The 72,089-nt window shown below is 38.0% G+C and overlaps 1 protein-coding gene across 2 annotated transcripts; it reads left to right on the plus strand.

Annotated features, from left to right (window-relative positions):
* The first annotated feature begins 11,878 nt into the window (after nt 1–11,878).
* GRXCR1 (glutaredoxin and cysteine rich domain containing 1) lies at nt 11,879–50,544 on the plus strand. Of its 2 annotated transcripts, none has more exons than XM_054295844.1 (4): nt 11,879–12,503; nt 40,443–40,664; nt 47,992–48,057; nt 50,310–50,544. In XM_054295844.1, exons 1-4 carry the CDS (start codon nt 12,036–12,038, stop codon nt 50,487–50,489), a joined length of 936 nt encoding a protein of 311 aa, XP_054151819.1. In that variant the 5' UTR covers nt 11,879–12,035; the 3' UTR covers nt 50,490–50,544. The 2 variants fall into 2 exon arrangements, with proteins under 2 accessions (XP_054151819.1, XP_054151818.1); XM_054295843.1 differs by having other exon boundaries at nt 11,879–12,482; nt 40,425–40,664.
* The last annotated feature ends 21,545 nt before the right edge of the window (nt 50,545–72,089 follow it).

Raw genomic sequence — 72,089 nt, forward strand, 5'->3', positions numbered from 1 at the left:
TGGCATGCCTATTGTGTTCACACAACCTTCACAAGTCTCCCTCACCCCTGTAGGAGGCAGTCAGAGCATCCCTCTGAAAAAGGTCTGTGTTAACCTGAGCTGTAATTAAATATTAAAATACTATCACTAAAATAAGACAATAAAGGACATGTGAACTATAGATAGTTCTGTATCCAGCTTCTGTAAAGAACTTCACCCCTGAGGTCCCTCCACATATGGAGTCCTCCCGCAGCAAGGGCTGGCAACTTGCTGTCCAGCTGTTCCCTGATTAAACAGTGTGGATAGCTGATGAATGCTTTTGCACATTGTGAAGATATTCTAAAACAAGGATAGGTACTTATCCACTGTGATAATGTGGACCTGGCAAGAGCTGACTGTAGAAATCCATGTCAGCAAGTGGCTGATGGATTGGATGTCAGGTGTTGAGATCTCACAGAAGGGAATAACTTTTCCTGTGTGAGTTACTGGCTATATCTTCTGCTGCCATATCCTTATACAATAGACTGTGCAAAAGAGGTTCAAGAGAGATGCAAGGTGCTGAATGCACCAACTCACCCTAAGATACCAACTTTGGCAATTCTTGCAGTTTTGTTGTATCACAATGACTGGTGACCTTCAGCACAAGATTGAAAAATGTGATTGCTCAAAACCTGACTGGACATGGTCATGGGCAACTGTATAACTGCTGAAGTAAAAGGACTGCATGGAGATCTTAGCTTCTCTGAAAAAATGTGATGGTTCTCTGTGTGTTTGCAAGGAAAGATCTGAAAATAACAAATGAGCTCAAGATCAAAGAAAAAAGAAATACGCACATTTTAAAATTGCATATTTACTCAGTCTTCAGGTTTTAGAGGACTTGACTCAGTAGTTTTGAACATTTAGGAAGTGCCATTGATAACTAAGATCAATTTGTGCCAGTCACTGGGTTATCCTTAAATCTGATCTCTGCACTAGAAATCAACCACCAAAATGTTTCACTATTTGAAAAGGAGTGTTCGCCTGCCCAGATGATTTAGCTTTCATCTGTGTTGTTTTGTTGAAAATAAACAAAACCTGCTGCAGGAAAATGAGAAACTCTCCCTCAAAGAGTAAGATACAGAAAGATTTGTGAGGGTAAATCTCACAAATTACTTGGCCTGGAATTGAAGTCCCAGCAAAAGGAGATTTTTGGATCCAATAAATGCCTTTGGAGACCACAGTAGAGGCATTTTAGTGACAGAGCATGTCCATGAAAATTCACTGCAGTATGAGACATCTCAGGTGCCTATTTTATCAGGAATCATTATGCTGCTCAGTGTTCCAGGGACAGTTCTGGACAATGAAATAGCGTTTGCATTCAAAGAGGTGACATTTAGTCACCAGGCATTTAACTGCCAGGCATAAAGGCCACTGCCTGTGAACAGGGTTTGTTTGAGGCATGTGTGGTTAACTGGGGACTAAGGGTAAACTTTAAAATTAAATGTGCTGCAGCTCAGTCAATATCTTGAGCTCAACACCATTGATGGAGGGGTGAGGAGGCAGTTGGAGTTCCTGCTAAGCTTACTTAGAATTAGGACTGCCACAAATCCTCACCAAAATTTGGTTTGAAATTGTGTACCTTTGAGAATACTTCAAATGTAAAAACCCAAGAAAATTATAGTGTGCATTTGAATTTGTCTCTGATGAATACATGTGACAAAAGAAATAGTCATTTTTATATGTGTGTTCTGCTGAAGGCTGCATGCTTTGGGAACTGATATAATTCAGCTCCATGGAGCAAAGAAATTGGAAATAGCAAGTTAACAGTTAAACTAATAAAACGAAAACAATTCAATACAAAACAAAAAGCCCCTCCAAAAAGGTATTTTAATCAGAAAGCCACTTATAAATGAAGGAATCTCACACTCACTGAAAGAACCTCATAACTAAATGGTGGAATAGCATTGTGATCAGAATAATGCTGTGGGGCTGGCTACATTGAAAAAGCTGTACAGGTTCAGGATACAGCCCTCAGACAGGCCTTCAGGAAACAGTGTTGAATGTTGTCACTGCCTCTCAGCAGTGACAAATCAAGAGCTAGAAATACAAAGATTCAGAAAAAATAATTCTTTAGTTTTGAAACTGCTTTAAGATAAATCAGAAAAAAAAAAGAGAGATTCAGCATACAAACCTTTTGGCAAGTCAGTCACTATTTGTAAAGATTTGACCAGGAAGCATATAGAGAAAACGACATGCAACTTTGTATTTAGTGGAGGAAAAAGAATTACAATTTTCTTTCCATTTCTTTGCCACTTTTTTTTTCCTGTTAGATCCTGTTTTGGGTTGCAAGTATAAGAAATCAGACTGATGCTGCACCTGAAGCTCCTGAGATTTTAAGACCCAGAGACCATTCTGATATTGAGAATTCCTGTGGGGATACACTGACTTCCCCTTTCATTTGCAGTCTGGTTAATGAGCCTGTAAATTGAATTAACTCAGCTGAAGTATCCAAAATCCTAGCTGCAATGAAAAGAAAAGAGGATAAGAGTGGAGTATGATTGCTATACATGGTAAGACTGAAATGATAATACTCTTAGTAACAATAATAATAACAACAACAATAGAATATATGACTGAAGAGATATGATTAATTATATTGTACAAAGCAACCCATTAAACAGTGTTCAAACATCAGAGTGCTGGGTACCCAGTCAGTGCATCAGTGTTTCCCACTTCCAAAGAGCAGTCTTTAAAGAGATTGGGTGTAGCTAAAGGGGAATGCTATATATTTTAATTTTTTCCCTGGTGCTATGGTATGTGCATATACTTTTGGACAACGTTTGTCATCTCCTTTTTTAAATAGCAAATGAATGGCCCAGGGAAGTGACTGCAAATTGGAGTCATAAATAACTAGGTTTGTGATAGCAACAGTGCACTCAAGTGTGGTGGAAAAGCTGCCTCTCATTGCATCATTTGTTCCCAATGGTTTTGAAACAATCAGTGCCAGAAGAAAGAAAACGTAATCTGTCCTTCCAAGCTTTTCCTTCCTCTGGATCAAAAAGTAGCTGTTTCTCTGCTGGCAGACAGAGAAGGAAGCCTCCCTCCTGTGCTGCTGGTGCCTCTGCAGCCTCCTGCACCTGCCTGGGGCTGCCGCGTGCCAGCGTCACCCAGAGCCTGGCTCTGACAGAGCCTGACATCCTGCGCCAGTGGGTGAATCACTGCCCAGGCTGCTCATCTGCACTGACTGTGCTCTCAATTTCCCTTGGTATAAGGCAGAGATTTCACCCAGCTTCAGAGTGGTTTCATCAGTCAGTCCAGACAAGCATTTGCTGACGTTGTTTCCCTGCTCACAGTAAGGGCTGCTCTGATTCAGACTGAGTGAGGTGATTCCCCATTTGTTTGCTGAGAAAACAGAGCTAAGTGACTTAATGATTCATCCCTCTTGCAATTACCTCAGCCATTAAACGGACCAATACCCTCTATCTGGTCTTCCTCTGTTTGCCTCTAGACTCTGTTATGGTTCACTTTCAGGTGGAAAAGTCGAACCAGTCTCACCTTTCCTGTGTCCATGAATGGTTCTCCTGCCTCCAGATGTCATAATGATTTACCCTTGGGAAGTCATGGCTATTAAACTCTCCCCAGAGGCACATAAGAGAAGGCTGATATGTTTCTGATATCCTGAAGGCTGTATGAAACACCATCTAGGATTGAATATATTTGTATATACAGAAATATTTCTGTCACAAAAATTGATATCCACCTTAAATTAAAAACAGCATAGCAATTCAGGGATTGGGTGACATTTCTTATCAGCTGATGGCTCTATGGGGAATCATGCTGTATGCAAATCATCTTCCTTATATAGGAGGCATTGTGATGTCATGTTCAACAGCATTTGGAAAAAACCCAACTTCACAAAATTTTTCTTGTCTTAGCTGAAAAAACTGAAGACATGGAGAACAAACATACAGAGATTCATCAAGTTTTGAATGAAAGAAACCTGCAGCAAGAATACTAGAGGTGACATCAGCTAGTAACAATAGAACAAAATGAAAGTCCTTTATCTTATTTTCATCACTTTTATTTCTAGGTATGAAATGAGACCTAAACTACATTAGTATATATTATTATTGCTAGAGTATCTACTGTCTACTATCACAATAATGATGTGGTCTTCTGGGGAGAAGAAAATGATAAGAAGAAAGCACTGAATATATTTTTTTCTCCCATGAAAGCCAAAAATGACTAGTAGTCATGTTTTTGGCTCAAAAATAAATGTCAGAAGTGGTACATAGTGGAATGCTTGAGGGAGGCATGCAAGATACATGCTTCAAGTCAGATCGAGGGTTATGGTAGATATTTGCATGCTCAGCAGCAGAATTTTCCACCCTGTTAAGAGCCAGTTATTAAAATTATTAGAGATGTCTCTACCCAAATTGAGGTGCAAATGAGACCATGTACCAAAGTCAATAGCATGGATTTTAATTTAACAGTAAATGTGAGGTAGAGAGGGAGAAGGAGAAAGAAATAGGAAAAGAAAGACACTGTGAATCCTGTGAATCCTGTTTGTCCCCTTCTTCTGGTCTTAGTGGGAGTGTCCCAGTATTGCCAAAACACTGGTCTCTGTCTTGATGGGGTGGGGCAAGCTGAATTCAATTATCTACTTGGAGTTTGTCCGAAATGCTGAAAGCAACATGTAGGCCTAACATACCTACTTTTTAAAGAGAGCTATAAGGATTTTGTGCCTGAAATGTGCACATATTTATGAGTAAAAGTATGACAGAAGTTTGACAGAATTTGAAATTTTATTTAGATGATACTACTCAGACAAGCTATCCATAAACATGGATAACCTGGAAAGCGTACTTGAAGTACTTTAAATGGTTATGAATCACATGAGAAAGAGCAGCACTAAACTGAATTTCAGTAGTGTTAGTTCTTTTCAATGTAACAGAATGCCAGGTCCTTTTATTCCTGATACTTATTTATATTTTTCAACCAGCCAAACACAGAAAGATGGCCTCTATCTCTAGTGGGAGCTAGGAGAAATAGATGTATGAGGAATTTCAGGACAGGGTTCAGGAATCTCTGCTGCTGCTGAGACTGTTTCATGTGGAGCTCTGAGAATGGAAATGTCTCTCTGAAGCTTTCATGCTGACTTTTTCGTCTTTGTTTGCAATGAAGAAGGACTGATTACAATACTTGAAAACAAACCTTGAATACTGTCATTAGCTATTTTTCTTTACAAGGAAAGAATGTATCTCTTTTTGAAGTTCCTGGCTGCTCTTTAGTCGTTGAAACAATGATAAATGCATTATGGATACAGGAGGAGATATTCTTCCTAGTGAATCAGAGCTTTCTGTAGTAGGTTCTTCTTCCAAAGCTTTGATATTTGGATTGGGACATGTGATAGAGAAGTATCAGATTTTAGGTCAGATTTCAAACAAAAAAATATGGGAAGACATTTTCACATTTAGGCAATTTAAGGAGAACTTAAAAGGACTGTGTACAAATATTTTGCTCTGCTATTATCTTCTAATCTCATTTTTTTTCTTTCTCAACACAGCCCTATTCATAGTTTCCAGTGTAAATGACAGTGAATCCAAGCTCAGTAGAGCTTGGGCAGAGCCATTGGAATCATCAGAGAGAAAACAACATTTTTCTGTTTTTTTTTCTTTTTTTTTAGTGGATGCTCCAAAGTCTAGCAAACCTTTAGCTGACCCTCAGATGTGTTCTGTGCTGAATTCTGGCATCCAGATCTCCTTCCTGGGACTTGCCTGTCAGTAAGGAGGTGGGTTGGTGGAGAGGTACACTCTCTGTACTTAATCCTACCCCCAAGTAGGATGTCTTGACTGCATATGTGGCCCCAGAAACTCATGGTGTTACTTGGGTGGGTGGAGCTAAATGTCTGTTTTAATATCTGGCCCATGCATCATGTGAAGGAACATTCTAGCTGAGTCCATCTTATTACATGCTTTTTTTTATTCTCTGCTGAATTGAAGATTTTTTTCCCCCTGATGCTTCTTATTTACACAACATTTTTTTCACAACAAAGTTTTTCTTTGCTCTACAAATTGCTGCTCTAATGGAAATATTTTTCTGTCATGACTTTTTCCTGTTCAAATAGAACACAGGAGAAGATATAGAAGAGGTCTTAATGGAGCTCAGCATAGGAATTCAGTTCTAATCTAGACTGTAAAATTTGTGTCCACCAAAAACTTTGGGATGTAGCTACAGGATAGAGTTTCTGGAGAAACAGCTAACATTTACACATCTGGTATGCTGACCACTTACATGACTAGAAAAAGAAAGAGCTACAAACAATGAATTTTTATACCAGTTTGGTAAGAAAAGTAACAAAAAATAGTGCTGGTTATCAGCTATCTGGCATGGATCAAAATTTCTAGCCACTGTTCTTACTACTGCAGTCAGTAGGCTATAAGTGTTTTCCAGGCCTTCCTGCAGGAAAACTGGTCTTTGCTTTGCATGACTCAGATAAAATATAACATATTTAATAGCTTACCTTTTACTTTGTCCAGAGTAAATAAACAAGTTAAGTCTGGAAGTGCCATGTAATGACAGAAGCTTTTCATGTACTGCTGCTTCTGTGTTTAGCTCAGCAGCTTGACTTTTATGAAAACCTACTGTGGGAAAAATAGAAATGAATGAACTCTTCAAATGGCTGTGAATTTCAAGTTCAGGATACTAATTGATTGCATTTCCAAATGCAATGTAGAGCATTCCTCCCTAAAGATTTTGGGAATGGATGCTTTCTGCTCACCCTAGCAAAAAGGATAGCAGAAAGTTTCCCTATGTCTCTGTAGGTCCTTGTGTACTTGTGTGCTTGGCCTAGACACAGGCCTTGATTTCCACATTCATTTAATTCCTTCATTATATAAATTGAACAAAAATTGCACCCAATTCACTACTGTAAACAGAAATAAAGGCACAAAACCCTTGACATTCTGTCTAACAATTGTTTAACAGAACTTAAATGAAATCTACAAATAAAATGAAATGACAGTGTAAAGCACTTACCATATGAATAATTGGGCATTACAATAGCAACAGTATGCTTGGTTTGTTCTTGTCTGTATTATTTCCATTTAGCAGCTGCTAAACCTGACAAACAATTGCCAGATGCAAGAGTTCTCTGATGGGGACATGAACGTGCTCTGAGTGTCCTCATGAACTTTACTACAGTCAAAAAGTGATTCTGGACCTGCAGAAAAGTAGACAGATGTTTTGCTGACTTTGCAAATGGGTATATTCCTTCTCTGAACAAGTGGGAAATGCACTAAATCTGTCTCAGGTAGAAACAGTTTGGTTAGCATTCACTATTCAAATTATTTGCTTTTGTAATCTCTGAAGTGTAGAGCATGTTGTTCACAAACTTTACTTGTTGCAAAATGAACAAATTCAGCTCACCCCACATGCTTTTACAAACCTGCTCCCCAACAACAGGAGTGAAATCCAGGTCTTTTGAATATCTGTGTCCTGATGATTACTCTGCTAATTTTGTATTAAGAATTAGAGATTACAGAATATGCTTTTGATTACTGCCAGTGTAATAGAGTTGGAGACAGTTGCAAACAGTCCTTTGTAGAGTGAAAAAAAAAATTAGTATCACAAAACATGTCACTGTGAATTCATACCATCTGTCTAATGATGAATGACACCAGTGTGGTTGGTATCAAGTCAGCCTACAGATTGGTTATATATATTTAGTAACCTGCAAATACATCACACAAAATAGCCCTGCACACGCTGTGCATCAAAGCAGAGCATATAATGCTTTGTCACAGGGTAAACTGGTCTATTAAAATGGTCACATGTTCAGAAATGAAGAAGGCAGTTGCTGATTTCAGCCCATTTTATTCTTTGTTTTTTACATATTCTCTCCTGAAGTCTCATTTCATGATTCAGGTTCCATTTTGCTGCTATTTTAATGCCAGAAATTTTATTATTTTTTTTATACCTTTTATTCTCTGATCCATGGGAATGTCATGAGGTACCTTTTTAATAGTAATTTCAAACAGCATATTCTACACTTCTTCAGGAAAGTGCAAACAATCGTTGCTTCTTATTACATGTCTAGATGCACTTTCAAACATTTTGCTACAATTTAATGTTATTGATTTTTGGTTCTTTCCAGAGTCGAAGCAGGTAGTGCTCCAAACTTAGTGAAATGAAACACCTAGGGGAGATTTTCTACTTGTGTAAGGTGTAGAAATTGAAGTAAATGTATGATGAACTCTGACAGCAAGATTTACCTATATATTAAAGAAAATACATCAGAATTATAAATGAGATTAGAGTTACCTTCTATTCTCTTCTGGGTTTTTTTTCCTTCCTGGTACAGCTATAAGCATCTCACTTGGCATAATGTTATTGTTACTTTAGCTTAGTTTTTCATTATAAAAGTATTAAAGGATTTGCCTCACTTGACCTAATATGAGTGATTTGAAAGGTAAATATTGAGACTAAGTTTATTATCTAGACTCCCCTACTTTGTCATGGATGAAAGATGTAATGAGTTGCCTCTGCAGGTGCCTTCTTTCGTGGAACATGACTTCTCAGATGTCAGTCTCAGAGTAGATGTTTGTCTTTCAGTTTTCCACATACAGCATCTGTCCCCTGGTCTTCATCTAGTACTGGTGTCAGTTCTATGTCAAGCAGAAGCAGCAGAAGTCAACAATTAGCAGGAGCATCATCTTCTTTGTTTCTTTCAACTTAGTGATATATTAAACATGATAAATCTGTGCATTTTATTGGCAGCCATATTATTTATCACAGCATAACGGTTGTTTGTTGGTCCAGTTCCTTGTGAAATGAAAGAATTACATAAAAAGGAGTGGATGAAATAGCTTATTTACAAGTGTTTGCTCTTTTTTTTTACAGAGTGCTTCTCTATCCAGGCGAGATCTCTAGAGACACTTTATTTCCTGTGTGCTTTGACTTTATGGTTGCTGGAACCCCTGTCCTTGAATTAATCAGTGGCAGAGCATTAGAACCAAACAAAGCAGAAACAAAAACTTACAATAGCCAAATGATTCAGGAAGAGTAAAAATTATGGACAAGAAATATCTCACTACAGTAAAACTCCTGGGTTTTTAACAGATACTGCTCATTAAATGAGATAAGCCTTTGAATGAACAGAAGTGTGTGTAGGAAAGCTAAAAATGATAAACAGAAATAAAAGAGTTGGCAGGGTACAGCATCAAACTGTACAAATTGAGTAAGTTTAGACATTTAATACAGTTTTAGTCTACAGGAGGAACAGAGATGCTCAGTCAAGTTTTATCCTTTCTGTTTTGCTGAGATGCAACAGGCAGATGGTAGAAATATGTGCATCTCAGGTTTTTGATCTCTCAAATGTCTTATGTCACAGATACAACCTGTTTAGAGTCTTAATCTGTTTACTACTGGATATGTGCACTTAGACCCAGAATCACTAATTTGCTCACAGAAGGTCCACAGCTGGAACACCAGGATGAAATCTTATGCATGTAAATGCTTCTGTCAAGACGCACTCTCCTCTTTGCTTAATTATTTCGTTTTGCAGAGAAAACTATGCATACAGTTTCTTATCTGTCATAACCAGACATAAAAATATTTCCCAGTGAATAATGGAACTGCCATGAAACTAAACAGCAAGCTAATTTCCAACTAACAGAGTACAAGATGTGAACAGTATTTGGAGTGTTTTTAAAATGTGGTACTGATTAATTCTGCATTTATTCAATGCTAAATTAACTTTCTAAGTCACTCAGGTATCATCAAGTTATTTGTGCTCCAGACAATACAAGCTTACTCATTGCCTGCAACAGCAGTAAAATGGTTTCTGTTAAAGGACATATAGTGCCAATGGGAGTCAAAATTTTTGTGCAAAATACGTGTGCTTTAGAAGATCTGATGTTTTAAATGTGTGGCAATTATTTGAAAGACAGTTGGTTTGTGTTGTTTAAATAAAAATGAATATGAACAAAGTAAATTACTTCAGGTTTCCAAGCCACTCAGATAGTCATGGAAATACTATGATATAATTAATTTCAGCATAGGTAGCAGGCTGAGTAATTTCTCCAGGTGTCTTGCAGCCCTGTTTGGATAATTCCATAAAAGATACTTTGAACTATTCATTCTTCTACAGAATGTTCTTTGTTCTGAGTCACATTTTAGTACTAATGAAATATATTTCTTGTCAAAACTCCTGTGGGCAAGTGGCTATGACAATCAGTGTGATTCAGCATCCTCCTCCTCAAATGAATTTCACAAATATTCTTATAACTGTATTCAATATTAGTACAGACTTTGATACTAGATGTTTCTCTTTGAAAGATAAGTAACAATGTATTTTAACTCTTGTAACTTATTTTTAACTATTTTTTCTGCATAAATTATAGTAGTCAATAATACAGTGAATCATCTCATGTAGAAAGAAGTGTGGCAAACAGTGCTATGAAATGCCACTAATCATTGTGTTTCCATTTTGTGGATGGGAGAGAAGTAATTTTAGATTTCAGCCTTGAAAAATCGTGATTTTATTTGGGCTGAAGAATAATATTTTCATGCCTCTTGTTCTAAATAAAGTCAAAATAACCCCCACATAATTATTGAAAGATTTGAACCTGCATTTTTAAAATCTTGACCAGAAAGTCTCAGATGCTTGAAGCTCTGCAGCTGCTTGTGCGTGCAGGTGTTACCATTCTGGGCTGGCTGAGCATCTAGGGACTCATTTCACTCCTACACCTGTTGGGGGGTCACAGCCTTCAGGAAGCAATTCAGTATTCATGAGTCTAGAGGGAAAATTAGGTTTTGGAGAGTGTCTAGGGAATGTTTGTCAGGAAAGTGAGAAGGGGATTAAGGTTTTTATGCTGCATTTTTCTTTAAATGAAGAAAACACAGAAATAGCACTGTAAGTAGGAATCATCATGCAAACTCAGAAGCAGCTTGGAGGTTTAAGGTGCTACTACATGATACTGAGTAGACATAGCTAGAAACCTCAAGTGTGGGTTGGTTATTTTTACATCTAGAGCTGGGTGCTGAACACTGTGGCACCCCCTACTTGTGATTTGCTAGGATAGGGCAATGTGATTCCCTGTGGGTGAATCCATGTTACCCTACTTCTTATTGGTGATCCTTGTTGCCTCAATTAATTAGCTTTCTCCTACTCCTTGTTCAGATTCCCCTGCCCAGTCCCTGACAAAGCAGAACATACGCTGTGGTTGCTGTGTGGTGCTAGCTACGACTCAGTTTTATTTAATAACATTGTGTTATTAAATAAATGTGCAACAAATTCTGACTAATTGTTTCTCCACTTCTCTGCCAGTCTGTGAAAAGGTCAGCACTGAAAACCATCAAGTAGCAGCTCCTTGCTGAATCTCCAAAAGGTTGGGTAAAAAGCAGACTTTGGTGAATGAAGTTTGACTGGTAGGGGAGTTAAATGTTTTGATGAAAGGAATGCACTTATCATTGATTCGGGTGCTGAAGTTTTTCATGATTCCCCCAGATGCAATGAACATAAACACTTTTGACTTTGTAGGTCTCATGAAAAACTCTTCCTCTTTGCCATTTCTAGCAAATCAAACTGCTTTCATATACACTTGTGTAATTGCTATTATTTTGTTTATTACAGAATCACAGAATCAGAGAATATAATGAGTTCAAAGGGACCTATAAGGGTCACCAAAGTACAGCTCCTGCCCCTATGCAGAACACCCCAAAGGTCACATTGTGGGCCTGAAAGCATTGTCCAAATGCTTTTTGAACCCTTCCCTTCCCTTCCCTTCCCTTCCCTTCCCTTCCCTTCCCTTCCCCTTATTTTAATCAATGAATATAATTTCTCCCTTTCTTGCTTTCTTCCTTAGTGCTAAAAAGTACACAATGTCCTTTTAATATTTAATTAATGAGATCACTTTACAGGTTTTAGTTTAAAGGTAACCATAGCACAAATGCATCCATTATTAACTGCAGAAGGCAGCGGCTTCTTGGGAACCCTCTTTAGTTTAATATGAGAACCCCTGTCAGCAGAAAACAGCGCTGATATTGTTGTTAAGTGTGACAGACTGGCGAGTGCAATGGGCACCACGCTGGAACAATGCAAGCTGCTGATTTCCATGGAGGAGGCGATGTTCAAGGGCGAGGCCAAGGCGGACGGCGAGCGGCTGCTGAGGAAGGTTCGGTTCCGCGTGGCGTCCTCGCACAGCGGGCGCGTGCTGAAGGAGGTGTACGCCGACGGCGAGGCCGCCGACTCGCTGGACTCCGAGTACGCCAGCAGCTCTGAGACCGACCAGACGAGCCGGCTGAGCGAGGTGGACGGGCAGCACAACGGGCACACGGGGTCGGAGTGCGATGAGAATGACAATGAGCAGGACGACTTGCTCATTCTTGTCAGAGCCACTAAAGAGAAGGGGTTTGGTACAAAGCGAGTCAACATCCTCAGCAAAAATGGCACAGTCAGGGGAGTCAAGCATAAAGTCAGCGCTGGTCAAGCCCTTTTTGACAATTTGGCAAAAGTATTTCAGGTAGGTGGTGCAGATCTGCTGGCTGTAAGCTGTCTCTCTGTCCCTTTTAACTCCACACATTATTCTTCCCTTTGTTCAGACTGCTGTCATTTAGGATTTCTCAATATTCTGTCTCGTTCCCATTGCTATTTACTTGCACAAGAGGGGCTCATCGGTCCTTCTAGTATCAAACAGCTCCACACTCCATATTGGCTGTGAACTTTGCTTTTCAAAATTGATCTTATATTTGTTGAGTATAAATATGTATGTTGTGATTCCCATGTCTGGATGAGGAAAGAAATGTGCCAGAGGATTCAACTGGGGCTCTGCTGGAGATCTGTACAGGTCTCCTGTACAGGGACGTGTCATGTTTCCTCTCCTATTATATTAATTCTAATGAGGTTACAATGTTATCTACTGTCCCCTACATGTAAATATGTATACTTGTAAATTCCATTCTGTTTAATCTGCAGAGTAGATCAAAGTAGGTGCAGGGTGGCAGCAATGACGGTTTTCCCACATGAAAATTTCAGGGGAATGAAATCTTAGTAAGAGGTCTCTTTTATTAATGTCTGTTTTCTATCTATTTTATAGAAGGAGCGGAATATCTGTATTTGAAACAGTATATGCCACACTAATGCCTTAGTCAGAGAAACACAGGCCTTCAGAAAAATCAAGTAAAAGTTCTAAAATATTTATCTCATATATATAATTTATCTGTATATGCTATTCAAGCCTTTCAATCATTAATATTCACACAGACAGCAACAAATGTGCAACCACACTCTTTCTGATGTTCTTAAAACCCAGAATGATGCTTTTCAATTAAATTATCCTGTGATGGTTTCAGGGCATTACTTTGAAACTTTTTATGCAGTTTTAAATCATGGGGAATTTGATTTTAATAATGATTCTTTTTGCATTTTGAAATTACTTTGAAATGAGATTATTTCATATTACATTAATAAATGACAATAGATTAACATTCTCTTGCTTCTGGATAGGAATTTATCCTCTGTATCATAGCTAAATGAACAGTCTTTTTGTCAATATGATTGTTCCTGAAGAAGTTGATGTTTCAGAGAAGAATTTCCTGTTCGTTTTCATTCTTTACATCACATCACATCACATAGCACTCAAGTAATTTGCTTTCTTTCAAGCTACTCTTGGAAGAGTTTGTCTTTAATTCCTTATTCTGATAAAATTTGTAACAAATTGACTTTTTAAAAGTAGATTTGAATTGATAAGTATTAACTGAGGCATGTTTGGGTTCTTCTCCAACTTCAATTCCATTGTTCCGTGCTATTTCACTACACAGAGTACCCAATTTCACCCCACTAGCCTCATTCCCTTCTGAAAGCTCTCTTCTACTACATCAGTAGCACTAAGCTAAGAAATTTGAATAAGCAAAATAAACAGACCCATTTGAAGACATATGCACCTTAATTAGTGTCCCTGCCTTATTGCTTTTTCTATCCCCAGTTTTAGGTTGGAAGTTCTTCAGGAAAGGCCCATGGACTGAAATCAATGTACTTTAATTGTAAGGCTTCTTGTAGTCCTAGCAGAGCTAATGGTAGGACCAGTGATATCTCCATGAGGTTTTTTGCCAGAAGAAAGTATTTTCCTGAAAGGAGGCATATTCATCTTATATATAACTTCAGAAAAGTAGATGTTTCCAAGTCTGCCACAGAATTCCTTAATTAAAACCTGCAAAATGATGACTGGTTTAAAAGGTGGTAAAGATTTTTTAATTGACAATATCATACTGTGGAAGAAAGGGGAAAAATTAAATAATCAGATGAAAACAGTTTTTCATACGGCATGTAATTCCAATGAAGAGCTCTGCTACAGGCATTGCAAAGTCCAAAAGAAAAGGTGGGTTTTCAAAGTGGATGAGGAAAAATACATATGGAACTGAAAAGCTTCTTCCTAGGCATGTCTAGATGAGTGATGTCCAGAAAAAACTGTATATACTTACATTAAGACATATATTCAACAATACAGAGGATGGAATGATTTGAGGTTTCTACACAAATTCAGATTTCCCCAGAGGTAAAGCCCTAAGTCTAGTGAAAAATAATGATGGTTTGCAAGTCTTTTATGTCATACTCTGAGCCAATTTTGTATGCCACATGCTGAGCACAGAGGAGAGCAAAACACAAAGGTTAGCTTTGAGATGGATTTGAAACGGTTTGATCCTAATGAGAAGTATGATTGAAATCCATCCAATTACAAATGAAATGATGGCCTTTAGAATGAGATTAGAGGATGATTTGTAGTTTTCTGTAAGCACGTTCCAGACAATTAATTGAGCTGTAATACCAGTTAGAGAACAACAAGAGTTCTTCTTTCAAGGCTAAGGAAAATAGAAAGATGTCTTTGTTAGCAGGTACAACACAAAATCTCTCAATCTGGGCATTTTTTCTGAGTTACCCTCTTGATTATGTGAGGTCATCTCCAGTTACATATTTCTCTTTGATAAGCAGCAGCAAATATATAACTACAGTTAAGAGAGTGCTCCTCCCTGAGGAGAGTCCATCTCTGCCCCTTGGATGGTTCAACAGGAGGAACTCTATGACATGAATGCATTGTACATTTCTCAGTGTTAGTGTCAAGTCAGTATTTTTAATCTCAGAGTATGCACATGAACTCTCGACTGTCCTGTATTCTAAGCACTGATATATTCTTGTATGCAAATGCTTCTTATTTAGTATTTACAATATCACTGTCTTACTAAAATGTGCATGTAAGAAGCCAAATATTTGAGTGTGTGTGAGTGTCCTGAGATCCTGAAACTAGGGGGTGGCTTTTTTCTGTGATATCAGCATTCTGATTCTCCAGATTATCTACAAATTCCTTTAATATACAATTTCCCCAAATCTCCTAGAGGCTCCCTTTGAGAGAGGAGAGATCCTTTAAAGTAAATCGCTTTGTTCATATGTTCTAGAGGTAAGCTGGGGTTCATTAACTGGGCTTCATTATGTTGTGCAGTCAAGACCTTTCATTTTCTCTGTTCAAATAGCTGTGCTAAAAGCACTTGTGTATTTTAATGTTCTATGGAAATATTTGGATTTGTGTGAATATTTTTTTCACACTTTCTTACTACAGCCTTTCTATAGAATTGGTTCAGACACTTTCTTCCCACAACAAACTTATCAGAAAGAAATCACACCTTCTGGAGCTTTTTTAAATTTTAAGAGTGATGTAAGGCAGGAAGTATTTTTAGATGAAAAGGTCTTTTTGGTCGTTGTTGCTATATGATTCAAGCCTGGTCTGAGAATGTATATCTAGATGTGTATCCCCTGCTACATCTTCCCACAGTCAGTCACCCAGCACTTCCCTCACCCGTTCAATCTATGACCTCTCATTTCCACTGTTCTCTGAGAAGCTGAGTCCTTCACATTACTCTGTCTGAGGACTGTGTCCCCAGATGAGAGCTGCTCCAGTGCTGTGACAGTAAAGGTCTCCCTCTAGGTCACCCTTGCACACCAGCTCATCCCCTGGTGAAGCTGCTGCCAGGTGAGTGGGGGCCAGCACAGCCATGGGGAAGGAATGTGGGGTGGAGCAGGACACGTCCAGGGGTTTCCTCAGCTTCAAGGCAGAACATTCTGGGGAGGAAAGGTGGGGAAGAGACCAGCTCTACTGATGCTTCAGGACAGCATGGTTTCCATGGCAACACCTCCAGCCTTTTCTTCCCTGGGGTGAATGCCACAAACAGGCTGTTGACATGGCAACCACATCCTGGCAGGGTGAGGGAGTGGTGGCTGGGGTGGTGATGGCTGTTAACATAACAACCACTCCGGGTCGGGAAGGGGGGAGGGAGGTCACCGTGGTCATCTGTGGCAGGCAGGGACCGTCACACGTGTCACCCAGCCTCCGCCAGCACCTAACCTGGGCCTGGGGATAGCCTCCCACAGGGCTGGAAATGCAGGCGGCAGACAGCTGGGAACGGTTTATTTGTGAGAAACACACACTGCTGAGAATCCTGAAATGCAGGAGGGAGCTGGAGCTCCCACTCTCCCTGTTCATGCACCTCCTTGGTATAAATTTTCTCCTGCTGAGACTCTAAAGCTGACAGCATTGGCAGCTGTGAAGCTGGGGACATGACTTGCCAATTGTGTCAGAAGCATAAACCCCTTCTCTGCATATCTGAAGTAATTGTGGTTTTATTTCAGTATACTAACAAAAATTCCGTATTCTAATATTTCAATATTGTTTAAATGCAAATGGTTATGAATATTTCCTGTAACTTTCTTTAAAAAGAGGTAGTGAAATAACTATTTTTTCCTTGAAATAAATATAATTCTCCTCACAACTAATTTTTATGACTAAGCCATTCCTATGGCTATGGCCAAGTCTCATAGAGCAAAAATCCTCGGGTTATCTCGTATATTACTATATATTATATAATCATATATTATTAAGTAGTGCAATGATCATTTTATGCCAAACTGGCATCCCAATGTGCAATGGAGCTCAGCCAAAGGTTTTACACAGGTCCCTCCTCATTTTCCATGTTTCAGCATGGGTATTTTTCCTCTATTCCCATACTTACACACTCCAGTGGCCTTCCAGCTTCCTCTGAAAGGTCAGGTTCTGCTAAATTAGCCACAGAACTCATTCTCAGGCAGGGCTTCCTGACGTCTCTTGCAAAAGGGCAGGTCTGGTTAACAAACCTGATGAATGCCTTGGTGAGCATCGCATCAGAGAGGACACGGGTGAGGAGTCACACATAATACACACAGTCTTTGCAAAATTCCCAAGCACAGCTCCTCAGGTAGAGCTCGCATGTAAGGCTGTCACGTGCAAGTCACTATTCAGACTGATGAAGAATGAGCTTATTAATGTTTAGAGAGAAAGGTGGGACAGAATAAAGAATCACGTGGAAGTTTGTTAAGAGGAGAACTTTTGGGGTGGTTAAGAGCACTTTCATCTTTCTTCACTTGCGGGTGACCTGGAAAAGTGAATATACAGCAGGACATGCAGAGCTTACAAACTGATAGGGCTAGCTAATGCCACAAACAAAATAAAGTGAAGTACAGCAGAAAAACCAACCATCTTCCAAAGAAGTCAGAGGCTGCAAAGTGATGTTAAGGAAAGGTTCTTGTGTAGTAATACAAGCAAAGGTTGTTAGGGTGGGTGGCACGTTGTATACCACTGTTGTATATCTCTGGAGCATATATCACTAGAATCCCCAAAAGTCTGGGGAGACAAGAAAGAGAGATCTGCACTTTCATTGGAGAAGTCTTGATAAGACTTGAAGAGGCTTCTCTTGATAAAGAGTATTCTCTTTGTCACTGATCAGCTGATGATCAGAGCTGAGACTCCAGAAATCACTGAATTACTTGAATTCAAAATCCTCTTCTGGGACTGGGCAAAGATTGTAAAAACTCTCCTGATCTTTGCCTTCATATTCTCCTCCATACGCACTGCTCTGACTCCCAAAAGGACATAGCTTACAAAAGAAAACAATGGATTGCTTGTAAAGAGCATTTGATGTAGTAATGTCCCTTATATGGATAGAGATAAATACTAGTGAGATGCAGTATCTGAGCTACAAACTTCCAGTGTATTTTCCTAGTGTTATTAAGTCTGGAAAACTAATTATTGAACAGTGTTGCACTGAAATCCACTGGAGAACAGGAAAAATTGTAATAACATGGAGGATCAAGTGATTGTGAAAAGCAGGTTTTTGCGTTTTACAGAAAATTCAGAGTTAGAAGGAAAACTAGATCACTACTGGAATGGGCATAGAGTTGCTTCACCACTTGCTTTGTAGCCTCAGAAGGGCTTTGATCTGTGCCCACACTGCATTGGACAGTGACTCTGCTGATGCTGTTAATCCTGTTCTAGTGGTTTCCAGAGTGGATGTCTGAACAGACACACTGAATTAAATGAAGATGGTCAGGTCTGTGAGCTTTTAACTGGAACCTGGATTTGGTCAGTACTTAAGATATTGGTTTTATTATTCACATGTTGGAGAAATCAGTTGTAAAGCACTCAGGTCAGACAGGTCTATTACTAGACTATTCAGGACATTTTAGGATTTGCTCCTGTTGGACTTGAAATACATATTCGACTTATACTTGATGGGATCTGTAAATAGATTTTTAACTATCTAAACCTCTGAAAGGGATATGTAAGTTTTGAATTAAAAAAGACTCGGCAGTCTCATTTTCAGAAAGTGTAGATATGGGATGTCTTAGCTTCTCAATACACTGAACATTGGGTGGCTTACTAACAAAACTATGGTTATATATATCACTTTTTAAAGGCTGAATCAATAATTGAATAAACAAAATTATAGGCTTTACTGCTGGCAGTCTGACCAGCATGTACTTGACATCTGTCTAACACTCCAGCGCACTGCATGGCCTCAAAATTATTCTTGCCCTGATTAGTCTTGATCCTTGTAAAGGATCCATAAATGAGGTCAGTGTTCTTGGGATGCTGGCCTTGTCCCTCGCATGGGAAAGAGCATAGCAAAGAAGGAGTGGTGTTTCTGCAGTAAATATGTATATGCAGAATATGTAGTACTAGAATTAATCACGACTTTAGGTATAGATTCAAAAACTCACAGGCCTCTGAGGAAGGACTTAGACATCAAGCTCAAAAACTAATATTCTCCAAATCTCATTTGGTGCCACCAAGCCTCAGAGGCACCAAGAGCCAGCCTTCCTTCCTTCCTTCCTTCCTTCCTTCCTTCCTTCCTTCCTTCCTTCCTTCCTTCCTTCCTTCCTTCCTTCCTTTTTTCTCTTAAGCACAATAGTGCTCACAGTGTTCCAGAACGGAGATATCCTAGAAAAACTTGTAGCCTGTGACTTGCTTGTTAGGAAAAAGAGACAGAGAGGAGAGAGAGGATAGAATCAGTATTCAAGACATGACAGATCGCAAATAATCATGTTCTGCTGGCTTGTTTCATGCTCTCTCTTTAAATCTAAAAATAAATTTGCTTTCTTTTTGAAAGACTGAATGCAACTGCCAAATGGAAGAAAAGGCTTCCTGGTTGTACTAAATGGGATTCCTAAGTCATATTAGCCTTAGGAAATTTTCTGAGCTGAAAATAGTTGTAAAAGGAAACAGTATCAGTAGGAAATGCCGTATATGCTTTCCAGACTCCTACTTTTTAATTATCAGTCTGGTAGATGACCTGGAGTACCAGACAAGCACTGGGCCTGATTCTGTGTACTGCTCTGGGACTCTTGCATAATGTCCCTTTGTGGGACTGCTCAATAAGGTGCTCAGCCTTTGAATTAACATGGAAAATGCTTCATCTTACTTCAAACTAACTTGAAAAAGGGTCATGTTACACAAGCAGCCTATCAAAAATATCTTAGGATTCTAGCACAGATTTTTTTTCTGTGTAGAAAGAGTAGATTTTTTTTTTTTCTGAATTGGCCTCTTACAACAGAGATGAAAAAGATTATCTGATTAGTCTTAATCATTAATTAGTAGCAATAACTCTTGTCTTTTGCTATCTGTGAAGCTCAACTTTATAACTCAGCAGGAAAATAAGGAGAAAATGTGTTTTGAAGTATTCTTATAACTAAGACTGTTAAGAAAATTTGGGGCTATTCGCTTTTGACATGGTACAACAGGCTGCCTGCTAGTTCATTGACCCTGAACCATTGCATGCCTTCAGCACAGCAAATGCATTTTGTAGAACACATAAAGATGAAATAAATTTCCTATATACTTGTTTCCTAGCCTCATACTTGGTCATTAACCCTTAATTTTGCGTACAAATAAATTAATCTGCAACCAAATATTTCGGGGTTCTCACACTTGAGTGTCTTAGGTTAAGGTAATCTTTTACTTATAACTTTACAAACATGGAAGCAAATATTTGGCTACATTGGGCCAATTTGTCATCAAAGTGTCCTGCTGTGCAATTGCAAAAATATGGTAATAATGAAAATAAAAACCAATAATAAAGATAAAATCCCTTTATTAAAACTTAAAAAAATTTCTAAAAAGTTAAGTGCAATAAAATCCCATTATTTAGTTTACAGATCTCAAAACTATTTCAGTTGTGAACTAGGATTTGCAAATACACTAAGCTAGAAAATATAAATGTGTATGTGCCACAGGTAATTTGTTGCTAGACTATTCCGTCTGTCTACAGCTTGCTGTGATGTTCATCTACTCAGGTTGGATATTTATCTACAGTTTATTACATACTGCACCAAAACAAGGTACATGATTAACAGCTTGACAGAAAGAAATGGTCAAAAAGATCATCTTTTTTCTTGGCTGGAACTTTAGCCTGCAACTGTAATGTTTTGTGGCATCATAATTTTGTAGCTGAAATATAATAAAACATTCTTTAGAATGGAATTTGCAACCAGAGGGAAAAGGGTATGGCTTTCATGCATGAAAATTTTCTAATTGCTGCAACATCCATTGCAAGGTAGTACAAAACATTTAAATGAAACCTCAATAAATTTTTCCAAAGCTTGTAAGAGGAATAATAGCTAGGACAGCATGTCCAGCTTGTTGATTTTGAAAAGAAGGTGTAAAGTTGCATCTCCCCATCCAAACAGGCAATCTTGTGGTTTTGCTTGATGCAGTGGTTATATTGTGGAAAAGCTGCCACAGCAGGACTCTTTATAGCCTCCATCAGAGAAAGCAACAGAAATAGTCACAGATGAGCAGCTGGAGTCGCTGAGGTAGAGACTCATTTCACGCATGGCAAGAAAGAAGACAGAAAAACCATCATTCATTGCTAGTACAGATTGTGGAAAGCATTTTAACAACCTTAGTACCATTTTGCTTTGGAACTTTATCTAGGGACATCATCCATCAATGTCAGACGAGCATGTCTTCTGTACTGCAGTAAAACCACAAGGACTCATTCTTCCTTCATTTCTCAAAAAGAAATATAAAAAGTCCTTCTGGCCAATATTTGCACACATTTATAACACCATGCAGTGTTATGAACTGCACTGACAAATCAGCCAATGCTGGTACAAAGGCAAAGAACAATTGCTTTGGAATTCACCCTTGTTTTGAATACTACTGATTGCTAATTGCCTAACAAGCTTTAAAACTATTAGAAATTTTAAGGGGACATATATTGTTATTTAAGATAATTTCTCCTTGAAAATTCTGGAACACAGAAGGAACTTAGTCTCTAAAGAACTTACATATTTTTAAAGAAAATACAATATTTTCCTGCCCAGCCGCTCATGTCTTGCTGTTTGTTTACTAGCTCCAAATGCAAAGCACTTTCCCTCAGAGCCCTGCAGGCAACTCTGAAACATTGTTGTTCGAGTGGAGAATATCCTAAGAGGCAGACTGATAGACACAGTGAAAAATGAGAGCATTATTTTTTTTAAGCATTATCCCTTAAATTCTTTAAGCATTATTGCTTCTTTCCACCTGTCACATTATACCTTGAGAGCTTTTCTTTCCAGGTGTTGGCTGATGAGGTCTCTGGTGAGAGCCCACCTGCAGTGCTGCATGCAGCTTGGGGATCCTCAGCTCAGGAGGGAGATTGACCTGTTGCAGCAAGTCCAGAGGAGGGCAACCAAGTTGATCAGACTCTCTTATGAGGAAAGGTTGAGAGAATTGGGTTTGTTCAGCCCAGAAAAGAGATGGCTTTGGAGAAATCTAATTGCGGACTTCCTGTACCTGAAGGGAGCTTAGAGAAAAGGTGGGGAAGACTCGTTACAGGAGCACGTAGTGACAGACAAGGGGGAATGGAATTCTTCAAATTCAAAGACAGTAGGTTTAGATATGTTAGGAAAAGATTATTTACTGTAGGAGTAGTGAGGCATTAGAGCAGCTTGCCCAGGGAAGTTGTGGATGCCTGTCCCCTGGAAGTGCTCAAGGCCAGGTTGGATGAGTCTCTGAGTTACCTGGTCTAGTTGAAAGTATCCTGCCAATGGACTCCATGATTCTATGATGCTTTCAATCAGATTCACTCATGCAGTTGGTAAATCTGGTTGTTCTTTCAAATCCCACAATGATTCAAGAATATAAGCACTTACTCAGACTCTTCAAGTTCAAACTGTCATAAAGATTTCAAAAGCTCCATTTCTAAAAGGCTTGTTCAGGAAATAGATTATTTTAATCTAACTGGAAGATATTGCCATGACAGCTGTTGTTGCATCTGCTGGGTGGTCAAGCCTTTTGCAAACCTGTCTGCTTGGTGGATGATATAATTTTGCATCCTCTTGTGGAAGATTGTGGGGTGGAAGGACACTTTCACTGGCCAATATTTACAGCTGAATGCAGATAATTTATATGACAGTTTGGTTGGTTTTTTTTTTTTTTTGGCTGCTCCTGACTGAGAGGGGACTTGAATCATGTAGTTCCTTCAGTCAGGTGGTTTCTTCATCAGGTTTCATCATCAGCTACTCCAGCAGCTCTTGGGAACACACAAAAAGTGAGGGCAAGAGGTTTCAAAATAGGAGAGCAGTCTAGTGAAATTTCTGATCTGTTTTTTTGTGCAATCTTAACTGTCATTTTGGAAGAAGGTTATTCAGCTGGCAGAAATGCAATCAAGTATGGAGTTTCATGTTGGAAGACATGATATGAAATTAGAATAAATGTTATTGATTTTTCTTGCTGCACAGTATTAAATGATTATCTATGCAAAGAAGCTATTGTAATGTTATTTCAAAAGAAAAGCAGACAGATGATTCAATAATCTCAGATTCTTCATTTGTAGTCTTATTTCTGGAACAGAGCACATTTAACTCTATGACATGATACAGATTCTAGCCCCACTGTAAGAACATTATTATATGAAAAGTATTATTCTATTAATATTTTATTTAAAAAATACACACCTCTGAGCAAAATCCTGAATCAGACTAGAACGTAAAGCTGCTTACATTGGCCTTGGTAAAACATTAGTCCAGCTGCAGATGTGATTTATACAGAATAACTAACTTGGTAGTTCTTTTGCCCAACAGGTTTAGGAGCTGGTATAAAGCATGCAACCTAGTACATTTTGATTTTCAGACATTATACCTATATGGTTAAAAACCAAAAGAAAACAAAAGATTACACTTTAGAGTCTTTCCAGCAATGAAGTCTATAATTCTCCTTCATGAAGTTGTCTTGTATTTTGCTTATTAAGAGCTGGTGGATGAGCCATCTGTCCCCTTTCATACATCAGGCCAGAAGCCACAGTACAGGCTATTCTAGGGCAGAGTTGGTTTATGGATGCTGTCGAGGAGTTGTATCTGCATAAAAATCTTGAACATTCTACCTTTTTTTTAAAATCTATTGCTTAAAAAAGGAAATGAAGCACTTAAAGTGGGCAATGTAGACAGATCTTTAATTTTACAAATGGATATTGAGTATATAAGTAATAATTAACTACTCAGGGTTTGAAGATGAAGGTACCAAATTTCTAGGTATTATTAAGTAATGAGATAGCTGAGAGCATAGTTCCAATTAGGTTAAGTAATATAGTGGGGAAACAAGGTCGTTCATCACTCAGTGCTGGTGCAGGACAAAGGAGTGCTCTAACTGCAATACACCCCAATCTCAGTGATTGGGCTCTCTGAGAGCTAAGGATTGAATCAGCACTTTGGTGCACTAATCACACCATAACTTTGATCTCTGCCTCCTTCAAAGACCTGTGCAGAATTCATTACCAGTGGCAGAGGGCTTTGTGACCCCGGGTGAGACAATGCTCCATGTCCACCTGAGAAATGGGTGTTCTTTTCCTTAACTTTAGTGTAGTGCAAATGACAGCGCCAACCTTTACACAACAGCCTCTTTTCATCTCCACCCACATGGGTAATATTTTCAGCTAGATTTCAAGTTGTATAAAGTGTCAGGAAAGAAAAAGTACATAATATGTCAGGTGTTTGGAACTGAAAACTGAGAGGGAGTGGTGGTTTCCCTGATTTGCTCACCATTCCCTGGGAGTTTCAGGATTTTAGTGCATCTCATTTCACCTTCTGTTTATAGGAATACAGCAAAAGGTATAATAAATTTTGACAGAAACTTTGTTGTCTGCTGAACATGAAAACTCCAGGGTGTATCCCAAATCAAACCCAGGATTTGTTTAACCCTTTCCACTTATTTTATTCCTTAGGAAAGTGAATTGTGACGAATGATAGCAATTTCTGAATTTTCTCTGCTGATGATTGCAATTGGGAATTGCAATCACTTTATTTCATTTATGCTATTACCTTCTTCCGTTGTTTTTGAGTGAACAGTTCTGTTATATATGACAGATTGAATCCAGGCTGTAATTAATCCATGAAAATCTGAAACATTTTTCAATTAAAATGCAGTATATTTTTGACTGAGCTAAGTGTGACTGATTAGGGCTTTCCTGAATACCAGTTTTTACTTGCTGATTCTCTCTAGCACCAAAAAAAACACCAGTTGCAACAGTGCTGCAAATATAAAGAAGTAATGGACTATTGTCTTGTTTCCTAAGATAGTCTGATATACTGAAAATAAATATTGGGAAAACAGACCCACTTACCACACAAAGCATAGCTGACCAAAAAAGGCAGAGCCATGTAATATCATGAGTAGGATCTTACCAGCTAACTGTTTCATTCTCCACTCAGAAATATGATGAATGGCATTGGTAAGAAGCTCAACAGACTAGAATACAGTTTTCACAGACCTCTAATGCCTATTAATTAACCAAGCTAACTGAAATTTGGGAATTATAAAGGAGATCACCACATGCATTAACTGCACCTGGCAATGTTTGAATGTAGAATGAGTCAGAGATCCCTGTGTGCATGTGCTACTATTATGTTATTATTAGCATTTATCAGTTTCTACAGCAGTCTAAGTCTGTTTTAGAAAGAATGAGTAAGGAATTAGTGAAAGAGAGGAGCAAAGAGAAAGAGGGAAGGGATAGAAATCATCTTGTTTTTAAACTTCATCTGCCTGCCAGAAAACACTATACAGGGTATTCCAAAGCTACTTCCAAGTTAAAAATAAATGGGCCAGAGCAGACATTGCATTTTTCATGACAGCCATTTGCTGCTGATGACACAAGTCTGTTTCTCTGCAGTATGAAATGTTCTACTGAGTGAAGCAGCAGTGCTTACAGCCAGATGGGTCAGGGCTCACAAACCAGGATTCACTCAGAGCCATGCTGTTTGCTGACTTTTCCCACGTGATCTGAGATACCAAACTCTTTCATTTTTATCTGTGTATCCTCAGCAAGTCCTGTTCTAGTTCACTTCTGACTAAAGCCATCCTTACTTACAGAATGTTCTCAAAGAGGACATGACATGGCCAGTGATTGTCCCCAAATACACAACATAGGTTCAAACACCTAGAACAATGTAATAAATAACAGGAAAATGAAAAGCTGCTCATGACAGGAGAAAATAGGATTTGAGCTCTACAACAGCTGTTTCAGGCAAATCTACTGTGTTTCTTTTTTTAACAATTCAGGGTGTCATCTTGGGAAATGGTACATAAGTAAACATCAGAATTACCACCAAAGTCTGACTATGTAGTAGGATTAAACATTCCCTCCCAAGAGAAGTAAACATATTTGAAAAACCTTACTCATATTGTTAGAGAGAAATCCCCACAGTAACTTAAAATGTCAACTGACAGAATGGAAAATAACTATGCCACAAAAATAACTAGCCATTTATTCAAATATTTCATGCATACATCCAAATATAAGAAAGTCTATAGGCATTAAAAGGTCCTTTTTGGTCAAGCGACCAAATTCTAAGTACCAAACAGAGCAATATGAGGTGGACCTACGTGTTCCCTCCTTCTGTTTCCAACGCCTCTTGTTTTGAGTAGAACCAGAAAACAGAAAGGCCCAGAAGAAAAAAGAAAGGCAAAAATTGAACAATGTTTTTTAAACTAGAGAAAAAGTTCCATTTTATCAAAGTTCAATTTTCATTTCACTCTGTATTTATTCCTGTTGCTAGTGATAAAAGATAGAAGTGAAATAAACACTGATCAGCTGCTGAATAGTAATTATTTTCATACTCCTACACATAATTGTTATCACCAGGTGGTAACTCATAACTGTTAAGTAGTAGGAAATTAAATGATGTAATCTAGGACAAATCTTCTAAGAGCAGGGACTTATTCTCAGATTTCTGGGACTATGTTTTTTTTAGAATAGTGTAATTAATACTAACATTCTTCTCATGATCCATCTGGGATCCATTGTTTCAGTTCTCTGGTCCTCCCCACTATTTACAGGCACAGCTTCAGGTAGGCAGATGTGATGCAGCTCAAGGCATACATTTTTAATTTACTGATAGCAGCATTTCCTTGGGTGACATGCTGTAGACTTTTTTCCCACTCTTTTACATTAATTAGTTTCTGTTTGCAAGGTGCAGTGAAATAAGAATGACCTTCCAGTTTGCCTGTTCTCTAACTATGTGTTGTCTGTTAGCAGACACAGAAAACATATAGGAATGATAAACTGTGAATGATTTTCACTTTCACATTTAGTTTGACATCCCAATTTCCAGCCATTTTAAAATGCCTGTATCTTACTCATGTCTGAGACACACTGCATAAACTGTTATGCTGCTGTTCTGTGAGCAAAGTCTTCAGTAAACTGTCTCCAGATAAACAGCTGAAAATAGTCAAAGTGGAAATTCAGCTCTTTCATTGTCCTTTCTCACTGATGTAAAAAGTCATAAACCCTCCCTGGGATAATTTAAAAGCTGGATTCCCTTAGTTTTACATGGATCATACAGGTTACTATAGCCAAAATGAGTCCAATATGTAATGAAAATTCAAGCCAAAATTTATTCCTAAATTAACATATCTCCAAATGCTCTCAGGATTCATGCAACAACATAATGTTTGTGTAGACATCAAAACTGTGTGCAATCCTCTCACAATATTAGCCTTATCTGCCAGAAATAATGTTCTTCTTGCAGAAGAGGGAATTTTCAGTTTGACCACTGATATGCAATGTTTCACAGCAGGTTTCTTTGGACTGGGTGTGAATCTTATTGCAAATTATTTACACATAATCACGTACTTCACAACTTTTGTGAATTTTGATGATTTTTAAAGGAATTAACTTACATCAAGCAGTACAGGAGAGAGATAGAAAATGATGATGAGTGGATATTGGGATTTAATGGGTAAAACACAATAGGTTATTTCTGGTGGAAGCAAAGGTCCTCCCCTCCCCTCCCCTTGTTATTCTGTAGATATACTGAAAAGATAAAGCTAACCAAGAGCCAGAACTAGTAGAAACCAAGGTCAGGGCAAATGATGCTGGCTGGGTTGTAGCTACTGAGTTAAAGTAATTAATTTTCAGAAAATCTGAAGTGGTAATTACACAAGGTCTGTGACTGTGAATACAGGGAATTGGCTGGAGGGAAATAAAACAGGAACACTGATATTGTAGAGGGAATTCAGGAGATAAATGCTTGTGGAGAAAACTGCGTTGCCTGTGAGATGCTGGAGAAAGCTCTCTGGTATCTGCATTCATAGAGATATCTTGGAGGGAAATGGAAGAGCTGTGATTCCAGTTTTAGAAATATTGTTTTGGAGCCTGAAAATCTGATGTGTTGGCTGTGGAGAGACTAAAATAATTTTAAGTGCTTTGTATTCTCATTTTTAAGATGATTAGGTACATGTGTTCAATTGGATTCAGAGAATTCCTCAACAAACCTACCAGAGAGGGAAGCCATACTTTGAATTCAACACATTTCAGGCATAGACTGCAACTAACTCAATGTGCCAGGAGGGCAGAGTTCCTCTGAAATGATGGCGTCGTACCATCGTACCGTCGTCAGAGTTCATCTGAAATGATGCCATGCTCCATGGCAATGCATGTGATGATCTTCAGACAAAAGGGCAAGTTATTTGTGACACTTTCAGTGAGTATAGCTGTCCAGAAACCAGGAAAGTGTGCTCACCACAAATGCCCCAGGTTCCATCTGGGGACGTCTTTGTGCTCAGTGGCGTGAGACCTCTGGTGAGACCTTCTGTCCCATTTTGGTTGATTCACTGCATGCTCAGCCCTACTGAAACGTAGCAAGGAGGTACCATCTGCTTCTGAGCTGGCATCTTGGAAATCAGCTCCCAGCCACCCCTCCAGCCCACCTGAGCACAGGTTTGTAATTTTGACCTCATGTAAATCTCATTAAAAGGTAAAGGCCTCGCTTAAATCAGTTCTTTAATAGCTGTCAGAAACCTCAATTGTGGCAGAGAAGTATTCTGTCTCAAGAGAATGAAGCCAAAAGTGAGAGGCAGCAGAAAAAAGGGTTTCACATGCTGCCACTGTAAGAGCAAATAAAATCACTCCTGGAGGCCTGGCAAAATTGGGTGTTCCTTAAAAAACTTATTTTAAAATTAGTCACTTTGACATGGAAGAGAGATGAAGAGCAATCAGGCTTTCTGGGGGAAAGGGAAGCTTACTCTGCAATCTGGTCAGATCTTTCAAGTAAAGAAAGAAAAAGGGATGAGGGAAACATGAGTTTTCAATTGCAACTTGAATTCAGAAGTTTTGGCAAAGACAGATGAATGGGAATACGTAGGAGGTTATTTTAACACTGTACTTCAAGAACACGTGCTGGTGACCAACACTGAGTTTAATCCTTTTGTTCATTCTTTTGATTACAGCTTCAAAATACCTATATTTTAACTGCATCTTATGGTGAATTATCTTTGTAACTTTTTTTAGCTGAAAGAACAAACCTTAGTGTAATTTTCACCAGAAATTCAGTTCTGACCTCAAGGTAATTTGAAGTTTTGCCAAATTTGTGCTGTTTTTACCATTTAATATTCCTGAATTTCACTCTTTATCTGTACCTGACTGGCACAGTCTAGTTCCTAAGAGGCGGTAATAACATTTAATAAGTGCTTCCAATCAGCATTTATTTTATGCAGTCAAAGACCCAAGAAGCAAATCAGAAAGTGTTATATATCCTATAACACTGCTACACAATTGTGCAGAAATACGGGTTTCAATTTCCTGATCCAATGATTACATCAAACAAAGAAAAAATGTTTATATTGCCACACAGATTGCTCAGCTGAAAGCCATTTATCAAACATAGCAGATAATCAAACATCAGGAACACTAGCTTATAAATCTCCTACTAGCACTGCACCTGGGGAAAGCAAATATTCCCGTGGTTGGATGCCAGGTTACAGAACACTACAATCAGCATTGTAATATAGGGTAGGCACAGAGGTGAAATGTGGCATAAGCCAATGCCAAAGAAGGTTCATTTTTAGGACAAGTGTTAACTGGAGTTTGCAAAATGTGGAATCACAGAATCATAGAATGGTTTGCATTGGAAGTGACCTTAAAGATTTTCTAGTTCCAACTCCCTTGCCATGGGCAGGGATGCCAACTTGCCGGACGAGGTTGCTCCGAGTCCCATATTGACAACTTCTCTGGGCAAAGTCATGTTTTATATAGGTCAAGGTAGATATTAAGCACATTATATATACAGCCATGACAAGTAAAAAGTACTCATCAGAAACGGCAGCATTTTCCCACTGAAAAACTGAGCTTGTTTTGCTGGAAATAAAAAGTTTTATGGTCTAGTGTTGTTTCCTGTCTCAAAGGAGCCATTTTGAAAATATTGTATTTATAAGTAAAGTAATCCCAGCACCTTGTCTCTTGTATAGCAAATCATGTTACTCCTAAATAAACTGATGAGGGAAGCAGAGGGCAACATAAGAACAGGTTGTTTGATCAAGAGCATCAGAGCAACAACTAAATTTACTCTCTCCTTTCCTGAGTTTGTTTCAGAGATGACAAAATTTCAGTTACTAAACTAACAGGTGAAAAAACAAGGCCAGAATGGGGCTTGGCCCTCTCACTGAAGGCTGAGAAACACTCAAGCTCTCAGTGAAAATGAAGATCAATGTCAGAAAAAGCAAGTGTACTTCCCATGTGGCCTGAGCCCATTTTGCTCACCTGACAAGAAACCACTGTATTTGGTAAAATGCATCCACTAACCCCCATGGAACTTTATCAGGTGAATAGTCACTAATGTGTACTCAAAGAATTGTGCTTCAAGAGATAGAAACTAATTTTATGAAGTATGCCTCCAGTCAACCCTCTTAATTACAAATACATTCTTTTTGCCTAGTGCATTCTAGGAAATACTGCTGTTTCACTCACTTTATTTAGTGAATGCCTTGTGAAAGACAGAGTATTCTCTCTGTCACATTTACTTTCACAAGGCTGAATCTTGGTTACCAATTACAACTGGTTAAAGGCCTTGAAATGTATTGCTGTGTATTGTTAGCCAAACAAATAGATATCAAATCATCCCAGAGTAATTCTTTCCATGGCTTGCAATGATTGATAAACTCAAAGGAACCAAAGAAATGGGACAACACCCAATTCTTGATTTGAAGTGCAACTTATTCAGGGAAATGTTTGGCTACAGAGATATATTTTGTAGGAGAAATCATAATGAGGCTGAAAGGTTGTGTATGAGGTTTCAGTTGTCTATTTTGGTGTGAGATCCCACAGCACACTTTGAAAATGAAATGAAACATTATCATATGCCTTGCTGAAACTTGGCTAAGATATTTTCTGACTGCTGCCTTAATGTTGCTCTGGGAGGTTCCTGCTGTAAATGGCAAGGAATTCAACCTGTCTGTCCTCAGAAAATTATTGTATATTATTTTAGCATGGCGACTGTGATGGTTGATGGAAATTTTCTTGTGTTAATGCTGTTAAGGAAATTGTACTATGCTGGATTTTGTGTTGAATTTTTCTGATGTGAAAGTCATAAAGATGTAGTAGTAGGATTATGGAGAATAACTTCCAACAGAAGGAGAGTAAGTCTGGATTAGATATTAGGAAGAAATTCTTACTTTTGGCGGTGGTGAACAGGTTGCCCAGAAAAGTTGTGGCTGCCCCATCCCTGGAAATGTTCAAGGCCAGGCTGGGTGCGGCCTTGAGGGACCTGGTTCAGTGGAAGGTGTCCCTGCCCATAATATGGGGGTAGACTTTGAGGTCTCCTTCCAACCCAAACCATTTTATGATTCTGTGATTTTCTTTGGTAGTGGAAATTTCAAGGTTATTGGCAGTCCATCTTTTTACAGGCAGAAAGATTACCTGTTGGACCATGTGAGCTGGCTCTGATATTGTATTGATACTTGTTTGGTGCTCCATAGTGTTGTGTTTTGCTTGGTGCCTTTATAAGGCTAATGTGAGGGGAAGAGGACACTAGTAAATTGAATCAAGCAGCTCTCTGCAACAATTAAGGGATATTCAAATAACGGTACCAGCTCAGCTATTACTTCTCTTAGCCTGTTCCCTACGCAGGAGGCTCTACCTGAAGGGGCTTCATACACATGTCACAGGACAGTCTGGGTGCACCTTGTCTGGCTTATGCTGAATACAGGAATCCTTCAAAGAACTGCAAAATGGGAAAGGAGATTGTTGGACCTTCCTTGTTTTGGTTTCTAGTGTATCATGTAAACTGCTGGAAAACTAAACTATTTTCGGCTCCTGCCTCTTCCCCTTCAATCTTCGTAAGGAGTGTCCTTGCAGAGCAAAGAAATGCTTCTTCTCTCTTACCAGCCAGAGGAACATTTCCAAGGGTCTTCCCAGAGGATCTCTCTTTTTATTCTTTGCGAAGAATTTCTTGGAGATGTCAAATTGGCAAATATGAGGTGAGAGAGAAATAAGGACTGAGCAAGCAAAAGAGAAACATGCATTGTATTACAGCATTTCTTCCCAGGAGAAGTGCAGACTAGTTTAGAATTAATTACAGGTTTGCTTCTGATTTTCAAATATTTCATTTTGTCCTATCATATGCTGAATGGCATAAGTACATTAATGTGAAAATACTGATAGAACTTTCATCACTTGATAAATAAAATACGATTAGACATGGACAGATAGTGATCTTCTTTCAACTAACTTGAACATATTTTTCATTTATTTGAAATAATTTTTGCCCTGGCCGACTTCACAGCATTGCTGCGCCCTGCTGAACAGGAGCTGCTCTTACCCCAGAGTCAGAGCTAGACGTGCATCACACAGTGTGACTCTGGAGGCTGCAGGCCAGAGGCAGCAGGGTCTAGCAGAGCCCATGAGCCCTGGGGAGATAACCTGCTCCCTTATCAGAGCTCAGGTCACCTGGGAGCAGGCTGTAACCTGGCTGTGAGTGTGTGCTGGCTGAGCAGCAGGAAGAACGCTGAGGGTGAGCTCAGCTGTGGTCTCTGCACCTTCTGAGCCTGTCCACAGCTGGAGCACTACAAGGAGCAGAGAGGGGCCAGGTCATGCCCTGTACTCCTTTGCTGTGGTATTGTAAGTATTTTTTCTGCTTTGAAATGAAAACACTTTGATATCCCTTGAAAAGAAGCCTGTACTGAAGATGTGTGGGAAAGCCTGCAGCAGCAGGAAAAGGGAAATTATGTTATATTGTATTATTTGAGGAATAGGAAAGGTAACAACACATATACACATGATGTCAGAGGATGGAAAGACTTGGTTTTTCATATTTTAGTATGCTGCCAAGTGACTTTAGGATAAAAGGAACAGTATAAATATCTTCCTCTGACATCCCCAACATCGATGTACAGTCTGAAAAGTACAAATGAATAACAAACATATATAAATATGCTATACCAATATCTGAGGTATAATTGCATTCTGAATCTATTTTACACTACAGTTGAACAATTTTGAGGATGTCAACCTTCAGGAGGTAAAACTGTGCTATTTTACAATCAGCAGAATATGTTGGGTTTGTAGATAAGAGAGACAAGAATAGCCCAGGCATCAGAAGATCAAAGAATTTAAGTTGTTGCTGTATCACAGCTCTTCCCTGTAACTATGCCCAGCTCCTCAGAGTCATCTAGCCCTATGAAATACAAGCAGGAACAAAAGAGATGTTTTATGTCCTGTGTTACAACAGGCCGAGGAGCCTGGGCTCCTGCACAACTTTTGGAAACCGAGGTATTCCTTGGGCTGCTGTTTGTGTGTGAGGCGAGATACAGCACATAGCCCAGCAAAAGCCACACAAGTATTTGTGCTATTTTAAAAGCTGAGAAAAGCAGTGACCTGGACCATTTTTTTTGAGAAAGCAAAGATAGGATCTGTTTGGCAATGTCCCAGACTCTTTAGCTACCTTGTTTAGGACTGCAGATTTTGATGGCCTCACTTGTAAATTGGTCTCCATGGACCTTCCCATGAGTCATGAGGATGGATACTGGTGATATCATTCCACTGCCCTGAGGGGTCAAAGGTGGCAAGTCCTACAGTTTATAGTCCCTTTAACTACTAAAACTGCATGAGGAAAATTATAGAGTTATTTTAAGAGAAGCCCAGTACCTTTTCACTTGAGTGCTCGGGTGCTGTGAGGCAGAAATCAGATTTCATTCTATCAAGCTTTTGTAATATGATGAATTTAATGAAGTTCTGAATTTTACCAAATATTGATGTAGTGCTGGGTCCTTGAAGGCAATGCAAACAGGACTGCATTCTTAAAGCATTAAAGTACTTAGGAGACAGTGTAGATCCAAATTTACACCTGCCCTCTGCTTTGCTGTGTGAGAGCCCATAAAGGGTTGGACTGCAAACAGTGAAGTGGAAGGGAGTGTGGTTTCATATGAAGAATTCACACCTTGGCTGGGGACTGCTTGCAACAGCTTCAGTACGTGTAAACAGATCTTGCCAAAGAAAAACATTTTACTTTGACAGATGAAGTCTGTGTGTTGGGAGAGGTTGTCTGACCAGCAAATCAATTTTTCCTGAAAAATGGCATTAAACCTTTAATTTGAACCAGGCAATCAACAAACAGAATGGACTGGTTCACAACACCATTAGCTTTGTTATGTGTGGTTATGGTGACAAATATTGTGGTTTTTGCTTGAACATAGACCTGCAATCTTCAGCCATCTCATTCAAATATTGCATATTTTCATATAAACAGCGACTTGATGAAAAGTATGTTTTTCATAAAATGCTGTGCATTTTTGAAAACATGTATGTTCACATGGAGTATCATGTAGAAAAAAATTGAAACAGTTTGGTCATAGCTTTTGACTTTTAAATTATCTTTCAGAAAGTATTCACCATTTTTAGTATATATTTTAGAAGTCTTTTAAACTGCAAAAACTTTTAAATATTGTGGAAATTAAATGCTTAAAGTTTGGAGCTTCTTTTTCTGCAGAACTTCTTCAACAAGAAACTTATAGCTATTTTCTTCCCTTTATTTTATGAGTGTGAAATAAAACCAGAAAGTTCAAACCAGATTGTGATCAGTTTATTGTTAAATCACAATTCTTCTTGCCACTCTGTTATTGATACAAATTCAAGCTATAAATGATGTAATGCCAATTATGAAGTAAGCAGCTTAATTCAAAGTTTTTAGATATGCAACCATACATACAAAATATGCCTGTATGTATATTTATGTATAAGCAGTTTTCTTCTGCTCAACATTTTTGTTGGCTCATGAGTGTTGCATTTACTCACTGAAGCATCTCTGCCACAGGGTTTGTAATGTGCTCTAGATTCCTGCCTCAGCCTACTTAGTGAAGCAGATCCTTCTGCCAGTCTGATAGTATCTAATTACAGAGCCAAGGGGTGCATAATTCAGCAGAACTCTCTGAGATGTTGAAAGATGATATTGTGAGACAGAGAAGGGTATATCAGCCCTTGATTTAGGTCACACAAGCAATTCAGTACAGCATAAATAACATGTTGAGTGTTATACCTGAACATAGTAAAAACCTTTAAAAATATCATATATGATAAAGCATTTCAGCTTATATTGAGTACAAAGTACTATAATTTTTTTTCATTTATTATTTTGTTTTTTTAAAGAATCAAGTGTAAATTTGTGGGTGATGCTTCTATTGAAATTAATGATCTATGTATGTAGCTATTCTTTTCAACTGATGGGGTTAAAACACATTTATATTTTCTTTGTAGAGAGAGGATTAAAAAAAATGGAATGATTACTTTGGTAGTGTTGTTCTCATGGCTTTCATTTGCAAACAAATAAAAATGAGGCTATCATGAGTACAGTATTCTTCTCACTGATGGATTTGTCTGTTTAGTTCTTTACAGACATGGTCATATACAAAGGTTTTCAAAAAGCAAATTTCACCACTGTTCTAGGAGCAGTCACTTTATGCCCCAAGGGATACAGTGGTTCTTACACTGCAAGCAGAAAAGCCTTGGCTTGGACTACTAATAGCTATTAGTCATGCTGCAAAAATATCCATGTTAAGGGTTTTGGTCCAAAGATGAAAAGCCACTCAAAGTCACCAAACAGACAAAAATGCTGCAAAATATATTAAATAAAATCTATAGTGTTTAGAGAGTGATTCATGGCAAATATGCTGAAGAATTAATTTGGTATTGTTATTCAATTGTTAGTTTAATGAATTCCCCCTCCCAAAGAGAAGAGAAATATCTGCTCAGACTGGCAGGACTGGTCAGGGCCAAGGTAACTGTGAGACCAACATCTCCTGCTGCTTCAGTTGCAGCTGGACCCAAAGATCAGGGATCAGATATAGTGGGGAAAGTCTGAACCCAAAAATATTAATGAGATTAAGGGTATTTATCTGGCTTTCAGAAGCACCATGGAAACCCCTGACTATTGTACTGTTTTTTCAGAGCTACTGAGAAGTCTGTTATTATTGCTGAGGCAACTTTATAGGAAAAAGGTAAATTCTCAAAGACAAGTTTTAGGAGTATGATTCCGAAATATTTCATATTTCTGAAGCCCTAGTAATACAAACCATTTTTTTAAGGAGCACTCAAAAATTTTCAAACAACTTGAAGATTCACATATTCTGTAATGTATTTGTTGTACAGTTACATTGAATACTGGGATTTCTTTTAAAAAAGGTTCAGGATTTCAGTGACCTTCTCTCTGTTTTATCATTTACTTTGTTTTGCAACTATGTTATCATTTACTTGGTTTGTTTTATTGCCTTTTTTTTGGTCATATTTGTTCATATTTTTATTTCTACATTTAGTGTCTACTACTCTTGCTCTCTCAGTATCCTGACATTTTAGGTTTTGGTTTATCATCTGGTTTCAGTTCTGTATTTTCAGCCCTTTTCCAGTCCTCAAAATCCCTTCATTTTGTTCCTCATCTGCTTGCTCTTTTAAGCTTTCTCATTTTCATCAGCAATTTGTTCCTTTCTTTTGTGGTGCCACTTGATAATGAGCTTAGAAATTTAGCCTTATGGATGACATTCCTCAAGATCTGCCCAGTTAGGATTATATTGAGTCAACCATGTCAGATGGGTGCCAGAGGGATGGCAGAGGGATAGATTTCCCCCAGTTATACATCAGGACAGGGCTTTGAACAAACTGCTCTAGCGGGAGGTGTGCCTGCTCCTGGCAGAGCTGTTGGAAGCAGGGGATCCTTAAAGTCCCTTACAACCCAAACCATTCAATGCTGCTATGGTTCTATGATTTGCAAAGGCCCTTACTGACCTGGTAAAGAAGTCTGGGAAAAGACTGAGTCAGGAACAAAGTAAGTGACATTGTGGTTTTTTCATGTTCAATCATGAACAGGATTGAACTGTTGAAGCAATTACTTCTTCTCTCTAGACAGAAGAAAAGGGCAGCTGTTTCTTAGGCTGGAAGTGGCAGCTCTGCTGTGAAGTGATGCAGGAAATGCTGCTGCTGTTGCTGGCTGCTTGATTCTCCCAAGGAAACTGCAAGCTCTTCAGGCTGAGGCAGTAAAGCAGAATGTGCCCTTAGATTCTTGGGGAGATGGTAACATTGGGCTGCTAAACTAAGAGTTGTAAATGATGTAGAGGACTACTACTAAAGCAACTTTATTTCCTCCTGAAAACTTAAATTTCTTCCTTGGCAATTTTTCCATACAGGTACTTTCTCTGAAGCACAACCCTGGCCCATGTGCACAGGGTTTTCCTGAATATGACACAGTAGTTGCCACCTTAGGTCAAATGGTATCCATAAGTGTTGCTTATAATCAAAAGAGAAAAAAACCTTGGAAGTATTAGAATAGTAAAGTAAAAAGAAGACCTTTATTTGGAAGCTTCCAGATATCCCAGTGGTGATGGGAGCACCTGGCTGGATTTCTACAATTTTTACAAGGTTGATTAATTAGGATATCTAATGGATATACCCAATAGGGGATTCAGTTGCCCCTTTAACCCAGCCCTGGGTCTACCCCTTGGAGTTGGTCCAAGGACTTCTTTGCCCCATTTCTTGTTATGATGTCTCAGATTCTGGTTGGGAAACAAAATGTTCTTCTTGTGGGCCATCTTCTTAACAACAAGACTAAACAGTTTTCATGAATGTATTACAAGGTTAGCTTATTGTTCTAATATCTAGGGGGAAAAGGCTAGGAAAAGTACTGGAGCTACAGCCATGCATTAGCCATTGAAAAGATACAAATACATGAAAAATATATAGAAAGCTCAGGGATCATAAGCTTCTTGCTTCAATGAGAATTTCACCAACAAGAAGTGCAAATAAGAGGTTAATATAAGTTCCTCCAAATCTTTTGATATATTAATCTGTCCAACTTCCACAGCGTTATTAAAGTTTTGTCATGCCCATTAACCAGAGAATAGCCTTCTGTTTAATTTCACCTAGAGTTTTATGTGCACTTGTGAGTTACATGAGGTGATTCGAATTTCAAACTTGCAAAGCAATATTGTAAAACTTCATTTTCAAAAGTGTCTTTCTTTTCATTTGTTTACATTGCTTGTTATTTATTATGGTTTTGCCACAGTTCCAACCTAGGAAGGAAAATCACAGAGTTTACTGGTTTACTTCAAGAGTGTATTCTGGTAATTAAATATGACAGTTTTCAGCCTCTATATTGATTAGAAAAACAAGAATTAATATAGATTGTAACCCCCCTGTTGTTCATTACCAATGTGGTTTTCAGACAGGTGGCAAGAAGGATATCTTTCCATAGCAAAACTCCTTGCAAGGACAAGTTGTGTACATTTGTAGCACAGAAAACAAGGGTTCTATGCAAATATCCATGAACAATTGTTTAATCAATGTTCTTGATACTTCTTTGCAGGGCAAACAATGGTATTTCTTCACTGCCACATTAGGAAAAAAGAAAGGAATAAACATAAAAGTGACTCTTTGTACACCCCTTCCACTTGATATCTTTCCGGATCACTTTACAACTTTCCATTTTTCCATCTCTTCAGCTGCTTATTTGTATGCTGTAGGGACACCACAGTCCTGATGCTTCACCAGATAATGATTGTCTGTAGCCATGCTGCCAGCCTCTGGTGTCTGGGAACAAGCAGCATTAGAAATTAGAGCTATGGAGGAACAAGAGCTTCCCTCCTGTTGAACGGTTTCGCACTTCAAAATGTATTGTCACTCCAAAGAGGAAGAAAGGAGGAATATGTGAAAGTTTCTATTTAAGAACTTCTTTTAGTTGCTTATGAAAACAACTAACTCCTCTTCCTTCAAGCAACCCATGTGTGGTTACTAAAATATTTTGCAGTATTTATGTAGAATACTTGTCTTTTATGGAGACAACGAGTTAATTCTCTCGCTTGGAATGTGTGAACGATGCTGGAGGAGAGTCATACTGCAGTAGCAGTGCAACAGATTTTCAACCTAAAAACGGGCTGCAGAAAAGTAGCCCATTTTTATAAAACTTATTCTTAAAACTGAATTTCTGACATCCATTCTAAGAGAAAAAATATTGACCTATCACAACATTGTTCCTTTTCTGAATGGGAGATGAAAGCCATGGCTACATATGTGGGCAATAACACCTCCAGTGTTCTGTAAGAGATCTGTGAAATGCAAATATTTTTCCTGAGAACTCTTTACTATATGAAGAACCTTGTAAACACCTCTCTAAGCAGAATATACTTTTTCAAGGATTTTTTTTTTGTATTTAAGTAGTAAGTTAAATCATGACTGTTTATATCACAAAATCTGCAATAACATCTGCCCAATTTAACAGCTATGTTTTTATAGTTAATTAATGAGATAGGTTAGAAATTATCTAGTCACACATCAAGGTTCACTTTCCATACAGTGCTACAGTGTAGTTGAGCTATCCTTGCTTTCTGCTTTCTAACTTATGTTTTGACTCTTGGAATACTAATGAAATAATTAAGTATAATTTGCTGAATACAATGGATAATTTGGAAAGCTTGGAAATGCATTACCGCCCTTTTAAAAAGCTGGAATATTAGTATATTAGTTATATATTTGAACATAATATCTTTATTTAGAAGAATGATTTTCAGGCTTGAAAATCTATCACACTCTTTTGGGGAAATTAATCCCTGTAGTATTTACACTATCTAATTGTTTTCATCCTAGAAAGGAAGAAACAGCACAAATTTTTACATATTGAAAAGTAGGGTAAAAAGTAAAATATGAATTGTAGTGTGAAACTTTTTTCCAACTAGCAGCAGTATGTTTTTGATTGGGCATTGAATACCCAAAAAAATACATTTTTTTACTGTTGTTTGGATGTTAGTGTAATTTGTTGAGGAACTACATTAAAAATTAGGGATAGATCTGTATCTTCTGCAGTCATAATCTAGTTCAGCATGGAGACCTAAAGTACTCTAAGTTAATCTTTGGTCATGGACGTGCTAAGGCCCAGGTTAGGCTCTTGTCTTGAAGCAGATTGCCAATAACATCTAAGGTAGAAAGTTTAGTCTTAATCTGGGTACTATCAAACTCTGTGCAAACACAAGTGACTGTGTTAACAGAATCAGACATCAGCAGAACAGAGTCAATTTATTCCCGTTTGGAAGTCCATCCGGATCTGAAATATATCCCTTTCTTTAAAATATATGTTGACTTACTTACCATCTCTAAAACTTTCCAAAAAAGTCAAGTTGCACTTTACTTTAAGAACTTAAATTGCCTTAAATTGCTCTTTTCAAGAACTTCCTTCTTCCTGTTCCATCTTCATGTTTGAATAAAAGTTGAAAGTTGGATTGTGTTTTTAAGATGGGGTTTTTTAATAATATTTTAAATAAAATTACTCAATATTTGGAAGATATTAACCCTTTGCTTAATGTAATGGGAACTATTTTTTTTTCCAGGTCTCAGCAGTCCCAGAGTTTGGCCGCATAGTAATTTATACTACCAGTCTTCGTGTGGTGAGAACCACTTTTGAAAGATGCGAACTGGTTAGAAAGATATTTCAAAATCACAGAGTTAAGTTTGAAGAAAAAAACATTGCTCTGAACAGTGATTATGGAAAAGAACTAGATGAAAGATGCAGAAGTGTCTGTGAGGTTCCCTCACTCCCTGTTGTGTTTATTGATGGCCATTATCTTGGGGTAAGTAAAGCATGAACCTGTATTTTATTCTACAGTTGGGAGGAGCAGATGAAAATCTTGATGAATGAGAAGGAGGATTTTTAGAAAATTGCCTACAATGCTGCAGTGATGGTAACAAGTTAAGACAGAAATCCTTTTGTAATAGCATTGCACAGATCCTCACTGATAAGTTTGATCTGAAGATGCAAAAGATAACCAGGGAGTAAAAGGCAATAACACATCTAAGATATCATCTGCTTCTTTAAAAATATATTATTTTGTAGTTGAAACCATGAAAATCTAGAGAAAATGAATTTTTTTTTCCTTATGAGAACCTGTATGTATGATTCACCCAGGAAGATGGATACACATAGCATAAACCTGTCATTTATTAATATCTGTGTTGAATAAGAGACTAACACTTTGGAGTGTCAGACTTTAAATTTACATTGAATTTTAGATTATGTAGTCTGTATCAGGATCTGTAATCAACTGAACATATTTTAGATACAAAATTGATTAATAATTTTTAAAAAGTCTAGCTGCAGAAGAGAGAGGAGTCCAACACTGTCCTACTGTAAGACATAAACTCCAAATGGAAAATCTCAATTTGTACACTAGTGTTCTAGGTCTAGAAGCCTGCTGACATTTGAAATCACCTTTTCATTGAACCTGTATATTTGAAATGTATTTCTCATAAACAGAAAAAAAATCAAAATAAAAATATTCTGGAAAGTGGCATAAAGAAAACAGTTTTTAAACTCAGAGAAGGTATTTCTCTTGAGTGGTGAAAAGCTAGCAATTAGCACCAACTGTGAGGCTGTGATTTGTGAAGGCAAACTATATTTAAGCACAGTGAGGTTACTGTGTTTGCATCACTTTGAGCTGTCATTTTCACAAAACATTTAAGTAACAAAATGCAGTGTAACCAACAATCAGGGATAATAAATATTGGGGCTGTATGAACACTTTCGCCTTTTTTCCCCCATCCCTTCCAAGATTTCCATGTGTTCTGCACAAATTAGGCTTCCCTGAGCACTACAACAAATGCACTTGCAGTCAAAGGCCTTGCCAGACCACTAGAGCAGCTGTAAAACCACCTGTGTGCAGAATATTAGCAGACAGTGATATTTACTTCATTGTGGAATATCCTTTTATCAGAACTCTGATTTGGAGAGTTCTCCAGCCAGCCATGAGTCAAAGTGCTACATTCAAGAGCAGTTTGAAATTCAACAGAATTCCCATGAAGATTTATTAATGTAATTATTCTGTTAAAGTGTAGGTAGTGAGTTATGATTACCTCCAATAATATCTTAGTCCACATATGACCAGTTTGTCAAAAGAATTCAGATAAGATACTGAGACTGATTAAATAAAAGGAAATGCCTGGATATGGTTATTTTGGCATGATGGATGGCCCAATAAGTCACTGCCAGTTGGGGGGATTTTTTATTTGAAAGATTGTGAAAAACTTGTTTTCTAAAAGAGGAGTAGCAGTGTAAAACCCAATAAAATCTCATTAAAACTCTCTAAGTACTGTATGAGATTATTTAGAGAGGTGTAGAAAAGAAGGCAAGTGAATTCCGAAGATAGCTTATTATGGAACAGAAATATCTACCTTCTATAGGTAAAGAAAAATGAAATAATTTGGTGCTCTGATCTAGAAACATTTATTGCAGCAAGGAAACTACATTTACGTTGTTTAGCACAAGAAAACTAAAAGCATTGGGCTGCTAAAAACCAGGAAAACCCCCAGATATGGGGTGTGTTTTCCTGCTTATTTTCCTTTTTTTTTTTTCCTTAACCTGATGTACACTGAAGTTAACTGGAAAAAATCTTTAATGGGTTAATTAGAGTTATTCCATGTAAGAGTGACATTATTTGTGGGCAAGCAGCTTTGCAGGCAGGGAGCAATGCATGAGACAGCCCCTCTGCTCACAGAGAGCTCAGGGCAGCGTGTGCCTCCCCTCTCCTCCTGCACAAGGTCTGTGCCCCCCGTGCTCCCCACTGATCATCGTCATGGGAGGCACTGCTGCTTGCTGCAGCCCCACTCTGGGTGCTTTGGCTGAGGGGAGATGTGCTTTGGCACGATGAGAAAGCCAAGTTCAGTGTGAACAGGGCAGTGGCTCGGGCAGTGCTCTGTGGCTGAGCACCTGCGGCTGCTGTGCTGGGGAAGGAGAGCCCCAGGACGAGCCTGTCACTTGGACAGCCTGGAGGGACCTGTGTGCCCTCATTCTGTTTGGTAAATGTGGCAAGCCCCGCTATTTTATGGCAGTCTTATATGTCTTCACAAGAGAATCTGAAATTCCTCCATTTAGAGAAATAAGGAGGGCTATGTGTTGAGAAGGTCTGGCAATGAAATATTCCCCCCCAGCTCTGTCAATTCACCTTCAGCAGACAGTGCATCCTGACCCCAGGGGCTGTATGTTGGCTGGAACCTGTGCCAGGCTTGCGTTTCATTCAAATGCAATAGAGAACTAATTACAGAATTTGGTCTCATTGGTAACATGGATATTTCTATAATGCTTTTTATAACAATTAAATTCTGATATGCAAATGAAACACAGAAATCCCAAAGCCTGGTGTGTCAGTAAATAAATCATGCATTATTTTCCTTTTTTTTCCCTCTCTCTTCTTCCTTTTTTTTTTCATTTTGAATATTTGTTTCCTGAGAAATCCCTCCCTGAAGGGGATTGCATGGAGCAGTACAAAGGAGAATCTATATTGAGCTATGCAGCTTTCAATGAGTCATAGCAAGAAAAAACCCTACACTGAAATAAAATATGAACAGTTTTGAAGGGTGAAAGATTATTCTTAATGAGATAAAAGTAACAAAAGCATCAAAACCCAGCATATGTACATCTGATAGAATATATTGTACCCAAGCAATTCAGAAGCACGGACAAAGTTGTTTGAACATTGCAGGCTGTGGGGATAAATATTCACAGTACTATGGAATTTATCATTGCCTGCACAGGGACAATGAAACAAATCCATGACTTGGGCAGAAGCAATAAAAAAAAAAATCATATGTAGCCCCTGTCAAGGAAAGTACTGCATGCTGCAGTACAGCAGGGCTTTTAATCTTCTCTTTTTTTCAAGATTGAACCATTGTATTTCTTGACACACACTGTCTAAATATCAGTCTGTCAGGAAATCGCTGTTTCTTTCTGCTGCATGCTCTTACTGGCTGATCTAATCCCTTCTTTTCACCTGAAGTTGTCTCCATCTGAAATGGAATTATGCCATCTGCTGGGATACCAATGCAGAATAAAAAATTGCTTCCAAAAAAAGAGAAAGCCACACAGAAAAAAAAATTGGAGCATTTATTTGCTCTTATAAACTCATATACCTTGGTAAAAGGATGCAAATAAAACAGACAAATAAGTAATTTTTTGTAAATATCTTAACTCAGCATATAATATTTTAAAAATACATGTATTTTTTTTCACTTGAAATATATGATTTAATTCCAGCTATACAAGGGAACCTTGATTTTTTTTTTCAGATATGTGAATTTATGACTGTTTTTTCTGAAGAAAATATCTCCTGTTTAGTTTTCCCAGCTAGAATGAATCCAAAACAGCATTAGATTTATAGTAAAATTATTTTATTTGACACATTGGTTATAATCCTTTCCAAACAACAATGAGACTGTTTTTGTAACTGACTTTTAGAAAATATGTGAGTAAAATATTTTTTTGTGAAGCAGGAGTTAACAGTTTCCTTTTAGCTGATTTCCAGTGGCCATATATATTTAGTTGTTGTTTGTGTTTTGTTAAATACATTCTTGTGGTATTCACTTGAAGGGAGGATATGAATGGCTCTGTGCCAGTAAAACTCTAATTATTGCATTCAATCACTTGGCCTTTTCCCACTTGTTCTCTCCATTTTGCAGTTTGACATGTCAGGAAACGCAGGGTTCCATTGCTTTTTATACATCAACCTTTCCCATTCTTTCCATAGCAAATCTGGACTTTCTGGCGCTGGTACTGTATTGCAGTGTCAATTTTCTCAGTTTATGGGCAGATTTCCAGGCAGTTATTTGTACCTCTGTGTCCCTGCTGCCAGGGGTCTCTGGCTGTGAGAGGTGTGGGCAGAAGGGACCGTGAGCTGAGGCAAAGATGGGACACTCAGAGCCCAGCTCCTCCTTCACTGGGACATCCCAGTGAACAGCATGGGCCAGGGATGGTGAAGTGTGTGAGTGCATTTTTGCTGCCTTAACAAGAGGCTTAAGTGCTTAGCAAAGTAGGAAACTGGGCATGCAATTTATCTGCACTACAAATGTGTCCATAAGAGGGATGGTGCGGGGCCTCGCTAATTTTTCTCAGTATGTAAGGAACGATGTGGAAGAGAGGCTGCTTCCCAAAAGCTGCAGGTATTCTAGTAAAGCCAAATGCAGAGCCATAAATCTGTGTTTGTTCCTTGATGAGGAATTACATTGTGGAGATGGTAATGGTTTATATCCAAGATAGGTGGCAACAGACAGGTTTATTGACCAGACAGAGCTGGGGCAGTAGGAAACTCAGTGGGCCTTGTCCTAGTTCTACAGTTAATGGAAATTTTATATTTGAAATATGATGTTAATTTCTGGATGTTCTCAAGGAAAAATTGGGAAATTAATTTTAGTAATTAAAAGGATCTGGAAAATATGCTGAGTGATTTAACCAAGATTGTGGCATTTCCTTGCCAATGGAACATCTGGCTACAACCTCTCGACTCCTCCACCAAAAGTCAGCAAAGAGAGATTCACCAAAATTAGTAGATAAATGATTCACATGCTTCTACTTTGAAATTTTAAAAAATGGGTAAAAAACCCTGAAAACTCACTTTTCACTGAAGATTTTGCCCATTATCCCTCATACTCCTTATGTTACTCTCTGGTGGGACAGACTATTTAAGACTTCACTTACCTTTCTGAGTAATTGTGGACTGAACACAACCTAGGAAGAAAAAGAAAGGCATCACTTTCAGGTCAGAAAGCACCTATTGGTCTTAACAGCTGTGTTAATTACTCTATTAATTATAGATCTATATTAATTATGGATTCTGTGTGTTAAGACTCAAAGATCCAGAGAGAAGGTTAACCTCTGCAGACTTTTACTTATATTTCACTCAGGGCAGCCATTAATCAGAGAAGACAGAGTGGCACTTAAAAACATTGATAGCCATTCTGATGTTTGAGTTTTAATTTAAAAACCATAGCTTTCTACTTCGTAAAGAACACAGATGACTGACTGAATGTCATCAGAAATATAAATCCTTTAAAATATAAATCTATAATGGGAAACCTGTCAGACTTTTAATTACTGTGTTGTAAAAGCCAATTAGCGTTATACAACATCACAGAAACATAGGGCAGAAGTCACAGAAATGCTTTTCCCTGTGGCAACAAAGAGAGCTTTTCCTAAAGGGGGCAAATTGAGGCTTGTCCAGCTTAAGGAATTTGGGGTGCTGCAATCCCATCATCAATAAAGTTGCAAATCCTTAATGACTTTACTTCAGAAGAGTAGCACAAGCTTTGTCTTAAGCTGCTGCAGTGTATTCAAACCCCAAGCTAACACCCCTTGGGCTGCCTTGGCCACGTTGTGCCAATTGCTCCCATTGCCTGCTCCTCTGTGTGAAAGCAGAGATGAGTGGACAAGCATGAAAGGGGCCAGCAGACTGCTAAACCTGCTCTGCTGGGGACACAGACAGCCCCATGCACGTGTTGGAGCTGGTGCACTCACTGCCCATGATCTGTAATGGATTTCAGTAGAAGAGTCAGCATAGAGGAGTCAGCACAATAAGGCTGGCTCATCAGTCCCCTGTCATCTTCTGTGACTAATTAAGTACAACTAATTCCCTTGTCTGATACTTTTTTAAAAACATCTCTCTTTGAAAGTATACTCTTACTACACTTTAAGAGTAGTGTCCACTGAAAATGTGGCTTTCCACATCCTCTAAAATATTAATTGATTAAAAATTTTCCTTTTTAACTAAAATCATCAAGCACAGAGTCAAAAGTGCTGCTATTTTTTCACAAACCTAAGCAAAAAGAATTTCTGTAGGGAAAATAACCTCAGTAGGGTGTCACAAAAAGAGCTTTGAAAAGTTTGGTTGCCTTTAGTTGGCTTTTGGGCCACACACTTGTAGGCTCAGTAGTCCCCAGCAAGGTTCTGTGAATGGTTGGACACTTGCAGGTGCATTAGAGTCACACATGTATTCCCTATGCTCACCAGCAGCTTTTCCTGTGCCTCCCAGAAGCTGGAGAGGGGCTGGTGAGGAGCTGGGGCTGACCATGGGCAGCCCAAACTAATGGCACATCTGATGTGCCAGCATCCCACTGCACCTCAGCCCTGTGCCAGTGTCCCAACACACTTCTAGTTAAGGCTGGAAGCAAACTCAAAGACAAAATGTAACAATCTGGAAATGCAGGGACCAGCAAACTGGGGCAGCACAATGGCATGAACTCACCATGGGTGAAGATGTGGCCAATTGCCCTGGCAGCAAGTAAGGCCTGTGTAACTGTGCCTCAATTTCCTCAACTTTTGTTGGTTTCTGGTTAAAAGTGTCTGCATGTATTTCACAATATTTAATATTCAATGAAATTCGTTCCCTAAGTGAAGAATAGATGTTTAAATGCGGTGCTCTAATTAGAAGAGAAGGGAACAAGATTTCCATATCCTCCCTAACACTTGAATTTTGTCTGCAGATCTCTTGGCATTTACTTGCAAGAGGAAAAAAACCCCAACACTGCAATAGAGCTTTGGCTCAGGACACAGAAACCCTAAGAGGCCTAATGCAATCAAAGTTATTATTACATACTGTTGTGTCTGACTTTAATGTTGTTAGAGTGTTTTCATTAGTATTTTTCTCCTTTTGTTATACATTATGCACATTATGTCTTCATTCAATGCTCAGCTGCCAGAATATTTGAACTACAATCTCCTCTTCTCATTTTGCTGCATTCTCTGATGTGTTGTATATTTACAAAATTGTAAATTTTTGACATAATAACTAGAAATATTTTCTATTCTATTTCTATTCTATTTCTATTTTCTATGTCAGGAAACATAGCCTGTAAAATAAGGGGAAGACAGTCAGAATTTGCAAGCTGTGTCACCTTTTACAGAAAAGGCAATGTGATATGTCACATTGCTAATGAACTTTAGGCATTATTACTATCAGACTTGTGATTAGATTCTCCTCTCCTTCTAGTTTTACTAAGGTTGACCTAATTGCAATATAATTAATGTGAGTCAAATTTATCCTCAGCCTGTTTAAAGTTTCAAGTCCAAATCTTCTAATCATCTCTGTTTTTTGCATGGTAAAATGCCTGACATTTTTCATCTTCTTTTCCTAATAGGGTGCTGAGAACATTTTACTAATGAATGAATCTGGGGAACTGCAGGATCTCTTAACCAAAATTGAGGTAATTGTATTTCTGCAAAAAAATATAGGCAATATATATTTACCATTTGTAATCAAGTAGATTTTCTTTTTTACTATTTCCTTTTCTTCTACAATAAACTGATGAACCCAAAGTTTTTGTTTTACTCTTTTTTACACCCTGTTTTGGGGTGGAGGCCCTAAAATGTTATTCTTAAGCTAAATGTGTGTCCTAATCTTGGGTCAAAAAAGTACATATATAGGACAAAAGATGTCAGACTACAGGAAAGTGATAACTTCTCACTGAATACAACCGCTGTGGTTTTTTTGGGTGTGTTTGGTTGGTTTGGGCTTTTTTCCCTCTCATTTATTTTTTTCCTCAAAAATGGGTTTACTACAATTGCAAGGGGCAGCCTGTTTTCTTCATTGCTGGAGATGCCAAAAGTGGTTCCGCAGAGTTCCTCCATCTGTTCAAGGAGGAAATGGCCGTTGCTCAGAAACTGAGCTAAAGCAATTTTGCTTTGTTTTTTTAACTTTTGCTAGTTCTCTTAACTACATCTAAAGGTATCTGTATATTTACAAGCCCAACAAGCAATATTGAAAGTAAAGATTAAAAATATTATTCTCTTAAAATGTTGAGATTATTTGCAATAATGTTCTATAAGATAAGCATTCACCAAAAATTACATAAGATAGGAGCACACCTAAGATAAAAAGAATGTTAAATTTACTTTAAATATTTCAAATTGTTGTCCCTGGAAGAGCTGATAGTGATAGGAGATGTTTGCCTTGTGAAAAAGAACAGCAAGTTTATGAGCTACAGAACAAAACGAAAAAAATGCCTTGTTTGCATGTTCATCTGAGTTTTCAATAGGTGAATGCTATTATCAATGGACTTGCAGAAATATTTTAATTTTTCTTGATGGTGCTTCAGGTACTACATTTTCTGTGAGTATTTTACTGTACTCTGGTAATAATTTGTAACTAATTTGTAGTGGTACATAATTCCTCAGACTGACAGTAGCAGGAATTGTATGGATTTTTGTTCTTTATTTGTGAACAAACCTGCAAAGTCCTTACTCAGCAGTGCAATGCTAAAAGATGTGGTGGTAAGTACCCAAAGTGGCATACCTTTCCTTTCTCTGATTTGAACTTTAAGGAAATTGTTAAATGAACTAGCCAAATTTTCAGCAAGTGGAACATAAAAGAGTCTTTGAAATCTTTCTTCTATGCACCGCTGTCTTTAATCCAATAAAAAAATACAGTAAATTTATTGTTTTGCTTGGGAATTGGGACAATTGAGAGGCCTCAAGTCTTCCTTGAAGCAATTTTCTCTGGGTATAACTTTGGACATTGATGATCTTTCTTCTTTACTCTTAAAGCTTCAGCATTCTACCCATAAATTTGAGTACCCCACTTATTTCCTTGAGTACCACTTGTCAGAAGCTATGAATGGCTTTTTGATATCATCACCTTTAACTGTAATAGGTATAATATGTTCAGCACGAGCATGCAAATGCTGAAAGTCATAATATATATCTTAATGTACAGCACAGAAAACATAACATCAGCATAAACTGCCTGGAGTTTGGATTCAATCATCTCAATACTTCCTAGATTTAATCTAGACCTAAACATCATCCAAGTAATGCATGCAAGCTATCCTTTAGCTTGCTGATTTGGCAAGTGTAAATGGCTAGGGAGGTATTAAGTAACAAATGAACCTGCAACGAGCCTCTCTGACATTGCATGTGGATCTGGCCAAAGGAAAAGGCAGACTTACTGCTCTTCCATGGTGGTTTGCCATGGAATGGGGAGTGGGCCTTGCCCAAAATGGAAACCAGGATGTGAATTTTCAGCTGTCCTGGAGTCCTCATTGTCCTAGACCTATGGTGGTTTGTTGCAGAATGGTCCGTTTGTCGGGGATGAGCCATTTGTCAGGTGCAGGGAAAACTCGGGGCTCAATTTAAGTCATCAGCAAGTTCCGTCTATTGAAGAGAGCATCAGACACTTATACAGCAAGTAATAAACTCATGAATATTCTGTAATTTACACCGTCCATTGGCTACACCACAACACTAGCTCTTCTCTATTCTTCAGGGGTTACATTTTTCTTTTCTCATGTCTCTTTCACTATTTGTTATAGTACTCCAGCTAGGCCTAAGGATACGCTATCTTGCAGGTGCAGGACTCTGAATTAGCCATGGCCTTGTACTTTTCTAATCTCCAGTCAGCTAAAATCCCAACAGTGGTTGATGAGGTAACATGTTTGTCTTTCTTTCATTCTTTGAGCAGAGAGTGCAGCTTCCTCAGGAGTGCTTCTCTTGCGGGGGCTTTGGTTTCCTGCCGTGCTCAGCGTGCCATGGGAGCAAGATGTCCGTGCTCCGGAACTGCTTTACGGACTCCTTCAAGGCCCTCAAGTGCACTGCCTGCAACGAGAACGGGCTCCAGCGCTGCAGGAGCTGTGCAGGCTGAAAATGGCACCTCGACATGTAAAAACTAATTTTATGGTACTGCACCAGTTTGTAATATGTGGTTTTTTTAAATTAATCAATTTATCCAAAACAGTCAATAAAAATCCATTTGTTGTATACTTCTGGTTTGAGCATTTGAGCTTTTCAATCTTTGATCGCCAACCATATAATGAACTCTAAAACACATCTTTCTAGTTTCCTTATAGAGAGATTTGTAGTCTAGAAAACTGATCACATGTACAAATTCTATCTTCTTTTATATGGGATCATCAGCAGTCATATGCATTTTTGAGTAATACCCTCAAAGTTACAGCAAAATGAAGCTTAAACTTCAGATCATTGAGCAGTGCTGTTTTCAAATTCAGTGAGAATAAAGATTTTGTAGTGTGGACTTGCCCAAGACTGTTCTACACAGCACTTTCCTGAAAAGTAACTAGGGCTGAATTTGATCCTGAATTCTATGTGGCAGCAGAAGAATAGAAACATTTCTTGAAAGACCCATGAACCAACTTTCTCTTTTAATACTGCTTTCTCTTTGTTACAAAATTATTGTTGTTAGACAAAGTTATGAAAACATTTAATATGGTAGATGTTCATAACTGTAGTAGTATCTCAGAGCTTTATGATCCTGTATGTCACAGTAGATCTTACAATGATTCAGTCAGAACACCTGACAGATTAATAAATTGCATGTAAAGTAATTGAGGATGAGATTTCAGTTTTTTCAGCTTAGCAATTGTTGAGGTTTGATGAGTAGCCTGGCATGATTGTTTCAGGGCATCTGTTCCCCAGGAAGGCCCAGGTGTCGGGCCAGACAACTCCAGTACTGTAAATGCCTTTGCCAGTTTTAGTGGGTTTCCCCAACACAAGCACAAGAGGATTAGTCAGCGATTAGTCTCAATGGACTGTGGGCTCTCCACATTGAATGCATTCCAGTTTGGAAGTGCATTACCATTCATGCACTTCCACAGAATGCTTTTTAACAGGGTAACTTTAGCAGCCGTCACCAACTGCTCATACTGACATTGCACATCTGTCTCATGTTCCTGTTGCCAGTCTGTACCAGCACAAGGAGTAGAAAGGTAGTAAAAAGCACCTTGCTGAGATTGGTGTTGGCTAGAAAAGGCTTCCCTGGTAGTCATTTCACCCTGCCCAAGGTGCATTACCAAGTGTTGAGCCAAATAATTTATGTGTCTTTCCTCATTCTTTGTAAAGTTGAGCTGACTGGGGCTTAGGTAGGTGCAGTTTGCTTTTCTAGATGTTGTTTACTCTGGTTGGGTACCCCATTTCCCTTCCCTCTTTCCCATATAACCTTCCTTAATTTTTCTGTGATGAAAAACTCAGGTATTTCAGTGCTTTGGGCACAGCACAGCTGTGGTATAAACCAGGATAGCCACAGCTGCACAAAACATGGCTTGCAAAATAAAAAAACCCTCTGAAAACCTTTGTTTTTCTGATGCCTTATTTTCTTCACTGAACTATCAGACAAATATCTTTCCTCCACCTCCCTCCCTCTTGCTGTGTCTAGAGGTGGTAGCTGGTGCTGAAGAGCTGGAAAAGTTGAGCTTACTTACCTCTTTCAACATTTGAATCTAAGGGACTTATACATATTGTATTGCATGTTGAATGTGCACGCTTGAAAGTGCTTGTACGATCCTACTGCTCCTACAGATTCTACCTTAAGGCTCAGAGGGAGCATCTGGATCTTCAGCATAACATGAGGGAGATTAAATTTTATACAAAGGCCATCCATAATTCTTAGCAGCACCCCATATAAAATTCTGAATTGCAGATGTGCTTACTTTTTTACAGCATGAGAAGAAAGAGAAGGAAGAAAATACATTACCCTTCTTTTATTTAATAGTCATGCACCTTCTATTTCTGGCTAATATTGCAGTCCAGACAGGTATGATACAGAATGTAAGGCAGCAAAAAGCAGAATACTGATGATTAGAAAGTCATAATTTCTGAGGCATGAAAGCAAACTTTTTTAGTTTTTAACTTGCTATGGATCTAGAGAGTGAGAACACTCTCAGTAGTGAATACCAAACTCAGGATGGCATACTCAAATCCATCCTTGAGGGAAATTACTAGTGAAGAAAATGCCAGTGCATTTGTGATACTGTGATCCCACAGCCTTCACCCCTGAGAGGATATACTGCCTGCTGAGATGGTTCATATCACCATTCACCCACCATATGACCAAATTACTATGACTTGACAAAGTATGCTAAACATTTTCAGTTTCATTTCATTCTTCAATGACCTGGGAGAAGGGTTTGAAGCTGGTTTTCTTGCCATTCAGGCAATCAGAAATTATTTCCCCTCAGAATGAAACACACTAAATCCCACTTCTTTCCTGATTCATCTCCAGGGGCTGTGACAGAAATCTAGAGAGACTGTCCTAGCCGAGGGTCTAACCCTTCAGAGGCACCTAATGCCAGTGAGCAAAGATTAGGCAAAACCTCCTTAGTTTTCTTTTTAGAAGAAAAATTATGAAAGTAAAAGGTCAAGTTTTGCAGGATCTTTATGGGAGACACAGGACACCTAATGCTAACAAACATAGTATTCTTCAGGCACTATTAGTCAGTGTACTAGAAAAGGATTTTTTCTCTCCTCTCTCATCAACTGAACTGCTAGTTTTTTCTCTCCAGCTATATTTTCCTTGTAAGAGCCTGTGTGAAAAACAAAGCTTTTTTTTTTTTTTTTTTTTTTTTTTAAGGAGATATTTTTACTGTATTGTTTACAATCTCTGCTAGGGTTTTGGGTCTGGCTTCTCAGCTCTCCCCAGCCATCCTAGAAACACTAAGTGTGGAAGAATGACAGCATTACAAAGGCAAGCCCAGAGCCAGTTGAGAGATATGATGATTTCTAACATGAGAGATGCATCAGGCAGCTAGCAGTATAGCTTTTAAGTCAGTCTGAAATAAAAAAAAATGAGGTATGCAGGTCTGTTCTGATTTACACCAGTAGTACATCTTTACTTCCAAGAAGTTAGCAACCATCTCCTCTGCTCTAACAAATAAGACATATCCAACTGCATCTTTGTATAGGAAATATTCTATTTCCAAATGCATCAAGCTCTGCTTCTCTTGTTTCTGGCCCTCATGACAAGGCTGAAGTAAGGATCTAAGTAAATGTTCTCTGCCTGACAGATCAGCATATTGGCCTATATGAGAGCTGTTATAAGAGAGCAGGCTAATCCTTGGGCTGTTTCTTTGCAAAAGTCTTTATGAGCTTAAGAAAGAGAATGGTTTGGAGTCTTCAGCTTGCAGCACTCTTTCCAGTGGACAACATAACTGAGCATAAGACTGTTTTTAACTCCCTAGAGAAATTTGCTGTCACAGGAGCAGTGTAGGCACACAGTTTGTGGTAACTGGGAGTGGGGCTGTGGCTGAGCCTCATCCCCAGTGGGTGCAGCTGTGAAAAGCAGGTGAGCAGCACTGACAGCAATGAGCCATGGAGTGCTGAGGTTACTGACCCACCACCAAGGGGAACAGAGGGCACACAGTGCAATGTGTGAGCATGAGGGGGATAAAAGGTTGGGCTGAAGAAGGACAGATGCTTGAAGCCTTCTGCTGTGGTGTGGTGTTGCTCTGACTGGGTTGGAGCTTTCTGACATTGTGTGGTGAGACCCTGTGTATTGTGGCTGTCTCAGCTGTGACAAAGCAGAGCGTAAATTAGTTTCCTACTCTAAATATGTTCTTTCTTTGTAATGGGGTATTTCAGGGCCATTTTCTTCTCACTTGCACTAAATGAGTAGGGACTGTAAATTTTATTTAATATTGTACTATAAAATAAACATACTTTGTTTTTTTATTTTTTTTCTGTTGGGGAGTATTTTGCTCTTTTAACATACCAATGGACATTAATTTTGTGGGGGAAAAATCTGAGCATTTTCAATATGAGATAGTGCATCTGGGAGTTGCTTTCCACTCAAACTTTGTTTCCATGGTATATTCTTTCTAAAAATCCATAAAACAGACAGACTGTCTTATGTGTGAACAGCCTACTGTAATAAAATATTTTATATAAATTTGTAATGGTGGGAGTTTCTGCATGCAGAGCTGCAAAAACATGCTTAGCCTTTTATTTAAAGCTAAAAACTACATCAGGCATGGATTTTACTGACCTCCACACTTAATTCTGAAGTTTTCTGACCTCAGACGTGGTCCTGTCAAATCAATGAGAACCAAGTCCTACTGATTTAAATTCCTGGTCAGCTGGGTCTAGCCTATCTTCCATTTACAAGGGAATGCTGTGAAATATAGACTCATGTAATTATTGCTGCACTGTATTAATTTATTCTATATAGTATAAATTCCTCTTTAAAAGTAAGAATATGGAGTCTTGAAGCCCTCCAAGGTGTTCCCTCACTCTGTGGTTTATTTCTCCTATACCTGTGAACATATAATAATGGATGAAAAAGATCTGATAGGTCTTGAAATAAGACAAATTAATTCACCTGTCAGTAAACATGCTTTGTAAGAAAGCTTTCTGCTTTTAACTTTAGTGTCCTGTGAAAAAAGCAACAAGAATTCCTTAGAGAATTTTTGAGTTCTGTTGATGGAAATAAGGAATGACTCTTACTGACATGAGTTCCACAATTTTCATGAGTGAGAACCTAATGGAAGACCCTTCAGGTATTGTTCCAAGTTATTGCTATTGTATAATTGCATTAAAATGAATTTTATTCTCTTAGCTAGAGATTTATTATTTGACCATCAAAGTATTCAATGGGAAATATTTATGCCCTAAATAATTTAGTAAGGAGAATTAAGATTGCTTAGCTTACTTTAAATAATTTAGAGATGATAGTAAAGGACATTGTAATCCAACAATAACTTGAAAAGTAAAAATTATTAGAACTAAATCTTTGTTTAATCCAATTTCTTTCTTCTAGCATTAATTTGCTTAGGGACAGTGAATCAGGAAATAATTGCTTTAGAAGGAAATTACTATGAAAAAGCACTTGCAGTTTAAGCTTCTTCTAGTTTATCAGCCCTACTTTGAAAAATTGGTTTTAAATGAGTTAAAAGGTTTATGAAAATGAACAAGTTTTCCATTCAAGAAAAAACACACAGCAATAAGACACATACTGCTCTTTTCTCTCTGAGGTCTCATATTTTTGCTACTGATGGAAAAAAAAAAGTTGCAAACAAAGGTTTATTTAAAAGACTCCTCTCTGTCCCAATAAACAGAAGTTGATTTCAACAAAAATAATTTTTCTTTTTGTGGCTTGAAGGAAATATGCTGCAGGGTAATGCCCTTTGGCAGCTGACGTTTATATTTTGAGCTGGAGAAAAAGCCTGTAGTAACAACACAAAACAAGCAACAGTTACATGACCAGTGAGAAGAGTTGACTACAAGTTGCTGTTTTCATGACTGTGATCCGTTCCAAGTAGGAAAATACTGGTCAATAAAAATTCATCAAGCATCACCATATAAATGTGAGCACTCATCAGCTTACCACTTAAAAGTGGCTATTTTACTTTATAAATATTTAATCTAGTGGATGCTTTTTTGTCCATCAGATATGGCCAAAATTCTCTCTGATTTCATGTCAGGTAAATTATAAATGAGTGAGGATGACAAATACACAAAACATCATCTAAATGTGAGTCCTCTCTGAGCTAACTCCCAGTACCAATATTATACTATTATTTTGGAACTCTGCCCCTGATTTGAGCCAATATCTGAGACTTTGAAGAACATCCAGACACTGTCTTGCCCCCAGCTTCACTTGCAAAATAGCTTTCCTTGTCATATTGCGTATGGGACTAGGACACAGTAGGACAGGAGTGTTGTAATCCAGCAGAAATTCTCCAGACCTGTGGGATGAGATATTTAATGCTTGTGCACCAATAGAGCTGCACAGGCAATGAATGCTTTATACTGCCTCAGGGATCCAGCCAGACAGAGTGAACTTCAGATCAATACTTCAGCCTGAAAAATTAAAGGACTTGGTAAAAACTTATTTTTGAATTATAAGGACAAAGGTAATAAACAGTCATCATGGTTACTCTTATATTTGCAATATTGCAATCATTGCTTTTAACATTATAAGAAAATCATGCTGCCTCTCATTACAGCTTGATGGTGATAGCTGATGCTGGTAAGTTTTTCTTTTCAACATAATCACTGAGTAAAATTTACTAGAACATTATCAAGTATCAGGATCATACTTTCAAACAAAAGTAAAATAGTATTATTGTTATTATTCTCTACATCACTTAGGCTCTCACTCAGAAAACACCCAAATAACCAAAGCAAGATTAGCAGACAAACCTATCAGAAAGTTTAGTCTATAGCACTCTTCCTCAGTGCTTTAGAGAGATGCATTAATGTGTTTTCTGTGGCATGCAGAGTTTCCCAGTGGGGCTCCTTGCTGCTTGTGATATCCCCAACAGTGCTCACAGTGCTCTGAGACAGGTGGTGCTGTGCTGCCTTTTCCTTTTCCCTCATCCCATGTTCTTTTACCAGTTTGGAACATAATAATCCTAAATTTTCCAGTCTCTTCTCGTGTTCTTACTGAATGTGCACATCCTGTACCAAAGAAAAGTTAACAATTAAACCATCTCCTTTCTTAATAGCCACAAAATCTCATCTTGTAAGACATACATCATGAGCAATATGGTTTGAAAACCCTGGAATATTTTTCCACATTTTTTCTCCACTCCTATATCAGGTCTGTGATGACAATAAGTCATTCCTATTGCAGCTTATACTTCTTGCAGTGCACCTAATGTTCAATAATGCCAAATTTGTCATGCCACACTTTATGCTTACCTTCAGACAATTTGGTATATCTGCTTACAGTATGATTTATAGCCTCAGGGCCTATTCACAAATCCTCTTGTCCTCTCTTGGACATTTTCTATCTTCTGTCTTTGCTGTACTGTGAATCATGGCCCACAACACCTTGCTATGCCATAATTTGGTTTTAGAATTTGATCCCAGGTCGCTTGCTGCATCCCCTCTCCCTCAAGCTGTTTATCTGTCCTGCTTAATAGAGGTCATTTTCCCCACCCTTCTCTCCTAAATCCTTGGCTGGTGTCACCTTTGTCCTTCAGATCTCCCGACTGCCACCTCAGGGGGGCTGTTAACTTACTGTAACCAGCTGTCTTCATCCAATACACCTACAGAGGAACAGCATAAAGCCACAGCAGACAGCATCAGCTTAACCTGAGATTTGTATTTTTCAAGTTATACTAGATCTCTGAAGCATTTTTTTCCTAACATGCCATTTCATATTGACAATGAAAGTAATAATTCTAAACTGATAACAGACTGCTTGGCTGTGAATCTGAAAGTATTCAATAAGCAGAGAAGACCAGCACAACAATTCTGAATAATAAATCAGATTTAACGTACCTGTTTTAACATCCTAGCTTGCCTCAGAGGCACAGAATCTAAATCTCCAGATAAAAACAATTTTTATTGATGCCCAGATTCATGTAGATGCTATCAGGCAGAAACTGGAATACACTAAGTCTTCTACACTTAAAAAAATTTTCTTTGAAGTATTTATCTTTCTCAAGTATAAAGTTTTTCCAAAAGCTTTATAACTGAAAACCTAAGTCTCTAGCTTTCCTTCTTTCCTTCTTCTATTGATGTTATTAGATACCTTGAAATAAATCTTGAACATAGATATAAATCCATTTTAACTTTAAAAATCTAAGTGTGTATAAAATGAAATGTGTTGCAAAGTACATTAAAAAATTATCTTTTCATCACAAATTTGCTCTTAACATGAAGTAGCAGGTTCTCCATGTCATCATTGCTTATTAGGGATAGATGTCCATAGTGACATGCTAGTAGGAAGTTTGGTAATATTTTTTTATCAGTATTTGGTTCTATGACATGAAATAACTGTTAATATCTTCAGCCATTACATTCTGAGTGGGTTTTTGTGATAATGCAAAAAGATCAGACTATGTCTACAGAAGCAAAAATTTACATTTCATAATAATAAAGGCTGTCACAGCTTTTCGGACAATTTTTCAATTTTGAGCATTGCTCTTGTGATGGATTTTTTTTTTCTCCTGTAAGTTGCAATTGAAACTGACTGCCAATATTTCGTCATTTCACACAGAAATATCAGAGTTTTTCAGTGCTCTTTCTATTGACCAAATACTAGAAAATGCATCTTATCCGTGAAGGACAACTCTCACTTTGATTGCAAGAGAAGGAACTTAATGAGGACACATACATTAGCTGGATACTTTATCTAGTTGGAAGAAAAATATCTACCACCCTTCAGGGATGAAATAGTTTATACATTTTGCTATTAAATGAAATCAACCAAATAAAGAATTATTAACTAACTACACGTTAGCTTCCTACTCTCCTGCACTTTTGTCCTAGAACCTGTTACATGTGTCATCTGCTCACAATGTTTGCTTACATTTGAAGGAAGATTATGAATAACTGATACCATTATATTTACCACAAGTGACATCAGCTATGGACTAAGCCCTCACATAGTTGAAACCAAAACTTATAAAAGTAGAGCCCCATTTTTATTCCTTTGTTTCTGAAGAAAATAACTTGAACATTTTTGTTGTTGTACTCAGGAATTTGTTTTGCTACTCTCACAATGCCACATGCCCTTCTCATTTTTATTGCCAAATTCTCAGAAGTGGAAGAATCTGTTCCTGGCACAATACTTATGTGTTCTCTAGACTCTACTGGAGCAGACAAGTTCACCTTCTCCATTAGCACTTCTAGTCCTGTGTGAGACTTGGGGCTAACTGCAGCTCTCCAGCAGAGATTTTGGGCATTGTGTCATGCCCTGCATGACAATGCACAGCCATGCCTTGTGCAGCCCGCTGTGAGTGAATTTTGGATGCTGTAGCACATATTGGCAGCTCTCCTTATGTCCCTCTGTGAATTGGCCAAAATCTGTGCCATAACTAGGAGCACATGATAGAGGTGTTGGTGAGGTTTCTGTGTTTCAGAAAATAAACTCAACTGCCTGTCATGTTACCCAATCCAAACATGATAACCCTGATTTTCTGTTACAGTTTTGAAGTACCTTCTTTTAGCATTTTACTTCATGCAATCTATTTTAAGTTTAGCAATTCCTGCTAGTAAATGTATATAAACCTACAGCTCATAAAAGAGTTTCAAATTAGAAACACATTCACACCTGAAAATAAAAAGAAAATTAAATGCAGTCTGAAGTATTCTGTTTAGAATGAGAGCTTGTATATTTCCAGTTCCCTTTTCTCAGTAACCACTTCATTTCAGAAAGAAATGTACAGAGGATCATTTTTATCTCTACAAAAGATATATTTATTCAGTAGCAGTTTTTATACTTACTAAGTAAAAGATGTCTAGTAGTACTTGATATGCTGCAAGAACAGTCAGAGTGATTTATCCTGGAGCACGTGCATTCATGGACACTGTAGGACAATCCTTCTCCCAAGGTCCCACATTCAGCCATGTACCTCTAGTGCTTTCCAGTAACATTCCACCTAGAAATGCTTAAATACCAGTTCTTACAGATGAAAGAGATTGTACCAACTCAGCTCCTAAATTTCTGAAACAGCCTGTTAAGTAAAATGAAAAAAAAAAAGCTTGCTCTGAACAAACATAAGCTGTGTATTCAGGTTTTTCTTTCACATATCTTTAAAATAACCACAAATAAAATTCCCCTCACAAATGCATAAGTTCATGTCAGTCGTTTAATAGTAATAAAAAGCATGCCATTACAAATATTTTCCATGCACTTGTCTGGTAGTTTTCCAGGCTTTCAGTCACTGCACAAGGTCCTTCACATTTTTTTTTCTCTTGCCTATCTGTATCTCATTTCAATAACAAACTGAATGCTTTCTCTCCCACTATGTTCTCAGTGGCACACCCTAACAGTGTCTTACATGACCTCACACCTGCCTCTATAAAGTTCTGGAAGGCTCTCTGTTACATTTTACTGTGTCTGCCAACTTCTTAGGTTTTCTTTCTATGATGGATATTCTTCACTAATTTCCTTACTTTTATGCCGAAGAACCTTTAGTTTTTCACAGAGACCTGGATTTGCCCTTTTTTAGAGAAAATACAAAGAAGTGCCATTCTGGTCCATGCTGGGGCAGGATAGCTTTCAGACTCATTACTCCTTGGATTGGGAATTATATGAAATTATGAGATCTTGCCTAATTTGTTGGTTTTTGTTCTGGAAGGCAGCTATGAGACAATCCAAGTCAATCTTGCTACTCTGAATAGTGTCCCTTTGAGGTACATGGTGAAAGTTGGCTTTGGCATTGGCTTCTTGACCAGATTCCTTTAGGTAACCTTGATTTGTTTCTAATTTCTACAGTGTCAGTAATCCACCTAAGATAATTAAAGAAGCCAAACTTTTGTGTCCTGTATCAAAGTTACATAACAGTCAAATTCCTAATGGTTTGAATAGTGAAAAGGTTCCTGTGGTGCAAAGCACTGCTGGCATCGCAGTCTCCTTGTGTAAATGGGATTTTTTTTTCTTCCCATTAGAATGAATTAATTTTTTTAATAACAGGGAAAATTAACCTGATTTAATTTATCACAACCTTATAACAAATAGAAATTGCTGCCTCAGTTGAGAGTCAGTGAAACTAAGACCATTCTCCAAAATGGCATTTAAGTAGCTTTAATGTGCAACTGCACTAAAAAGTCACATCTTTGGTGACACAGCGGTCTCATTGCCTGTAATAAAAAAACAATTGAGCCGAGTTGCATTCTAATATTAACTGTGAATGTTCCTGCTGTGAAATTATGGTGTTGCTGTTTGGTTAGTTTTGTCATTCTGTCCTATGATATTGGAACAAATCACCATCCAATACAAAGAAATTCACAATAGCTACACTGGCAGTCATGTCCCTTCTCCTTAATATAACTTAATTTATGCATAATTTTTTGTTTCTGGGGAGGAAAGGACTGAGTAGAGTACCCTAAACTAGTAGGAGTCTGTTAGGCAAACCAGAAGAGAAAGTGAGACTGTGAAACTTTTAATGGGAAAAAAATATGATACATGATTCTGTAGTTTCTTTACGTTATGCCATGCAGCCTTTCATTGAGTTTCTAGCAAGTTTAAATTTTTTAGCACTATACCTTCTGCTGCAAACTTTGTATTACTGTAGGAGATCTACAGCAACTGAACTTGGAAATGCAGTCTTAGAACAGATTTTCAGCAGCACTGAGTTCTTTAGGGAGAGAAAGGATTTAAGATTGTACACAGTAATAGCTGTAGATAAGACAGACTGGGCAGAAATGTTGCCTAGATGCCTTCAAAGTTATTTGATCTGGAGGTAGTAATTTGTTGGTCTATTTTTACTTCATGGGGAAAGGTCATAGAATCCTGAAAAATATTGCTGGAAAAAGCCTGCACACAGTAATCATGCAAAGATCACATGTCTCCTGGATTAAATGCAACAGAAATTCTGGCACAGCACAACAATTCACAATATGTTGAAAGACTTATAAAACAATCCTAAAGTAATTGGCATTACAACCAAAGGGGCAGCAGTGTTATTTAATTCCAGGGAAAGTAGAGGTATCTTTGAGGAAGAATGATTAACCAAAAGTTGTCACTGCATATCTCTAATCATGCCACATGACATAAATATATACATAAGCAAGATGGAGATTTGTGCAAATGATAAGTATGATGAGCAGGACTCAACAGGCAGTGAAAACATTCCTGTTTTGTAGTGATGATGATTTTCTTTGGATTTTAAGTTCCTGATGAAAAGTAGGTGCTGGTTCCACCTCTCTTAATCTAAGGGGTTGCTCTCTCTAATTTCAGCTGCTCTAAGCTCATGATTTAAGTGTATATCATATATCACAAGAGATCACAAGTTGGATGAGCTGGCTGAATTTTAATGATGCAGTAGAATAAATCCCCTTTGAGAGGGTTCCAGTTGATCCAGTACCATATCTCAGACGCCAAAGCTATACAAATAACCATAGCATCACTTGTTCCTAAATATTTGTGTGTATTTTCTTGGAAGAAAATACTTTCTGCTTAAATCTTTCACACCTCTTGTCTCACATGGCCATAGCACCTGAATTCACAGCTGGCTCTGGCCTGTTGCATACCCAGTATATCAATCTGAAATATGACACAGGGGAACTATGTAGCCTCTGCAATACGACACACATTGGAGCCATTATGTCAGCAAGTCATGATGTCTGTGTAAGGCAAATAAAATATTGGCTGTCAAAAAAAAAAAAACAAAACAAAACTAACACTGGTCTCAATTTTTAAGGTACCTTGTCAGCTTTGGCACACATTTATTACAGACCTAGAAATCAAAAATAATGCTTCATAATATATGGGGGATTTGGCTAGTTTTCCCTCCTCAGGGATAACATAGAAAGAATCAGGGAATGAAAAGAAATAATTTGTCAATTGCTAAATCCTTGAAACATAGTGAAGTAAGTAGGTATTACAAGCAAAGTCTACTTTTTCTTATCTTGAACTAAAAAAGAAAAACCAAACAAAAAAATAGGATTTACTAGTAGGGCAATAGATTTGATTGTTCACAGTAAAAAGGAGAGCATATCCTAATTACAAAAGATGAGATTTTATTTCAGAACTAGAATGATTACTTGGAATATATCACATAAGTTTAGAACCTTGAAGAAAGTGAAAAATAATAATCCCCCCATCTAATAAATTCTAAAAGCTCTAAGTTGCCCTTCCTTTCTCACTTCTTTAGTCTTTTGGCAAATCCAGGCTTATTGGCAGAGCTGTTGAGTGTGTTTAGCCTGAGCATCTCTTGAAGGATTTCTTGGAGCATCCTTCAGAAAGGTCCAAAATGAGGACGTAAGAGAACTGAAGCGCTCCCCTTTGCTTTCTCACCACTGTCCTCAATTATTAAGGTGGAGAAAAGGTAGGAAAGAACCTGTCTTTGGCAAGATGGAGATTAATGCCTCTTTTAAATCTGCACCATTTCTCATGAGTGCCTCATGTTTGATTTCTCTCACTTGGAAAGGACAAATCTGCGTCTACGTGGAAATAGAGTCAAAACTCCTTTGTAGGGTTTGTGCTAGGCACTTTCACTTCAGGACAGCCACTTCTGGAAGAAAGAAATACATAGCTTGTAGTGCTGGCAGTGAACCACAGGGATTAGAAGAAATATTGCCAACAATATACAAGAAAGCAGTGATACCACAAGTTTGATGAAAACAGCACCTGGAGGACAGCAGAGGAAAATGTTCTTCCTAATATTGCTGTGAATGAGAACCCAGCAGAGTAGGTAGATGTCCATGTAGGAAATGTTGTATATTATCAGTGAACTTCTTTCCTGAAAGCATTTTATTGTCAGGAGTTTTACAGATACCAGAAGCAATTTAAAATGGTTAGAAAGCTTCTTAATGACTATATTGTTCACACACTGGGCAAAATTTGTGGTCACACTGAGACGTCTCGTGATACCATGGACATGTTCTTACACAGTGTTGCAGTACACTTTTGTAATATTTTTGTCTTTTCTGACAATAAAAAAAATGCAAAAAATCTGCAGGAAACTCGCTGAACTTGCCAGTTGCTTAAGAGTGTTTTCTGCAGTCCCAGTTGTTCCTGTCCCAGGCAATTCAGCTCTGTAGGCTTATCTTCAAACTCTCTTTTATTGTGATGGCAAAATTGTCATTGCTTTTCCCAAAGCCGCTCTTGCTTCTTGAGGGCTAAATCTGTGTACCATGATGTAAGAGGGAAAGATCTGTTTACTTGCCTGCTGCTTTCTCTGCTGGCAGCACAATTCCCTGCCTCCCTATTCTCTTACTCAGAAAGCTTGTGTCACTTTGCTCAAAAAGGAATCATAAGGAAAAAGGCACAGTAATAATATGAGAGAAACAATTCCTATTTGAATAAGAAAGAGAATATGTTGTCCCCCAAAAGTCTTCAGGACATCATAAGGTTAAAAGTGGAGGACAAAGACTCCAGCTCTGGAACAGTGGTTTTATGTTGTCCCAAGAATAATTAGCTGCCTGCGGGAAAGGGCTGCTCTTTTTCCCAAGAAATATATTACACTGAGACAACCCAAACAGCATTGCCACTGGACAAGGAGAAATCTGGTGAGCATCAGCAGTAGCTGAGGACCTTCATTCACAAGCAGTTACACAGAAAGAGAGGCACCCTCGGCTGAGATTAAAGGGATAAATAGCAAACAAACTCAAAAGGGAGCTACTTCTTTTGCTCTAGTGTTTTTAAGCCATAGCTTAAAAGAGATTGCTTCAAAGAAATAGTTTTCTTCAGTGAGTCAAGCTTTTCCAAACCAGAGAAACAAACAACTAAATTGTTGTTGTGGTGTTTTCTCTTCTGACCCATGAAAATATTACTGCATTTAGGCTAGCAAAAATGCACTAAAATAAATTTTTAAATGCTCATGATTATTTGGATGATGTAAACAGGTTTGAAAATGTAAGAGTGAATCTACAGTATTTGGACAACTGTAAATATATGCATATATAAGTATGTTAATTACAGATAAATACATAAATATATATAAAATAGATATACTATTGGTATAGCATTTATAAGTATGAATACAGATATAAACAAAAAAAATTACACCATGAGCAACCATATGGGCCTCTTTAAGCCTTCCCTTTAATGCTTTGCTATGCATCATCATTCTCATATTTAGAGTGCATGCTCTTTAGGGCACTGAATCATCCCTTAAAATTGATGCTAAATATATTTACTGGAGAAAATGCAATAAATAACTAGAATATTTATAAATAATGTTATATTTATATGAGTTTATAATTTTTCTGTGGTTTCTAAGAGTCCAATAAAAAAGACTGATCATGATATGGTAAGACAAAGATTATTCTGCCTTCAGACTTGGTTCTGAAAACAGAACCAAACTAGAACATTATCCTTATGGGGTATTTCTGTATTCTGGGAAGATGTGGTCGCTTATAAAGAAGTTGATGAGTTTGTGTAGGAAGGTATCAAGGTAGAACTGTCTCTCTATAAAACATAATTATTGTAAACAGAGAAAACATGAAATATTGATCACTTATTATGAACCACAGATGAAAAGGTAAAATAAAATTTGCTTGTACGGAATAACATATTTATGATAATTTTTATTTTCCCCCTGTAAAAACAAATCCTGCTACTGCAGTGTTCATTTGACAATGAAGATAAATTCATATCAGATAAATGTTTTAATAATAGTTATTCAGATTGCGGCATACAATGACTTTAGGCTCTCCTATATGGAGGAAAAAACTTGTTTCTGTTCCTAATTTCAAATCAGCATTGTTACTTGTGTTCCTTTTTTCCCTTCTTCCATCACCAAACTCTGCTCTGACCAGGCACAGCCTTTCAAAAACAAAAAATTCTGGATGGCATTCTGGGCTCCTGTAATTCCCACTGAAACACCACTGAATAAGGCAAATATGTTTGGTGTAAAACCTGCTGATCCTAAGGGATGAACTGGAGGACATTTTGCCTTTAACAGCTTCATCCCTTGCCAGACTAAATTCACTTGCATTTTTGTTAACAACTTCATCAATGTAAGACCATGACCTTATTGAATATTACCATGCTTTGAGACTTTCTGCACTGTGTGATCTTAATTGATTGATGCATGGGAGCAGAAAGACAACAGAGCCATTATACTGAGTATTTTGCTGTCTGCTAGAAAATAAAATGACCAGCAGCACCTTTACAAATGTTTTTTACGTTCCTTTGAAAAGACAGCAAGTCAAAGGGCAAATGACCTTAACCAGCAGAAATCCACAAAAAAGCCACATTAAGTTACCTGAAGTGAAAAATGGTGTTTAGGTGGGGATTGGTCAGTCAGCCCAGCCCTTGTTTTTGTGAGTAGGAGGGCACATGTGTCAGTGACTGATTTTAAAATCAAGCCTGGCTGGCACTGAGCACGGGGGAAGTGCTTCCTGTCAAGCATTTTCCTGAGGACACTGACAGCAATATAACAACTGTAACTCAACACAGGAAGAACCAGGTGGCTTTGGCTGTGCACAGTGAGTTATCTGGATCACACGGTAAAGCACAATGGAAGACTGAAGACAATTTGAGCACAGCTTTGGTGTTACACTGGAGGCAAGGGCGTTTCAGTGAAGGAATTCCACATGAGCAGGGCTGATATTGCTGGGCAAGTTGTGTGAGAGGGGTGGAAATGAAAACTGCCTTGCCCCAGCACAAAAAGGTCAGCATGCATTGACAGAGTCATTGTATGGTCACATTGGGACCAGCTGGTTATGGGGGAATTTAATTGGCTTTGGCAAAATTTGGGAAAAGACAGATGTTTCAGAGCTGGCTGTGTTCCTGCAGCATGATTGTCATAGTGTAATTTCCCACTGGTGTGTTTCACATCCTCGGAAGCCCAATTAGCCATTGAATCTTTGCTTGCAGCAGGCAGAACTAGGAATGTGCTGCTTTTCCCCCAAGCAGCTACTTTCTTGTTTTATGCATGCAAGGAAAAATAAAAAGTCGTCTTTTTCAGTTAACTGAGCCATAGCACCAACATTTCATACCAGCAAACCTTTAAAAAGAGGCTGTTCTGTATATTCACAATGTTTCATATCTCCAGAGCACTCTAATGTTTTTCTTTCAAAATTACACTCTCAGGACTTCTTCTCCCTTTTTCTGGGAAGCACATAGCTTTATACCTGGCTCAATCTCCCATTCTCCAAGCCATTTCCAAAACACACTTTTCCTTTGGCTGTACAGCTTTATGACCACTATTTTCAGAGCCTTAAGCCTCTCATCCAGATGAGTCTGCTTACTTTTCTTCCCCAGACTCTGCTGTTCCCCTTATCTCAACCAAAAATCAGTAATACTGCAGCACAGTCCATGTGTAGAACATTTTAAAATTCTTCACAGAGTTCAGGGAAGACACCAGAGGCACTCTGACCTTTGCAAGCTGGTCTGGATATTCTACCTCTTTCACATGGAAATGGTTTGAACACTGCATCAAAGAACAAATGAGACAGAAGAAGGTTTATGTTCTTCCTCTTATTGTCAGAAACAGTCTTCCAGTTTTCTCCTTCCTTTCTCCCAGTCATCTACTTGAATTTTTGCTAGTTATGCTCTGAAGTAAGCTGATTGTTTTCATTGGTATCAGTTACCTTATATTGAGTTCACCCACCAGCATTTCTTGTCTGTGTAAGCTTGTGCATTGCCAAAGATACTGTGCAGACACTTCTCATGAAACTCACTGGAGTGTTTCAAAGAACATTGTTCATTAACACAGAATCTATGCAAGAAATTAATTTTATTACCCTTATTCTATGGTAACAAGATGTGAAGATCAGCATTTGAAGACTGATTATAAACACAGAATCAATCAAGGCTATCTACTGCCACTTGGGATGACTTGAAAACACCAATGAATAGCACTAACTTCTTAATCTTCAGTATCCTGAAGTCTTGAGGGAGAATAGTTCTTGTTCTTTGTAGCAATCATAGAGCAGGGCTCCACTGTGAAACAGAAGAAACACACACACAAAAAGTGCACATGTAAGAATGACTGTTACAAGGGAACATTCCTAACTTTTCATAAAATTCATGTAACTAGCTATGAAGGTATTTAATTTTTTATGATCTATCTCCATCTGTTGAGGTTCAAGGCTTACTAAAACTCCAAACTGAAAGTTTGTGATTTAATAACTTACAAAACCTGTTCTGTTATGATAAGTGGGGAGAGTTAGAGAAGCACAAATGAAAAAGGGGATTTTACTTTAACACAAAATGTTATGTTGGTACTGCATATGAACTGTTATCACCACTGGGTGTTCTTGGACTTCCCCAAAGAAGGATAAGTATAGCCAAATACATCCTTCCATGTAGATTAATAGTTTCAGGACAGAAAACAGTTATGTTTCCAATACAGAAAGAACTCTGTGCCTTAGAGACATTGCACAGGTCTTGTCCCAGTGTATGGATCTCAGGATTTATAGACATTACAAAATCTTGAATAATTTTCTTTCACCTACCTGACACCAAACAGGTTGCATTTCACAAATTTATATCTCTAGGAGAGACATTTAGTCTTCATACAAAGACATGAAACAATTAAAAATTCACCATTTCCCTTAAGATCCCCTATAATGATTAATCATCTTCATTGCTGGAAAAGTATCATGCCAGAAGTGTCTGGCATTACTTTCTGTCCATATGTTCTTATTATGACCCCCATATTAAATATCTTCTTAATACATAATTTATTACTGTGAAGGCACTTGCAAGCTGTAATCAAGCCACTTCTCAAGCCCCTCTTCTTGGGCTGAACAGATTGGGCTCTCCAACTCTCACTGCAAGGCAATTTCTCCAGTCTTTAAATCATTTATGTTTCTTTCATCTAGAGATTTCCTAGCTACCTTTTTACTATGCAGACATTTAAACTATACACAGTTTCATAATATTAATGTCAGTCTTGGCATAGCTAAAAATAAATTCATTTCTCATACACCTATTGCTAATTTAAGTATCAAGTGACAGCCAGCTCTTTTTAGTGCTGCATCACATAAGTGCTTATGTGGAGTTGTTTTTTTATTAGGGGTATGTACCAGGTCCTTAATTTCTTTGAAGCCAGCTCTTGGGTTTCTAATACTAAAACCTTGCTCAGATATTTATTTTCATATTTATTAAATTAGTAATTTAGTTCGCTCATCCTGCTAATCTATTCAGCTATTTTTCTTTTTTCTTTTTTTTTTCCATGTTTTACTTATCTATTTATTATGTAAACATTTTGGTTATTAATGGACAAAAACATTCTGTGATGCTTCAAGTAGAAGCAGAAAATACTACCACAAGGGAAAATAGAAACGTTAAAGAAAAAAACCAAAGAGATTCCTTGCAAATACATTTGCCCTTCCACATCCTGACTGACTATGCTGTCTTTTTTTAAAGTTTCTAGTTTTCTTTTCCTTATCATTATTTTAAACTCTTTTTCAGAAACCTCAGTTCTCCTTATATAGATACGAATTATCTTTTTTCATCAAGATCTTTAGCTTTTATTGCTCATTAGCAGCAAATTGATTGCTCATAAGCTTTATTGATTCCATGGCTTTTTTCCCCTGCTCCATGCATTTGCCAGGTACTGATTTCCCACACTGTCCAAACTGCTGCCTTGACTTCAATGTTGATCTAAGTAGTCTTCTAAACATGGTTTGCCTCCATTAAGGCAAATATATAAGTTGTGTCTTATATGTGCACATAAAAGCCTTAAAACAGGCCCATTTTTAGGAGTGTTTTTTTAAACATAAACACAGCAGAATTCTTACTTTTATGTATTAGTCATAATTTTAATGAGGTTGGAAAGACAGAGCAGACTGGCTAGAGCTTGCCTGCCCTTCCCTAAAAAGCTATGCCTTTAAATATCATTACTGAAGAAATTCTACCAATAGTACAGAAATCTTCAAGTACATAAAGGCCACACAAATGCCTGGTAAGGCCTAGGATATAAATGTGCACAAGAGAGAAACATAAAAGAATGCTCAAGGTAAAATGTGAAATGAACAACTAGACCACACTGCTTGGATAGGTTTATTTTTATCTGACAAAAAGCTTGTTCTACTTAAATAAGCAGACCAAACAAACCCATTACACCCTGGTAACCTACATATAGCTTGAGCTCTGTCAAAAACAAGCAGAGGCAGAAACAAAATAAATCACTTCTCTTAACAGAGACTACATAATGCTCTAATTTCTCTCCTTTCCCTTTCTCTCCCTCTTCTTTTTTTTCTAACTTTTCTCTTTTCATTGTGTATCACAAGTTTTTATTTAACAAAAGTTTTGATCTTAAATATATTTAACTTCAACCACTTACTTCCCAGCTTAGATATTGCCAAGCCTAAATGCTGGTTTCCCTCATTGGTATCTATTCACAGTCTGACAAAGAAAAGCCATTCCCCTTAAAAAGGGCTGGGCTGCTGAGAGCTGCTGAAACCATGTCTATCTTCCCATGAGTGACAAAGGAACAAAACTGCTTCTCACCCTCACTTGCTGTCCTGCTGGTGTGTGGGATGGATGTAACCTCTGCAGGCACTGGGATAGGGCAGAGTAATTGCATTTGGGACACCTTACAGCTCAGAGCCCATTTCTGGGTGAAATAGTCCCTTTGGTAATGACGTGAGACTGTTGTCACCTTTGAAATCATGGAAGATGGGAGATACTTTGGATGTCACATGTGAGCCTCAGAAAGGTCCAGTTGTAGAAGGAATATTTAAAGCACTTACTGTGGTTTTTTTCATGTCTGGTTGATATCATTTTTCATTTCCTTTTTTATGTCCCTTTTCCTCAACTGCATCCTAAGGGACCCACCCTGGGATTTCAGGAATGGCTGTCTCTCCCGCTGTGTGGAATCTTGTTCCATCTTAAATGGGAGATATTCCTGAAAGGAAACACCCAGAGGTTACTGAGAAGCTTCACCACCACCCTACATAGAGCTTGCTTGGCATTAGAATTAGCACAATGGCTGAATAAAATATGCTAATTACTGTGTAACTGAATGCCCTAGATTTTCCACCAGATTAACACCTGGGCTGTGACAAGCAGGCATGTAGTCCCAAAGATAGTGAAGTCAATATCTGTAAAAAGTTTATTCTGGACTTTTCTTCACAGAATATCAGACACTTCACTAGAACACACTTAAAAAAATTACAAACAGCTACTTGAAACTTGGTGGAGAAGATCAAGCACAGAAAGAAGTTTCTCATCGCCTCTTGTGGGACACAACCCTCCCAGCTAACAGAAAAGACACCAAGCACAGATCTTGATAATTAGAAGCCTGCGTAAGTATAGCAAGAGCTAATAAGCAATCCTACATGTGGGGTGTGTTTAATATTAATAACCTCTGTGAGTCCACAGATACACTAGTGAAATGATGCCAGAACAAAGCCCTTCATGTACCTTAGCAAGGCTAAAGCTTTGGAAATCTGCATCAAAAGAGTCTGTGGTTAAGAGTGTGCTGCTCAAAAATAATCAAAACTTTGCTGTTCAGTTTTTGTGCACATGTTACTTCCTTTGCCTTTGTGGTTTTCACTTTTTTTTTCCTTCTCCCACTGTAGGTCTGTAGCTCTTTTCATCCTTCTCTCTGCCCTTGTGGGCAGAAGCCAGTCAGGACTGATTTGCACTGCCCAGTAATCTCCTGTTCTTGATAACTCTGAGTTTTCCCACACTTGAGCTGGATCTTGGGGCCTTCTTCAAGAAAGGTTATCACAGAGCTTGTTTCATTAACAATTGCATGTGAAAACAATATGCCAGTAGGGTTGTTTTACCTCACTGAGGTATCTTCCATTTGATTCATGAAAGCCTTTCATTAGGATTTAAAGTATTCTAGGTTTTCATCTGGTCTTTCAAAGATTATTCTAAAGTGGGGAACAATTATTGATTAGCATTTCTGCAAACTGTGAGAATTTCTCAGTAAGAAAAAAATAGTTGCTTCATCTTTGGTGCTCTAGTTCTTGAACTGGATTCAGTATCATGTGAATTAGTGGCTACATACCAACCTGATATCTCCTAAAAAGGAATTCTTTATTTTGTTGTGTTTACTTTTTTTATATTTTTCTTTATTTTCTTGTGGTTCTACCCCCCATTTAATTTTTTTTTTTTAATATAAGCTGCAAAAATAGAGGTTTTAGT

The sequence above is a fragment of the Melozone crissalis genome, unplaced genomic scaffold (assembly GCF_028551555.1).
Source record: "Melozone crissalis strain CALT ecotype California unplaced genomic scaffold, PUWL_Pcris_2 ptg000006l_1, whole genome shotgun sequence".
In the NCBI taxonomy this organism is placed as follows: domain Eukaryota; kingdom Metazoa; phylum Chordata; class Aves; order Passeriformes; family Passerellidae; genus Melozone; species Melozone crissalis.

Coding starts and splice junctions, on each gene's coding strand:
- GRXCR1 (XM_054295844.1), top strand. CDS start 12,036: ATGGGCACCACGCTGGAACAATGCAAGCTGCTGATTTCCATGGAGGAG. Junction 12,504..40,442: donor TAGGTGGTGCAGATCTGCTG/GCTGTAAGCTGT, acceptor GCAGTCCCAGAG/TTTGGCCGCATAGTAATTTA. Junction 40,665..47,991: donor TTGATGGCCATTATCTTGGG/GTAAGTAAAGCA, acceptor TTTTCCTAATAG/GGTGCTGAGAACATTTTACT.